Source organism: Drosophila willistoni, unplaced genomic scaffold (assembly GCF_018902025.1).
Source record: "Drosophila willistoni isolate 14030-0811.24 unplaced genomic scaffold, UCI_dwil_1.1 Seg209, whole genome shotgun sequence".
In the NCBI taxonomy this organism is placed as follows: domain Eukaryota; kingdom Metazoa; phylum Arthropoda; class Insecta; order Diptera; family Drosophilidae; genus Drosophila; species Drosophila willistoni.
In genome coordinates this window covers 766,996-839,084 of record NW_025814176.1, presented here as the reverse complement: position 1 = coordinate 839,084, position 72,089 = coordinate 766,996, and the positions used below count along the sequence as shown (strand labels likewise).

Below are 72,089 nucleotides of genomic sequence, written 5' to 3'. Positions count from 1 at the left end.
TCATTGTGCAGTAAAGGACACCATACCTTACTCCATTCAGAAGAAAAACAGGAGAGTATTAAGACTTGTGTAACGGCACAACCAACACTGTTGGCCACAGCTGTAATACAAGTAAAAAATGTAAATGGGGGATATATGACTCTAAGAGCCCTTATTGATTGTGGTTCACAGATCACCATTTTGTCCAAAGAGGCCGCTCAAATATTAAAATTACCTAAAATTAAACAATAAAAGCCCAAAAATCAAAATATAAGGTAAAAATAGATGTAAAAACGCGAAATTCCTGGAAAAGACATCTTAAGGTAGAGGCAATTATGTTGCCAAAGTTAATGGAAGCTCTTCCATTAAAAATAGCAAACGTGGATATGTCAAAATGGCAAACTTACGTGCTAGCTGATCCTTCTTTTAATAAACCTGGTAAGGTTGATATAATAATGGGTGTAAACGTTTATACCCAAATCTTAAAAGGGGGAATTACAAAAATTGATGGGCTACTAGGCCAAAATACTCAATTTGGTTGGATCGTCTCGGGATGCACCGAATCAAAAAAGTATAAATCTGTAGTGGCAACAACAATAGATGCCACAGGTTTTAAACAACGTTGGGAGAACAAGAAAGGTAAATGTCAAAATAAAAAAAATACAATGCCAAACAAACACAACAACAAAACTCACGAAATAAATTTATGGCCCCCGGCAGGACCTCACATTGGAGGTAAAGTAAAAACTGGGGAAGAAAAATTATATATCCCAGAGCCAGTACAAAAAAGGAATATGCAAATGGCAATAATAAATAAAGATAATTTAAAAAATAATGTCAAAAAAGAATCCGTTAAAAAATTGTCTAAGTCTGTATTAGAAAAAGAGCAGGTATTGCAAAATAAAGGGACAACATTTGAACAGAATAACCGCTCAAATTTCAGGTATTACCGTGTTTGTGGAGGGGCGGAAGGACCCAAATAAGCGGCAAATGGTTGGCGGGTGCCAATGTCTTCAGGGGTCTGGTGCGTGAGTAAAATAATTAAAACGCGCGAAAAACTTCGTTTTAATTCAATTATGATTTATTTCTTTAAGTGATACTATGTCCCGACACACACGAGATGGCTGCGGGTTGAACAGATTTACAATTCGAGATAAAGGCAAATTACAGAAGAAGAACGGGTGTTCGGTTTAAAATCTCGTCTTAGAATAAATGGCGATGCCCATGGGAAAAATCGAATTTCTCCCGGACCGGCGCCGACACTTCCCGGATGGGAGTGCGGATGAGCAAGTCCTCTTCGACCCGGAATATAACGTTCCGTCGGAACGTCTTGTCGGACCTCGACTCGAGGACGGCCGTGCAGGCTTGGTCGACCCCGACCTTGGTCACAGCTAACCCCAAGGACCGGGCAATGGAGAGATTGATGCGGCTCTCGGCCGCACACGCATCGAGGAGGACGCAGGTCTCGAAGGATTTCGAGCCATTGCCCAACCGGAGGACTGCTGTTGGCAGGACAGTCGTCGTCCTGTCGTGAAGCAGGGAGGAGAGAGAGATCTCGGGTGCGCCTTCTGGTTACGATGATCGGGAACGGGGTTGTAGCGGTGGTGCAACACGCCCGGAGGGGGGTGATTGGCTGCGACGCCGGGCTGAGGCGCGTTGTCTCGGCGGTTGGTCGGCCATGTGGAGCAGGGTATGGTGCCTTTGCCCGCATCGTCGGCAACCATGGCGAGTCCGGCACGCGTCGGATGAGTGCTCGTGTGCCAAGCAATTGGGACAGTACTTATTGATAAGCACCGCCCGGAGTCGCTTTTCCCCTCGGAGGTTCAGGAAGCGCTGACACTGCCGGAGTGCATGAACCCCCCGACAGACCCGGCATCGGTACACGTTCGTCCCCTGTGGAGCAGCTCGTTTGCTGCGGTGGTGCGGCAGACGCGTGGGGGCCATGTCGCTATGGAGGGGCGAGCTGAACGAACTGCAACGAAAAAAACTACGTAGGGGGGAGTGGATTAGTCGATGCACGGGAACGAACAACATGCACGGAGACGAGGACATTCGGACGCAACATAGAGGGATTGGGAGTCACGATAAGGTTTTAGGCTCAGGACTCCTGCTGTCTTGCAACAGAATGAGCTTCGCTACGGGTCTTCGGATAGACGCACGCGCTGTGGTGACATCAGCCACTCGGACGAGACCGTCAGCCCCGGGCAGAGTGCGCTCAATTCGCCCTAAGCGCCACTCGTTGGAGGGGAGATGATCTTCGGACACGATCACGAGGTCGCCGATCTGGAGGCTGCGAGTCGGTGATTTCCACTTATTCCGTTTGTGGAGCTCCTTGAGGTACTCACTCTTCCAGCGGCGGCAGAAAGCCTGCTGGATTGCCTTCAGTCGCTGCCATCGGTTGATCAGCGACATAGGCTCGACCAGAATCTCCGGTTCCGCAATGGATAAGAGCGGTCCTCCAATCAGGAAGTGTCTCGGGCTTAGGGCCAGCAGATCCTCTGGATCCTCGCTCATGGGAGAAATTGGCCTGGAGTTTAGGCATGCTTCTATCCTACACAGGAGAGTGGAAAGTTCCTCGAACGTGTACTTGACAGTAGAAGAGGACTTGTAAAACAGGGTCTTAAAACTTTTGACCCCTGCTTCCCACAGTCCTCCCATATGGGGCGCGCTCGGCGGAATGAACCAAAACATTTTGCGCGGGCTACGATGAATTACTTTAAGTGGCACAATATTCCCTTGATGAAATGGCAGTCACAAATACCGGATCTAGATGTGATAGAGGATCTCTTGGATCTCCGCCAAAGGTTATGCATGTAGCAGTTACAAGAAGAAAAAAATTTTGCTGTAGACCCTCAAAAATGCGATAATGCCACATGAGCTTCATAACAATAAGGGATATTATTAAATATTAAAAATATTTTCTTGCTGAAGTAAAAATAATCATAAAATATAAAAAGTTGAATGTAAGATACCAAACAATCCAACATGTATGTAGATAATAAAAAATCCAACGAACTGCCTTTAGATTCATATTTCGATTTACGTACTTAGGTTTAGTTTTCCTTTCTTTCCTTCAATATATTTGGTTTTGTACAATGCATTGTAATGGCTTAAACAATAAACATATATGACTCCGGTACTTGACCATAATTACTTTTCATAATCTTTAATATATTGCCGAGCCACAGGACAGTGATCTAGATACATACAAACTGTATCTCGCCCTAATCTACCTAATTCATCGCGTTGAAAACGAATTGAAAGAACCGCCATTTCAGTACCTGAAGCGTGAGATCGGCCTGAAGAGTAGCGCCGGTGTGCAAGACAACGTTGAGGCTGACGCCTCGTGTGGAGGGGCTCGACGCGTTAAATACCACGCGTACCTTGGTGGTGCTGCTATCGGGCTTAAACACCGCGTGATGGGGGAGATAGAAGTTTTTCCCATCTTGAGGCGGCGTCACCCGAATCATATGACCTAATTCCTCGTACTCTTGAATAATGGCATCGTACTGCGTTTTTAGGACGGGATCCTTGAGAAGGCGTGCTTCATTCCGCAGGAATTGAGCCAGCGCGATCGGTCTTGAGTGGCCCAAGTCAACGCTATTCGGACCTTTGAACGGTAGGGACACAACATATCGGCCGTCCTTCCCTCTTTGGGTGGTTTCCTGGAAGTTCCGCTCGCAGAATACGTCATCCTCCTTTTCCGGCTTTGCGGGAAGGTCTTCCACCTCCCAAAACTTGGTGAGGAGTACCTCAAGTTTTGCTTCTGGACCAACTCGCGTTTGTGCCGCGAAAACTGATCGAGACACCGGAGGGTCAGGCATGATAGCCCCACACAGAACCCATCCAAAGATGGTTTCTAGCCCGACGAACTAACCAATATACTTTTTGATCCGTTCTCCGAGAATGTGGGGAAACAGGTCTACACCGATAATCATGTCAATAGGCGCGGGCTTGTTGTAGTACGGGTCAGCCAGGGGGCGATCGAGGCACTGCGTCGGAACCGTGTTAAGGAATGGAGCCGTTGGAATGGCCCCTGACAATTTGGATACGACCAGGGAACATACCGCCCCCCTTGCAACATGTTGCAATTGCCACCCTGGACATATAAAGGATGGGGGACGGCAGCGTCCTGGAGCGCCTAGATCCCACAGGAGCCGGAGACGACCCATCCGAACACGGTGCTCTGGGCTGCGGGAGTACCGCAATGACTGGGCACACAGCCTGGTTGGATGACCTCAGGATAGAGGTCTGCCCCGAGCACCACAGACACCGACGCCGACACTTCCCGGATGGGAGTGCGGATGAGCAAGTCCTCTTCGACCCGGAATATAACGTTCCGTCGGAACGTCTTGTCGGACCTCGACTCCAGGACGGCCGTGCAGGCTTGGTCGACCCCGACCTTGGTCACAGCCAACCCCAGGGACCGGGCAAAGGAGAGATTGATGCGGCTCTCAGCCGCACACGCATCGAGGAGGACGCAGGTCTCGAAGGATTTCGAGCCATTGCCCAACCGGAGGACTGCTGTTGGCAGGACAGTCGTCGTCCTGGCGTGAAGCAGGGAGGAGAGAGAGATCTCGGGTGCGCCTTCTGGGAAAGCGGAACGGTCGGACGATGATCGGGAACGGAGTTGTAGCGGTGGTGCAGCACGCCCGGAGGGGGGTGATTGGCTGCGACGCCAGGCTGAGGCGCGTTGTCTCGGCGGTTGGTCGGCCATGTGGAGCAGGGTATGGTGCCTTTGCCCGCATCGTCGGCAACCATGGCGAGTCCGGCACGCGTCGGATGAGTGCTCGTGTGCCAAGCAATTGGGACAGTACTTATTGATAAGCACCGCCCGGAGCCACTTTTCCCCTCGGAGGTTCAGGAAGCGCTGACACTGCCGGAGTGCATGAACCCCCCGACAGACCCGGCATCGGTACACGTTCGTCCCCTGTGGAGCAGCTCGTTTGCTGCGGTGGTGCGGCAGACGCGTGGGGGCCATGTCGCTATGGAGGGGCGAGCTGAACGAACTGCAACGAAAGAAATTACGTAGGGGGGAGTGGATTAGTCGATGCACGGGAACGAACAACATGCACGGAGACGATGACATTCGGACGGAACATAGAGGGATCGGGAGTCACGATAAGGTTTTAGGCTCAGGACTCCTGCTGTCTTGCAACAGAATGAGCTTCGCTACGGGTCTTCGGATAGACGCACGCGCTGTGGTGACATCAGCCACTCGGACGAGACCGTCAGCCCCGGGCAGAGTGCGCTCAATTCGCCCTAAGCGCCACTCGTTGGAGGGGAGATGATCTTCGGACACGATCACGAGGTCGCCGATCTGGAGGCTGCGAGTCGGTGATTTCCACTTATTCCGTTTGTGGAGCTCCTTGAGGTACTCACTCTTCCAGCGGCGGCAGAAAGCCTGCTGGATTGCCTTCAGTCGCTGCCATCGGTTGATCAGCGACATAGGCTCGACCAGAATCTCCGGTTCCGCAATGGATAAGAGCGGTCCTCCAATCAGGAAGTGTCTCGGGCTTAGGGCCAGCAGATCCTCTGGATCCTCGCTCATGGGAGAAATTGGCCTGGAGTTTAGGCATGCTTCTATCCTACACAGGAGAGTGGAAAGTTCCTCGAACGTGTACTTGACAGTAGAAGAGGACTTGTAAAACAGGGTCTTAAAACTTTTGACCCCTGCTTCCCACAGTCCTCCCATATGGGGCGCGCTCGGCGGAATGAACCAAAACATTTTGCGCGGGCTACGATGAATTACTTTAAGTGGCACAATATTCCCTTGATGAAATGGCAGTCACAAATACCGGATCTAGATGTGATAGAGGATCTCTTGGATCTCCGCCAAAGGTTATGCATGTAGCAGTTACAAGAAGAAAAAAATTTTGCTGTAGACCCTCAAAAATGCGATAATGCCACATGAGCTTCATAACAATAAGGGATATTATTAAATATTAAAAATATTTTCTTGCTGAAGTAAAAATAATCATAAAATATAAAAAGTTGAATGTAAGATACCAAACAATCCAACATGTATGTAGATAATAAAAAATCCAACGAACTGCCTTTAGATTCATATTTCGATTTACGTACTTAGGTTTAGTTTTCCTTTCTTTCCTTCAATATATTTGGTTTTGTACAATGCATTGTAATGGCTTAAACAATAAACATATATGACTCCGGTACTTGACCATAATTACTTTTCATAATCTTTAATATATTGCCGAGCCACAGGACAGTGATCTAGATACATACAAACTGTATCTCGCCCTAATCTACCTAATTCATCTCGTGAGTTGGATCCTATCCACGGCTAACCCCAACGGGAACCAGTCGTACACAACATTTAATTGGCACCCAACCGAAATTGGATTACCTTCTAAGAATTCGCACCCTAAAGAACATGTAAGTAACTGTTCGACAAAAAGAAACCAAAACATATATAAAAAATAAAAAATAAATAAATAAAAGTGGCAGCGCGAATAACAGCGTAATTTGCATTGAATTTATAAGTGATTTGCATTGAATTTAATTGAAAAATTGAATGTGTGCGGTTTGACAACTGCCAATGAGTTGGTCCATATAGGGGACATTCAATCTAGACCATAGGTAATTGATCAAGCCAAAATGGATCCACTAATGTTAAAAGCCATTATAGATAGCGCAGTCAGCTCTGCGCTTAACGCACAAGAACAACGCATAAGAGGCGAGATTCACGCCGAACACGAGCAATTAAGAAATCAAGTACGCTCACTTAGAATAGAAGCCCACCAAGTGCAGGTGTACGAAAGTGTAACAATTGCCCAGCCCGGTGCCGAATTTTAATAGTGACCACGAAGAATATTTGTCTTGGAGACAATCGGCCATAGAGGCATTTCAGGCTTACTAGTGTAAGGAAGCTCTGGCTGGGGTACAACTCTCAGTCTCCAGAGTTCCGTCTACAGAAAATTTGTTTGATCTGAAGACCTTGAGAGTATTATGAATAAAGCGGAGGCCACATAAAGGGACAGAAAAGGGGAAAAGGAAGGATGGTGAAGAGAAACTGCAACGTCTGATCTTGACTGCCAAGCGAAATCCCGCTGGCCAAGATCCGTTGCCTCTTCACCTTGGAGCGACTGAGCCTTGAGATCAATGACTGACCTCGATTGCAGGAGAATGACTCATCCCGCCGAAATCCACTCATCCTTCGGCTCCACTCTAAAATATTACGGGACAAAGGTAAAGGGGAGGGGATAGGGTAGACGTAGTTTTAAAATAGTGCAAATCATGTCAATTAATAGTAGCATTTCAGATTTTATTTTTAGTTAACTAATTTCTAAAGAATCATTATTCATGGGCAAAAGGGGTCCCTACCGCACTCAAAGCTAAAAGGAAACCTGGGTAATGAAGTCATCTGACTTAATCTTTGCTCAGAAAATCCTTGCTCTTTTGCTGCTACTTGTTGTTTATTCCAAACGGTGAAAACATACGATGCGTTTTGCGCTTTGGCACGGGTCACGATCTCCGTCCCTTTCTTTCGCTTATCAGTTCTTTGCTTTTCCATTTGGCGTCGGCACGAGGCGCAGCAGCCGAAAAGAACTACAGTTAATTTCATGTTGGAATATTAAAATATGCCCTCCATGGAAGTAACGAAAGATAATCGACAGAGGGGCCCTGCATGGGAGTAGTTTACTTAAATATATATATCAGAAGGGGGAAAGGTAATGAGGTGTCAGACGCTGTAAAGTATTGTGACTCGTCCCACAAGGGAAACTATGGAAGTGAAACCCATTACCAGGCAGAGATCATTTTAAAAATAAAAAGGATGGCGCTACACGAGCAGTGGTTACTTTAAATAACACTGTGCTAAATGTTGATGCAATCATTGCTACACTTGATTGCACATGCGTCGATAAAACGTCTCTGCGCGTTCTCGGGCATCAATTAGAAATGCTCAGGCTAGGCGACCTAGATTTAATGCTGTACTATGACGCATAAGGAGCAAGCAACGGTCATTCTTAATGCAGAAATTAGGAGCGATTCTCTACACGCTTTTACGGCAGGCCTGAAAAGGCCTTTAAACGCACTGGTTATACCAGCAGAGCCCAAAGTCTTTCTGGCGAGAACAGAATAGAAAGTAGTATATTCACTGCTACGTATGTTAAAGCAGTTGAAGATAGGAGCCTCCCAGGGGAAAATAATAGGCAAGGGAATCGCTCAAAAACCCTCACTTTACGGGAAAAGAGCCAGCCTCAAATAATAAAGAAAGTCGAGCACAAGACCGAACAATGATTTGTTAAATTTTTTAGTAATGTAGTTAAAACACGCGAGAACTTCGTTTTAAATTAATGATGAATTATTTGCTTTAAGTGACAAGATGTCCCGACACACACGAGAATGATTCGGGTTGGAAAAAAGTACAATCGAAAAGAAAATGCAATGAAAGAACGGGTGTTCGGGTTAGATGCTCGTACTGGATTAAATGGGGATGCCCATGGGAAAAATCAAGTCACTCCTACTGGTGAGACCGTAGATGCCGAGGATCAAAAAACCCTCCTCACTCCTCACTGCTCTTCGCCGCTCATACCGGCCCCCTTGCAACATGTTGCAATTGCCACCCTGGACATATGTAGGATGGGGGACGGCAGCGTCCTGGAGCGCCTAGATCCCACAGGAGCCGGAGACGACCCATCCGAACACGGTGCTCTGGGCTGCAGGAGTACCGCTATGACCGGGCACACATCCTGGTTGGATGACCTCAGGATAGAGGTCTGCCCCGAGCACCACGGACACCGTCGCCGGCCAATAAAAATAGGGGTCGGCCAGAATCAGGGTGGCGAAATTCTGCCGGACCGGCGCCGACATTTCCCAGATGGGAGTGCGGATGAGCAGGTCCTCTTCGACCCGGAATATAACATTCCGCCGGAACGTAGTGTGGGACCTCGACTCGAGGACGGCCGTGCAGGCTTGGTCGACCCCGACCTTGGTCACAGCCAACCCCAGGGACCGGGCAAAGGAGAGATTGATGCGGCTCTCAGCCGCACACGCATCGAGGAGGACGCAGGTCTCGAAGGATTTCGAGCCGTTGACCAACCGGAGGACTGCTGTTGGCATGACAGTCGTCGTCCTGGCGTGGAGCAGGGAGGAGAGAGATCTCTCCTTCTGGAGAAGCGCAGCGGTCGGAAGATGATCGGGAATGGGGTTGTGGCGGTGGTGGATAAGAGCGGTCCTCCAATCAGGAAATGTCCCGGGCTTAGGGCCAGCAGATAATCTGGAGTTTAGGCACGCTTCGATCCTACACAGGAGAGTGGAAAGTTCCTCGAACGTGTACTTGACAGTGGAAGAGGACTTGTAAAACAGGGTCTTAAAACTTTTGACCCCTGCCTCCCACAGTCCTCCCATATGGGGCGCGCTGGGCGGAATGAACTGCCAGGATAAAATGTGCTGGGGAAATGCCTTCATTATATCAAGCTTGGTGGCGTTCAGGAAATCTTTTTCGAGCGCCTTTGAGGCCCCTACGAAGGTTTTGCCATTGTCGGAGTAAATGCGCTGTGGGCATTGTCTCCGTGCGACAAACCGAGAGAAGGCTGCGAGAAATCGTTCAGTGGTGAGGTCGGAGGTAGCCTCGAGATGGATCGCCTTCGTGCTGAAACACACAAAGACGCCTGGTGTAATTCTTGGCCCTGCGAAGTCAATGACCGTGTGGGTGAAGGGCCTGGAGTACGTGGTGCGCTCTCGAGGGAGATCACCCATCATCTGAGTCTGTAGTCGTCGACGATGAACGATGCAGACTTTACACGCCTTGATGTGAGACTTCACCATGTTCTTGATCCGTGGGATCCAGAATTTGGTGCGCAGATACCGCACCATCAGTTGATTGCCGCCATGCAACGTGATGCGGTGGGCGAATTCGACAAGCAGGCGAGTGAAATGAGTACTATAGGGGAGGAGAATAGGGTGACGTTCATCATATCGGAGGGACTCAGCGGCCCGGAATCGTCCGCAGTAGCGGAGTATCCCATGCTGGTCGAGAAATGGATTCAGATTGAGTAGCGTGCTGGATGGCCCGTATCTTCGCGAGGTATTCCACACGCTGAGAGGTCCGAATCAAGGCGCGCTCGGCGGAGAGAAGTTCGTCATTGGTGAGGAGGACCGTGGAAGGCGTCGAAATCCTTTTGGTGGCGAAGCGTAGGATGTACGCGATGTCTCGTAATGCCCTACCGTAGTCCGAGAAACGTTCGCTGACGTCCTCGAGTAGGGTGGTCGCGGTGGTGTGGCACTGGACTCGTTGCTGCAGCTGGGTGTCTGGGAGTTCGTTATGGGGAGTTGGCCAATACTCGGGGGCTCGCTGGAGCCAGTCCGGCCCATGCCACCAGAGGCTACTGGCCGATAACTCGGCCGCGGAGACTCCACTGCTCGCCAGATCAGCGGGGTTGTCCTCGGAGCGCACATGTGACCAGCTTTGGTCACTGGTGCTTTTGGAGATGCTGGATACCCGATTGGCGACGAAGGTGGACCAACTACACGGGGGTTTATTGAGCCAAGCCAACACGATGGTAGAGTCGGTCCAAAACTGGGAGGTTGTTTGTGGGATTGGGAGTTCAGGAACGATCGACGCCCAGAGATCGGCTAGCAAAACCGCTCCGCACAATTCCAGCCGAGGCAGCGAGACTGTTTTGACTGGAGCTACACGGGTCTTAGCCGTTAATAAATGGACTCTTACTTGATCGCCGTACCGAACCCGCACATATAGGGCTGCTCCATACGCTTTCTGTGACGCGTCACAGAAGCCATGAAGCTCCCACGAGAGTTTATCGCTGGTGTTTAGCCAACGGGGGATGCGGAGTCGACTCAGCTTAGTTCGGTTAGCCAGATTTGCTGCATGAATATCTTCGCTCGGATAACAAATGGGGCTAGCCAACCAGCGGGGTCGAAGAGTTTTGCGATATGGGACAGAACCTGCCTCTTGGAGATCGACTCCTTCAAGGGGGGGTCCGCTACGGTGAAGAAGAAGACGTCCTCGGCAGCTTGCCAGCGGATGCCCAAGGTTTTTGCAGTGCTCGCGTCTTCCAGCTCGAGAAAGTCCTCTCGCAGCAGGTGCTCTCTCGGAATAGCTTGGAGTACTTCCTTCTTATTGGAAGTCCACTTCCCAAGCGGGAGGCCCGCAGATTGGAGGGCAGCCTGAAGCTCTCGTATGGCGAGACGGGCGTCGGCTTCAGTATGAGCGCCGGCAAGGACATCATCAACATACATGTAGTTCCGAAGGATTTTGCTCGCCTGAGGATACATCGCTTGCACGTCTTGTGTCAGTTGTAAAAGGACTCGGATCGCCAAGAATGGCGCGCAGTTAACCCCAAACGTGACAGTTTGTAGCTCATAATCCTGAATATTGCCGCAGCGGTCTCGGTAGAGGATCCGCTGAAATGCCTGGGGTCGACTCGGATTTGTCGATACATCTGCGTTATGTCAGCGTTGAAAACGAATTGAAAGAACCGCCATTTCAGTACCTGAAGCGTGAGATCGGCCTGAAGAGTAGCGCCGGTGTGCAAGACAACGTTGAGGCTGACGCCTCGTGTGGAGGGGCTCGACGCGTTAAATACCACGCGTACCTTGGTGGTGCTGCTATCGGGCTTAAACACCGCGTGATGGGGGAGATAGAAGTTTTTCCCATCTTGAGGCGGCGTCACCCGAATCATATGACCTAATTCCTCGTACTCTTGAATAATGGCATCGTACTGCGTTTTTAGGACGGGATCCTTGAGAAGGCGTGCTTCATTCCGCAGGAATTGAGCCAGCGCGATCGGTCTTGAGTGGCCCAAGTCAACGCTATTCGGACCTTTGAACGGTAGGGACACAACACATCGGCCGTCCTTCCCTCTTTGGGTGGTCTCCTGGAAGTTCCGCTCGCAGAATACGTCATCCTCCTTTTCCGGCTTTGCGGGATGGTCTTCCACCTCTCAAAACTTGGTGAGGAGTACCTCAAGTTTTGCTTCTGGACTAACTCGCGTCTGTGCAGCGAAAACTGATCGAGACACCGGAGGGTCAGGCATGATAGCCCCACGCAGAACCCATCCAAAGATGGTTTCTAGCCCGACGAACTCACTAATATCCTTTTTGATCCGTTCTCCGAGAATGTGGGGAAACAGGTCTACACCGATAATCATGTCAATAGGCGCGGGCTTGTTGTAGTACGGGTCAACCAGGGGGCGATCGAGGCACTGCGTCGGAACCGTGTTAAGGAATGGAGCCGTTGGAATGGCCCCTGACAATTTGGATACGACCAGGGCGGATACCTCAATCTTGTTCAGTCTGTCACACGGGGGAGACAGCCTTAGGAGACACACCTTGTCGGCGCAGCCTCCATCACTCTGGCCCATGCCAGTAACCGCGGCGTCTACTGGGTAAAAGGGGGGCTGGACCATGTTGAAGACACGCTCGGAGAGAAAAGTTGAATCGGCCCCAGAGTCGATCAACGCCCGAATATGGTGATCCACACCACGATGGTGCAGAGTGACAATCGCAGTGCCTAAAAGGCCTCTGCCTGGGGTAGATGCAAAATAACTTTGAGCATTTGTGAGCTGGTTGCTCGTGGACGTACGCTCTGTGGCGCTGGATGGCGGGACTTGCGCAGCGGACGGCGAGGGCACGGACACATCACTAGGACGCAACAGAGTATGATGACGTTCCTTGCAGGTATGGCAATTATGCGCTTTGGAGCAGCCCTTTACTTGATGACCGCGGGCAAAACAGTTCAGACAAAGTCCCTGCTGTCGAATGGTTTCCAAACGCCTCTGAACAGGCATATCAAGAAAACTAGGGCAGAGCCGTATTGGGTGATTCTCCCGATGGCACAGCTTGCAAGACGCCGGTTTGAGCTGAGCTTTCGCGGGAAACGCTTGGACCTTCATCGTTGCAGAGGATTTGCGGGGGCCAAAGGGGATGGCTTGCACACTTGGGCCCGACTTATGTTCTTCGGTGGCATCCAGGACACGATACCGATCGGTAAGAAATTGGTTCAAATCGGACCAAGTTCAGACGACAGTCTTATTTGGCACTGATTGCTCCCACAGGAGGATTGTGGCCTTCGGCATTTTGCTAGTGCAGATGGCGATAAGTAAGACATCCCAATTCTCAGTACTAACACCCGAACGCTCAAGCGCGGTAAGACACCCTTGGAACGCAGTCTGCAGCTCTCGCAAGGACTTGCCCGACTCTTGTGCCACCGCGGGAATCTGGAGGAGTTGTCTGGCTTGAGTCATGACAAGCAGACGGCTATTTTCGTACCGTGCGGTGAGGTTCTCCCACGTGGCCTGGAAACCCTCATTCTTCAGGGAGGACTTAGCCACGATGGTTCTCGCTTCCCCTCGCGTCTTGGTGTTCAAGTGATAGAGCTTCTTCACTTGTGACAAATACGGATTGGCGATATAAATGGCGGCGAACAAATCGCGGAATGTGGGCCATGCTAGGCTGTCGCCATCAAATATCTCCACCTCACACGGAGGAACTCTATGCCCCGGCGGCCCCGACGGAGCGGTTGGCTGACGCATAAGACTCGTCATCTGTGCCGAGAGCTGTTCGATGCGTTCTCCGAACAACGTCCCGCATCGCACATACGCCGCGTAAGCGTATTCGTGCTTCGCCTTGATGTGGCTTATGTTTGCCAAGCTTTCCTCGTCGGTTTGGACTGTCAAGGCCTTGTGACAACGGGAGTATTCCATCTGGACAGTTGACCAAAGGGATTTGAGCTGCTCTAAGTGCATTTTAATGGAAAACAAGGGCACTTCAGAAGTTAGAGCTTCACTCTCCCGAGCTTCGAACAGAGTCAATGCGTCGCACGCCAGAATGAAATCAGAGAGGGACATTCTGGAGTGTTCTCTACGTTGTTGTGATACGGATCGGGTGACGGGAGCGTCAGAACAGTGCGTCACACCAACGTGCGGGATCTGGGTCTGGGTTGAAAGCTTGGAACGACCTTTGTGTTCACTCGAGTGTTTAACCGAGAATCTGAGACCGTGAGGTAGGCTGGACGAAGACGGACGGGATCTTGGGGATTCGCTGCGGCTGCGAACAGACGAGAACTTGCACGAAATATCCGTACGCTTCACGGTCACCGGAGTTATCGGAGGCCGAACCTTCTCCGGAGTTGCAGAGGGAGACGAAAGACTGTTAGACTTCGGCGCAGTCTTGGACGGCTCCGTGGACATACTCAGGGGACGACCTTACCGACGAACACCGAGTTTGTGCGCTTTTTTTTTTTTTGGTTTTGGAAAAAACCACAGAAAATGAGAACTGGACTGTATGAGGACGCAAGAGCTTTCTCACTGTGCACCGCAGGATTGCGGGAGAATTCTCTCGCGTGTGGCTCGGAAATGGAGCCCTTTTAATGGGGATAGATGCGGAACAATATACGAACGCACGAGTGCGGATCAAAACTTACACGTAGACGAAGCGAAATGATTACAAAACAAGTCTGTATGGATTCGTAAGTAACGATGGGAGTACGTATAAAACAAAACACTGATGAAATATATAAATAAAGATGTATAGGATGAAAAGAAAATACGTTTTTATAAAAATCTGGATCTGGATATATATATGTGCGCAAAATAATGGCCCGAAAAAATTATATATATGATTTAAAAATATGAACGGATATATATATGGGCACGATAATGCTGGAACAAAAAATATATATGTACTTATTTCGAAATATGAGCGGATATATATATGTGCGCAAAATACTGGCCGGAAAAAATATATGTATAATTTATAAATATGGACGGATATATAAATATGGGCACGATAGTGCTGGAAAAAAATATATATGTATGTATTTATAAATATGGGCGGGTATAAATATATATGTCCGCAGTGCGGACTCCGCACAATAATGGCCGGAAAAAATTATATATAATTTATAGATATGGACGAATGTATAGGGGCACGATGATGCTGGAAAAAAAATATATATGTATTTATTTATATATATGGGCGGATATTTATGTGCGCGAAATACTGGCCGAAAAAAATTATATATATAATTTATAAGTGTGGACAGATATATGTGTGGGCAAAATAATGGCCGGGAGAAATTATATGTATCTTTATTTATAAATATGGACGGGTATATAATTAGGCGAAAGAAGGAAATCGGAAATGTGATTTGAATTTGGCGCACTTGAGCCTCCTATCGATATCGATATCGATATCGACTCGACTCACGTGTCACCACTACTCCGAAAACAGCTGTCGGCCGCTGCTTATATGTTTGGTTTTGGTTTTGTTGTTAATTATGTTAATAAATTTTTTTTTTTTTTGTGGTTGTGCGGAGGAAAAAGAGCAAAACGAACGTTTCTACACACCGCGAGTGTTGTGCGCGAAAAACAAACAAAATACCCGATCAGTGCATATGGACGAATGCTTTGATCTATGTATGTACGTACATGCGTTAGTACACAGGTGAGTATATAGATATGTATGCACACGCGTTGTTCACAAAAAACGTAAGTAATTTGTCATTTAGTTGGATGTGGGGTTTCTTTCCCCTCCTTTTTTTGTGTTAAATCAATGCGCGACAACAAAATGGATTATGTGTTGTGGATATATACAGATGTGCAATGTATGACTATGTAAGTATGTATGTACATATGTAAGCAAGTGCACCGGTTTTCAAAGACGCGCGTGAGGAAATTAATTTCGCAACCAATTCGAACGCACAAGAAATCGCGGTGCATACGTTAAGTGCTATTAAAAAATATTTTTTTTGCTTTTTGTGTTGTGGTAAATGTGCGAATGAATTATGTGTATATGGATATATACATATGCGCGTACATCAACAGAGGACGATGTATGTATGTAAGTGGATACGCGCGTGAGGAGATTAATTTGCAATTGAACCAATTCGGACACACAAGAATTCAAGAATTCGAGAAATATTCATTTTTTTCCGGCAATTTTTTTTTTCGGCAGCCGATTGGGTTTCGATAACGAAATTTGTTCGTTCGGGTGCCGTCGGCTAACCTCAGCATGAAAAACGCTGGCAGAATTTTTCTCTGCCGACGTCTGTGGCTCGGACAATTGGGCGACATTGTCAACGGCGACAATTTGGTACTGAAGGGTATATATCTAACAAGGGGAACTTCAACATATCCAAAATTCATCCAAATCGGTGATTCGCATACCTGAAGTTCCCCTTGTAAGTATAGCAAATAAAAGTGTGAGTTTCACTATTAAGCCTTAAATAAAATCAAAACTTACAACAATACTTGGATTAGCGGTGTTGTTGTTTTGTTTATCTATTTTGCTTTTGTGTCTTTACCGTTTTAACTAACTCTCGTGCTCTTGCGTACAAATTGTTGTTGCATGTGTTCAATTTGACGCGCTCTCCCGCTCTTTCCTATTCTTGATTGATTTGCGCTCTCGTCTTTTGCCTACCCGCGAATCTGTGTTTTTGTTTTTGTGTTTTCATCTCTGTTTATTCTTTAGTTGTGAAGGCTTACTTTGCACATTAACCCTTGTGTCAGAACTGGTCAGTATATTCTTATACACAGATTTTTTACCTTTAGAATTTTTATTTTTTTGTATTTCCTTTTATAATTGAAATAAACTTTTTGATAAAATGGTTGTCTGTTCAAAAAATAATTGCATAGTTGCCACTAATGCGGTTGACTTCCATGATTATATTCTTTGTTGGTTGTGTGACAATGCGGTTCACGTTAAGTGTGCAGGTTACACAGGCAGAATCAAGGAGTCTATTGCTAAATGGTGGCTTAAAATATGGATGTGATGCTTGCCGGGAGGTCGAGAATGAGATGCGCTCTTTCATGAGGCGGACTAGAGATAGTTTTGACACTTTAAGGGCAGGTTTTAATAAACTCCAAGCGGAGATTACTGCAGTGGAGACTCAGTCCAGAAGTTTAACGCTTATGAATGAGTCTCCAAAACGTAAAAGGACCAGTCCTTGGGGTGTTTCTGTATCTGTAGATCCGCCAGCGTCTCTTATCGTCCCCGACCGGTCTCATGCACCGTCCACTCCTAATGTACAGCAATTGATATCGTTTAATAGCCCGGTTGTGAATGCTATTAGTAAGGAATTACCTGTATTACCTGGGAATGATCTCTTAAAAACGATGCCTATTATAGTGTCCGATGTGTCCGGGCAATTACCCATTCCAATGGAAAGTTCTAAAAGTATCGAGGGCCCCGTAAACAAGTTGACTGCTGCAGCTGGTAACTTGTCCAACGTTACTGCTGCGGCTGACGCTTCGGGACCGCGGCCTCTCGTTGGCATACCACCAAAGAAACATATATTTGTTTTTAGGCTAGACCCTGTTGTCACATCTGATGATGTAATAGCCTATGTTCGGAAGAAAGTTAACGTCTCGAATATTGCGGTGGAGAAGTTTAAATTTTCTTATTCTCGGGACATCGCGTCCTTTAAAATTAGTGTTTCTGCCAATATCTTCGACACTATATGTCGAGAAGATTTTTGGCCTAAACATATAATAGTTAAGGAATATACTGTAAAAAAGAAAAATCGGCAACCGATTCGCTTGCCTACAACAACAACTAATACTATTCCTGCCACATCAGCATCTGCTGGTGTGTCCAAAAACTAGCTTCGTCCCTTAACCTGGGTTACCAGAACGTTAGAGGACTGAAATCTAAACTTCCTAATCTCTATGTAGATAGTCTTTCTTTTGAGCATAACATTCTAGCTTTCACAGAGACGTGGCTAAAACCTGATATTGCTGATGCATCGGTTTTTTCCACAAACTTTTCTATTTTCAGACGTGACCGGATTTCTCGCATAGGTGGTGGCGTTCTGATAGCTGTGGATGCTGCTTTATCATCTGAAATGATTCAATTTTCTAGTACCCAGGAGATTGAGTTTGTCGGTGTTAAAGTAAATTTTAAATCTTTTAATGCTTTCATTACTTGTTCCTATATTCCACCATTGTCAGACATGGTGGTATATTTAAATCATTTAGAGGCAATTCAGTTTGTCTCCTCTTTAGTTTCGAGTCAAGACATGCTCATAGTTGTAGGTGATTTTAATTTACCCGCTTTAGCATGGTCACTAACAGATGAATCTACCACGTTGCTGCCCTCTTTGTCACATGACTTTATTGATGGCCTTCTAGGCTTATCTTTATCCCAAGTCAATCCGTCTTAAATTCTAATGGAAAATCGTTAGATCTTATTTTTGTATTGGATTCTTCTTATTGTGAGGTTTCTAGGATCGAACCATTTGTTCTTCCAGAAGACAAATTTCATCCTTCATTAAATTTAAAAATTTATTTGCCCTTGCTTTCACCATTACTAAGTTCAAATGAGTTACCCCTAACTAGGTGCTTTCGTAAGACTGACTTTGCCAGCCTTAATGAAAACATTGCTACTACCGATTGGTCTTATATGTACAATTGTAGCGATATGAACTCTGCTGTTCGTTTTTTCTATGATACTCTGAATTCACTCTTTGATATTTGTGTGCCTCTTCTTAGGCTGGAGCGGCTTAACTAACCTCCGTGGTTCTCTCGTGAGCTATCCAATTTGAAAAATGTGAAGACACGATATTATAAGAAGTTTCAAAAAACACGTCGTTCATCAGATTATGCTCTGTATACAGTCGCTCGTTCAAAATTCATGATGCTTAACACACAATGCTATAAGAATTATCTTCAGCGGTGTAACCTTCAGTTTTCTTCTGACTCTAAACAATTTTATAATTTTGTTAATTCTAAACGTAAGACCTCTGTGCACCCATCTTTTTTTGTCTTTTCAAAATAAAGAAGCGAGCACTGATCAGGCAATTGCCGATATGCTTGCGAGTTTTTTCAAAACAACATATTCCTCAACGGAATATCGAGCAAGTCCGTATCCTTATCATTTAAAAAAGGCTAATTGCATTTTCAATCCAGTGATTGATGAATGTTCTATTCTTAGCGAACTTAAATTAGTTAAACCTGTTTATTCTCCGCGGCCAGATGGTCTTCCTGGATGTGTACTCAGGTTCTGTGCAAACGCATTATGTAAACCCATTTTAAAATTGTTTCTATTGTCTGTCGAATATTCCTCTTTTCCATCTATTTGGAAGGAGTCGTATATCAATCCTCTGCATAAAAATGGCAAAAGTCCAAAGCCTCTAACTATAGGGGTAACATCATCTGAAATGATTCAATTTTCTAGTACCCAGGAGATTGAGTTTGTCGGTGTTAAAGTAAATTTTAAATCTTTTAATGCTTTCATTACTTGTTCCTATATTCCACCATTGTCAGACATGGTGGTATATTTAAATCATTTAGAGGCAATTCAGTTTGTCTCCTCTTTAGTTTCGAGTCAAGACATGCTCATAGTTGTAGGTGATTTTAATTTACCCGCTTTAGCATGGTCACTAACAGATGAATCTACCACGTTGCTGCCCTCTTTGTCACATGACTTTATTGATGGCCTTCTAGGCTTATCTTTATCCCAAGTCAATCCCGTCTTAAATTCTAATGGAAAATCGTTAGATCTTATTTTTGTATTGGATTCTTCTTATTGTGAGGTTTCTAGGATCGAACCATTTGTTCTTCCAGAAGACAAATTTCATCCTTCATTAAATTTAAAAATTTATTTGCCCTTGCTTTCACCATTACTAAGTTCAAATGAGTTACCCCTAACTAGGTGCTTTCGTAAGACTGACTTTGCCAGCCTTAATGAAAACATTGCTACTACCGATTGGTCTTCTGTGCACCCATCTTTTTTTGTCTTTTCAAAATAAAGAAGCGAGCACTGATCAGGCAATTGCCGATATGCTTGCGAGTTTTTTCAAAACAACATATTCCTCAACGGAATATCGAGCAAGTCCGTATCCTTATCATTTAAAAAAGGCTAATTGCATTTTCAATCCAGTGATTGATGAATGTTCTATTCTTAGCGAACTTAAATTAGTTAAACCTGTTTATTCTCCGCGGCCAGATGGTCTTCCTGGATGTGTACTCAGGTTCTGTGCAAACGCATTATGTAAACCCATTTTAAAATTGTTTCTATTGTCTGTCGAATATTCCTCTTTTCCATCTATTTGGAAGGAGTCGTATATCAATCCTCTGCATAAAAATGGCAAAAGTCCAAAGCCTCTAACTATAGGGGTATCTCAAAATTGTCCGCTATTCCGAAAGCTTTTGAGAAATTATAACTTCTGAATTGCAACATTTTTGCAGCTCTATTATTTCGCCATCCCAACATGGGTTTGTGAAACGTAGATCTACAACCACTTACCTTTTAGAATTTACATCAATAATTATCAAGGGGTTCAAAAATGGTAAACAAACTGATGTCATATACACTGACTTCAGCAAAGCCTTTGATTCCGTTAATCATACCCTATTACTTTCTAAGCTGAGCGACATTGGGTTTCCACCCCTTTTCCTTTCTTGGGTTCGAGAATATTTAACAAATAGAAAACAGAAGGTACTTTTTAAGTCTTCTTTTTCCGTTTCCATTCCTGTGACTTCTGGTGTACCTCAAGGTAGTCATCTTGGCCCTCTGCTCTTTACACTATTTATTAACGATCTTCCATCAGTCATTGTTCATTCGCGTGTGCTTATGTATGCTGACGATGTCAAGCTTTGTCTTACTTATAAAGATACAGATTCATTTAATCGGCTACAAGCACATCTTAAAAATTTTCAATCCTGGTGCCAGTTTCATCTACTAAATCTTAACACTACCAAATGTAAGGTAATGACTTTTTTTCGTAACTCTCCTCAACTGGTCACTTATTTTCTAAACAATAGCCCTTTAGAGCGTCTAAATAATATGAATGATTTGGGCGTACTTATGGACCATAAGTTAAATTTTAACACCCATATTTCCACCACGGTCGCAAAGGCCGTGTCCTGGGTTTCATTAAAATATGGCCAAAAAAATTTGATGACCCCTATACAACTAAAGTTCTTTTTACTTCGCTTCTCCGTCCTATTTTAGAGTATGGACCTTGTATTTGGTCACCTCAATATGAGTCGCACCAGATTTGACTTGAATCCGTTCAAAAGCAGTTCTTGCTATTTCCTCTTCGTGGCTTAAGCTGGGATCGCAATGTCAATTTGCCTTCGTATTCTAGTAGACTTCTCTTGATTAACCTTCCGTCCCTAACTAACCGTAGAATTATGCTTGGTGTCATTTTTATGCACAAGCTCCTAATTGGTGATATCGACTCGCCTGAGTTATTAGCTCAGGTGAATCTGTCGGTACCATCTAGACGGAGTAGACATCCTTTGATACCTTTATCCCTTAGTCGTTGTTCTTCTAACCATGCTATGCATGAACCTTTTAGGGTCCTCTGCTCTGATTACAACCTTCTATTCCCTGTGCTCAGAGTTTTCTATTAATATGCTTAAAACATCTATCCTATCCCATTTAGTTAATAGATAGCTATAGTATTATTTGTTTGTCTGTTTTTTCTATTGTGTATTTGTCCACGCGATTCGTGCCGTGCGTTATACGGCTGCACCCCTCGGTCGGTCAGGTGGGAGGTGGGCAGTTATCTGCTTGGGCTCGCGCGTAACAGGCTTTGTCCTGGTGTCGTAGGGGCCACTTGAACGTACTGTGCATAGTATCGTCAACGTCCGCTATTAAGACATAAAACAAGCAAACTAATGGGTCTTAAATTTTCTAAGTGGTTTTTATGTTGGTTTTTTTTGGAGTGACAATTAGTTTAGCCGTTTTCCATTGATTTGAGAAATATGAGTTGTTTAACATATTAAATAATGTACAGAACTCCAGTTGAACTTCTTTTGACAAATTTTTTAGGACAATATTAGGAATCTCGTCTAAACCTGAAGATAATTTACCGCGGAGCTTACCAAAGATAATATCAAGCTCGTTAGCCTCAATAAAATAAGAATCCGTTTAATCCACTTTAAAATTGTCCGATTTTTTTAAACGACAAAAGGAAATCAACGTCGATTTGGCATTAACATAAGAAGTTTTTATTCTAAAAACTCTCTGTACGCCGCATCGACCATGCACTTCAATGTTCGTATCAATCTGTTTTGCAGAGTGAACGAATTGAAAATGACAACCGATGACGATTCCTATCGCTTTTTCATGTGTCTTTGTGATTGAGATCATTGAGAACCAGGCCAGCTTCCTGGATAATGCTAGCGCGGGCTGGATGAACACTAATGATGCTGGTTGAGTTCTCATCTTTTTTTAGGAAGTTGTGCTTAACCTTAGCAAATTTAACCCTCTAAGACTACTTTCTAAAGTAAAGGCAGAAGTAAATTCGAATAATTTTTTTTTCAGTAAATAGGGTCTGCTGAGCGTAAATATGAACTCAGAAAAAATATAGAAGCTTTCGTTTACCTGGAAGGTGAGAAAATGTAAATAAGTGCCTCAAGGCACGCTTGGGGCTTTGAGGGTTTTACCCAAAACCCATTTAGTTTCGAAATAAATTGAATTTTTTGTTAATTTTTGTTTAATTTTATTTGATTAAATAATTTTATTTGTTGCTATGATACTCAGCAAAACAATTTTTGTTGGCCGAGCAGTATAAATGCAGTTTGCATTTTGTGCAAATGCACTGCGTTTGGGAAGTTTTGCAGTGCTTGCGGCTTCTTTTTCCCGTAATGCGATCCAACCACTCTGGAAAATGATTGAAATGGTCAAACCTGAAGTCCTTTATTGGGTGATTTGATTTTTGGTCTTGTTTGAGTTGTGGCTGCAATGGTCGGCGAGAAATTGGCGACAGCAAAGTCTGTGATGGCGACCGACTTGATCGCGCAGACAAAGATGAGGATGGTGAAGGTAAATTGTTTATGAGTGGACGACCTGGCAAGTTTTTTGACTGGTAGTCCACTAGACCCGCAGCAATCGATTCTCGGAAATCCGGAAGTTCAATGAATTTCTCGCTGCTCATGGTTTCCTTTTGGATTCGTCTATATAGGATGTAGGCGTTTGTTGTTGCCATATCTACTAAATGGTAGAAAATTAGGGTTGCAGCATCCTGAGTTTTAATTCTTATATGGTATCGGCCCATAAGCCCATTCATCAGATCCACGCCTCCCATATGAGCGTTATATTCCCATATAACTTGTGGGCAGTCAATTTCTACAATGCGCTTCGACTTTCTGTCGTAACGAGCTGCCTTTGGTGTTCCTCCTTGAGTATTTGAACTTATAAACGGCTTAACGCCCACATAGGTCGATAATAAGCGAACGGCCTTGTTGTCTTTCCACAGTAGGTTACTAACCTCCACTCCATATGAGGAACCCACGTTCTCAACTGAAAAACCTCTTGGCTTTTCCTTGATGGCACTATCATTTGGGAGCTTGAAGTTTGGTATCCGATTTACCCGAACCGTTCCCAAACTATAAACCCCTTTTGCCCGAAGGTATACCATCAAAGGCAGCGATGTGAAAAAATTGTCAAAATATATTATATGATGTTTGAAACTTTCAACAGTTTTCGTCAAGCGTACAACTAAGTTGGCTGACGCACCGATATCAGAGTAACCAGGTAATATCGCATTATCACCTGCGCCGTTATATACTTCAAATCGGTAGCCATAGCCAAAAGATTCACATAGGACAAATAATTTAATACCCCACTTGTGTGGTTTATTGGGCACGTATTGCCGCAAATGGTGCTTCATTTTTGAGCTGCACATTTCTTCATCAACGCATAATTAGGCACGGAGTCAAATCTTTCATGCAAAATGTCAATAACTCTTCGCGTGCAAAATAGTGAATCGTAGCCAGGCTTACCCTTTTTGATTCGCTTACTCTCCTCACACAATGAGAAGTATTTCTTAATTGCTTCAAATTTGCTACGGGTCATACCGGTTTGTATGGGTACAAATGCGTTTTGCCCCCAGTAACTTTTCAAATTAGGGTAGCGATATAAAGACATATAAATTAAAATTCCTATATAGTGATGAATATCTTCCGTTGTTATCTTAAACTTGTTGGCAATATTGTCCTTTAAGGCTGCGCGCGTTCTTATTTCGACGATCATACTTATAATGTCCGAGTTTAAAAAATAACAAAATAGTTGAAACGGGGTTTTCAGATCAGTTATTTTGGATGGCAACGAAGAGTCGCCTTGAAAAGCAACATTGTTTAACATAAGCATAACTTTACTAGGTTCCTTTATAATTGATTCGATACCTATTCATAAATAAATTAATGAGTTGTATCACAAATCAAAGTAATGATTTGCTTACCAAGCCCATTAAAGCCACCAGAAGACGGTAAAGATACAGGTGTTGCTCCTTCAATAACTGGCAATGGTGATCGAGGCCTCTTACGAGTTTTTCGGGAAGGCTCATGGCTCTGCACAGTATTTTCATTGTTTTCAATATTACTGCACACTAAGGATACAGTAGAGACATCTTCTAATGCAGTGTTAAGTGCCTCTGCCACGTCTTCATCCTCGTCGTCACTCGAAATACTCGACATGTCTACATCCGACAGGACTGATTCGAACAACTCCAGCAGTTGTTCATCCGTCAAATCAGACCATTTATAACGTGGAGACCCAAGAGTGCCTCAAGGCAGTTATCACTTTTACGATGCTACAAAGCAGAACTTTAACATATTCGCACATATTAAACTTTATTTAAATAGAACATTAACTTACCTTTCACGAGCTCTTAAAGCCATTATTCAATCTCTATTAAAAAAATCAACAATAAATAAAAATCACACAAGAAGTGCAATCATTTGTGAAATAGCCGTGGAGACCCAAGAGTGCCTCAAGGCAGTTATCACTTTTACGATGCTACAAAGCAGAACTTTAACATATTCGCACATATTAAACTTTATTTAAATAGAACATTAACTTACCTTTCACGAAAAAAAAATTGAGTTCAATTGGTTGTATAAATTCACTTTTATCAACACAGAAAAAGACAATGTGCAGCATCTGAAATTTTTGGCGCAAAGTAACACATGATTCGATAATATGTTTATCAAAAGCACCGATAAAAGTTTCGGAGCGCTTTACAACATTGGCAGTGCTTTTTGGCAGTTATTTTTAAAAGTTCAACAATTTTTAAATTAACTAAAAGCTCTTAGTTATTTTTTTAAAATTAAAAATAAAGTACGTGCTTAGGGCACTCTTACGTCCTAGAGGGTTAAACGGGTCTTTGGGGGTTATATGTTTAATTTTAATTTCAATTTCAGAGTTAATCTTGGATTTTATGCAGTCTTGGATCATCTTTTTAATTAGTTTTAATTTTGTTTTAAATAGTTGTAAATATGACTCAGAAAGATATATTTCTAGTCTATTGCTCTGTTTAATCATAGTTAATATTTTGCTCTTTTCTAGGAGCAGTTTTTGAATTGTAGCCTTTTCAATGCATTGCTTGTTGCTTTGTTTCAAATCAAACACTTTGTTCACCTCGTACTTTAATTGTTGATGGGTAATAGGCAGCGATAATGAACATTTGCTTATTGCTAGACATGTCTATCCTAATAATCGAAGTTTCCAAAAAACTTAATTTGTCTAGTTGACTATTATGAAATTTGCTGAACTTTATGTGGGTTTTAACTAAAATGGTTTATGTGGTTTTTAACTAAATGTTTAGGGCTTATGTAGTTTTGTCTCATTGAGTAGTAACAAATCGGGCTCTTTTACGGCTAGGAATTTGCTGAGCTCTAGACGTCTATTTAAACTAATTAAAGAGTTTACGTTAAGCGTTATTATGTCTATTTCCTTATTATTTGATTCATTAACTAATGGGCTCATGGAGAATTTATGATTTCAAAGACTGTGTCCAATCTAGCAGATTGTTCATTTAGTTGTTTGTGCAAGTTTTGAAGTTGGTGACATAGGTTTGGAATTGTATTAAATAATTAATTTAAGATGATATTTTCGTTAGTTTGAGGTGCTATTAAATTATTGTTATTGTTAGTAGATCCTTTTGTTACACCAGCAAAACTGATGTTGGGATTAACAGGTTTTAGTGATAGCGTTGCTTTGCTTTTGAGCTCCCTGTAGCGCTCGCAACCTTTATAAAATGCTGGGTGACCATGCTTTTTGCATAAGATACAGAAGAGTTTTTCTTTTTCATCTGGATTATTCGATGTAATCGAGCAGGCACCTTCATGATTTTTTCCACATTTCACGCATATGGACAAGAGGTAACAATTGGCAGCGCTATGATAAAAGCCTTGGCATTTCCTGCATTGGGGTATATCCCGTCTTCGGAGGGTTATCTATGGCTTTCAGTTCCTTGATGTTACTTTCCGGGCTTATTTGTACCATAAACATTGGTAGCACGGAGTTTTCTTCAATGGATTTTTTGATTTTAAATGCGGTTACTTTTAGTATTTTTAATGTTTCTTTTTCAAATGTTTTTAATTCGGTCAGAATTATTTGTGGGTCTGTATTGCCACCCAATCCTTTCAATAGGAACGTTTTTGTTTTAAGGCACTTAGGTGTGTAGGTAAAGAACTGAGCTTTGGCCTTTTCTAGGTGTCCTCTAACTTTTGTGTAATCAGCTAGATTAAAGAGAAAAACTGACAGTTTATTTTTAAATTCTTTGCTTTTGAACAGTGAGATTTTAAGGCCATCTCTTATTAAACTGAATATTTCATTTGCATCTATATCAAAAATATTTATTGGAGGAATATCTTTGTTTTTATTTTAAGATTTTGTATTATTAATATGTGTTTCACTATTATTATTGCTCACTGTTGGGGTAGCGTGTGTTGTTGTTGAATTTGTTGTTTTATTTTGTATTATTGCTTCTCTTTCTTTTTTAAGCTTGTTCACAAACACTTGATTTTCGAATTTTTATACCATGGTAAATGGTAAAGGGAAATGGTATATTAAAGTCGCCAAAATGTATGTAACAGACAGAACGAAGCGTCTCCGACCCCATAAAGTATATATATTCTTGATCAGGATCAACAACCGAGTCGATCTAGCCATGTCCGTCTGTCCGTCCGTCTGTATGAACACGTAGATCTCGGAGACTATAAGAGCTAGAGCCAAATTTGGTATGTAGACTCGTGTGGTATGTAAATGTATAGAGTTAATTGGAATTTTGGCCACGCACCCAGAATTTACATAAAACTGTTTTTCTTAAAAAGTATAAAAGATAGAGATACCGAAACCGATTGGCTCTTGCAATTTTTTGACCATCGCAATCAAATTTGGTTGACTAATTAATCTTATCGATTTCTACCAAACTACCAAATTTTATTAAAATCGGACTAGAAACATGCAAAATATGCGTATGAACGTGTTTTGCTACGCGATCCATAAGGGCAGAATTGGCCGTTGGCTAGTGGTGGCGCTAGAGTGCTCGTGTGTTTGTAGAGTGAGCGAGATAGCTTATGGTATCAGGCATGTTAAAACAATTTAATAGAGATACATTTGATTTTCGAAATTTTAAATAGTTGTTTCACCTGGTGTATGGTATACCCAAGTCGGCGAGTCGACTTACTTACTTCATTTTATTACACTTTCGTCGCATTCTTTGCCATTTGGTGGCCTGATCGTTTTCGTTTTTTCGTTTTCTCTTTACTTCTTCTCGTGTATTTTCATTATAATTATTATTATTTAGAGCACAAATCTTATGCATTGTATTAATCGACACCTCTGCAGTCTGTGATTTATGTTTATATTCACTTGCAGGAAAAAATATTACCGGTGATTGTCAAAACAATAATTAAGTACACTTTTAAGACCCAGGAACAAAGTGATACGTGTTGCTTCACTGGCATCCAAAATCGAACCAAAATTTCATTAAATTTAATATATATTTTAAATTCTAGTTCAACAATTTGAAGAATAAACAAAAAGTCAACAAATATTTCAATATTTTCTTTTCTACTATAAATCTTATTTACTACAAATCTATCAAAACAAATCAAATCAAATTTCAAATTAATCATTAAATTTCCTTTTAGATATTCTGTCCTTAGCTTTTGAAGGTCTCCATTCATCTCCTTGTCGGTGCATTTATGTACAAATGTCTGAAAGTAACAAAAATTCAGGGATTGAAAATACTATGCTACGTCGGAGTTTTTTTTTTTGGCTCCCGCTACTGCTCTGATTTCGAAGGGCTACGTAGCATAGCAGAGAGCACAAACGGAAAACGATTGCTCTTCTGCTCTGCTCCGTAGCATACATCATCGGAGCACAGAGCAATAGCGAGAGCAAAAATTTTTCGATACGCTATTTGTTGTTGTAGCAATAGCACAAGCATTAAAAGCGAGATGAGAGCGGAGCAAACAAAATAAATTTTTGTGCTACTGCTACGGAGCATTTCCTTTTCTGTTGCTCTCGTAGCAATTTCGTAGTCGCTCTCGTAGCAACTTCGTAGTCGCTCTCATAGTAGATCTGTTCTAGACGTGGGCATGGGCCGAAATATTACATCCAACCCAACCCAGCCCATGGGCTAAAAATTTCACCCGCACCCGAAAGCTAAAAAAAATTTGGACATTCAGAGGAAACTGTAATGCCACAAACTGGGAGCACAACACGTAGCCCTTCGAAATCAGAGCAGTAGCAGGAGCAGAGCAATATTTTCATTGAAATTGCTGCTATATAGCAGCAAATGCAAACACTGCAAAAATTATTAATATCGTAAATCAATAATAGAGATATATACCTACTTTTTTTTAATGTCACCAGGTAGCACTTCTCCGCGCTTGGCTTTTTGGCTGTTCCCTTCCAGCTGTAGTCAGAAGACAATTTGTCTGTGAACACCTCTCGTATGGCTGCCGTCAAAAACTGCGCAGGTCCATCTTCCCCTGTTTTTGATATGAATTGTTTCTGAAAACATTGTAATAGTTTATATCCAAATTTTAATGTTGTTTTTTAAAACTTACAAATTGATCCAGTTTTTTTTTTTTAACGTTTAATATATTTGTTGATTCTTATCCTAAATTAGAGCCTAACAACAAGCTTGAGATTTTTTTCTTAGTCTAGTACTTAAGATAAATCCTGGGGATACTGCAGGCGGCCCAAATCACTTATTATTGGGTTGGTCTGTCATTTCTTTTAGCACGAGTTCTACTATTAGTTCGCGTAAGCGAATTGGCAAGAACATTTACATGTGCATCCAGTTTTGCAGAATACTTTATTGTTGACTACCTATTTCAGATTTTACGCTGGGTATATTTAGATCTTTTTGAATGTTGTCGTTCCAAATGTACCACGGGGTGCGTCCTTTGTAAGTAAGTCTAGATAGATTTTAGTACTGAGTTGTACAGGAGGACTTAATACTCCAGACGTAGAGGGGAGCAAGCATTGATGATCCAATGTAAGCTATTCGCTTTCAGTTTAAGCTGTGATTTTTTTGCTTCGATGTGCTTGCGCCAAGTTAGCCTTCTGTCTAGGTGGATGCCAAGGTAAGTGACATCATCAGCTTGAGGAACTGGTACGTTGTTTAGCATTAGATCTGGACAGTTTCTTCTGTTAAGAGTAAATGTAACATGTTTGCATTTCTGCTCGTTGACCCGGATACGCCTGGTTGCTAGCCATTCCTCTACCACCTTGAAGTATTCCTCTAATTTTGCGGAGGCTTGTATTGGGCATTTGGATCTGCTGAGGATTGCCGTGTCATCGGCAAAAGTGGACGTTGTAAGTCCTAAGTCTGCAGTATACAGCAGGTAGAGCAATGGGCCGAGTATACTGCCTTGCGGTACATCAGCTTTGATTTCAAAGTCAGCCGAGACGGAGCCATTACATCTTACAGCGAATTTTCTATTGTAAAGGTAAAATTCCATGAGTTTGTGGGTGTACTGTGGGAGTTTTTGCCGGTTTTGAACATCAGACCCTCCAGCCAAACTCTGTTGAAAGCCTGGGAAACATCGAGAAAGACAGCCGCACAGTATTCTTTTAATTCGAATGCTGTTCGTATTTCGGATGTTATGCAATTGACTTGTTCAATTGTCCCATGTTTTTCGTGGAAGCCGAACTGGTGTGAAGGGATTGTGTTCTACGATGCCAGAAATGAGTTTAGTCTGCAGGACCTTTTCAAAAAGCTTCGAAAGACATGGCAGAAACAAATTGGCCTATAGGATGATGGCTGGGTTTTGTCCTTTCCCGCTTTAGTAATAAAGATGATAGTGGACATGCTCTTGGGAAGTAGCCAATTCTTATTATAGCGTTGAACAGTTTGCAAATGTATTGAATGGCGATGATAGGGAGTTCTAGGATCATTATACCATACACCCATAGGGTGAAATGGTATATTAAAGTCGCCAAAATGTATATAACAGGCAGAAGGAAGCTTTTCCGACCCCATAAAGTATATATACTCTTGATCAGCATCAACAACCGAGTCGATCTAGACATGTACGCCTGTCCGTCCGTCCGTCCGTATGTCCGTCTGTCCGTCCGTCTGTACGTATGAACACTTAGATCTCGGAGACTGAAAAAGCTAGAGCCACCAAAAGCTAGATCAAGTTTATTTAAAATTTTGGAACGCCCCTTTCCGCCCCCACAATTTAAAAAAGCGTTTTTCTCAAAAACTTTTGTAGTTAGAGACACAATATTTGGTACGTATATTTGCTTAGGGGCTGTCCATAAATTACTTAACGCATTCAGGGGGAGGGGGGGAGGGGTCTCTGTGTGTGTGACAATTTGAGACATAGGGCGGGGAGTGAATCGGAAAGCTTGTGACGTAACATATATTTTTATAACCTTTCAAGACAGAAAAAGTCCGTTAGAAATTCAAATTTAGGCTGTACAAGTGTGTTCATTGGCACAAATACGGTCCCAGTTCCCGATCGCGGTCAGCCAGTGCTGTCAGTTTGGCAGTTGAGTTGATAGATCTTGTAAAATTTAAGCTTAAATGTTTTAGCCATTATTTGGCCAGTTTCCCATATATTTAAACAATTTTTAGCTTTTTTTCAAATATAGCAGTATTTGCTTCGAAGATTCTGGCAGCTCTCTTTATGGCCATATGTGTTTTTGTTCCCAAAAATCTGAAGTTACAAAATATGTGTTCGAGTACTTTGCCGGAAATTCTGCCGTACGATTATTTTTGTCCATCTGTGCACGAAGACATAAACAAAAGAATTTGTAAGTCATGCCACATATATTTTCCATCGAAGGTCATGCTTAAAAAGAATCAAATATTGCACAAAATATATAAAGACGTCGTAGTCTCTGAAAAGAAAGTTCGACCAATACGCATCGCAGCAAAACGACAAAGAGAATTTATGGCAATCTTGAAAAATGAACAAGTTGAATGGATAGAGGATTGTTTTCTAGACCTAAGTGATATACCTTCAATCGAACAAGATACAGATGACAAGCAGTTGAAGGAAACTCCAATCATAGGTGCTGAATATTCCTTACGCTGCCCATGGGAAAATGATTGAATTAACTGTAAATTTCTTAAAAATGAATCAATAAATCAATTAGGCAATGAGACAATCTGTGACAAAGGGGTGGGGGGGGGTCAATAATTGTCAAAAATCGCGTTACGTAATTTATGCACATCCCCTTAGTAAATGCGCACATTTTTTATTTATAAAGATTTTGCCACGCCCCTTTTCGCACCCGTAATTTGAATACCTCGATTATCTTCCGTAATTCTCTACCTTGTGCGATCAAATTTGGCAAATTTAATAAATTTTATATCTATCAAAATACCAACTTTAATCAAAATCAGAATAAAACCAGAGGGCCGGGGCTAACTTCGACCGCGTCAATGTTTGTATTCCCTTGCAACTTTGGTACAACTATGGTAACTCTTTCTTTACCTATAGCCATCAAAGTGGAAAAATGTTTAAGCTAAAAAGTCCAATGTTTGCGAAAGAACGGCAACAATCTTTGCGTAGAAAAAAACTAAGTTATTGATCAAAGTCACTGTTTTCCACCGATCGTTCCTATGCGAGCTATATGATATAGTAACCCGATCTTTATCAAAGTCGGCACAGTCATTAACAGATATATTAAACTAACAAATGGTTAATTTGAAAGCAATCGCGTCAAAAGTGACGAAGTTATTGACAAAAGTCACTGTTTTCGATCGATCGTTCCTATGCGAGCTATATGATATAGTAACCCGATCTTTATCAAAGTCGGCACAGTCATTAACAGATATATTAAACTAACAAATGTTTAATTTGACAGCAATCGCGTTAAAAGTAACAAAGTTATTGACAAACGTCACTGTTTTCGACCGATCGTTCCCATGGGAGCTATATATATAGTCACCCGATCTTGATCAAATTTGGCATAGTCATTTATATGTGTAAGTAAGTGTGTGGTAAGTTTAGTACCAATATTAAATTTCACGACATTACTTTTTTTGCAAGGGTATAAAAACGCTGTCATTGTGTTATCGATAAGTTTCAATATACACCAAAATAGTATTTTGTTAATTATGCCAAAATTAGGAAATGAATTAACGAAGCGGCTTTAAACTAAAATCGTGTAACTTATATTTTTTATGTTGCCGAACTATATTTAGTTTGCAGGTAAAACAGGCATATTAAGTATATGTATATACAGTCAAGGACTAAAGTAAATATACACCTCCAATTTTGCCATAATTCGGCTTTATGCTCTAAAAATTAAAAATTTAAGTATGTCATAATTTAGAGGACCGAAAATTAGCTCTATGCGGGAAAAAAATCCAACAAATTTTAAAGGATTTAAGGTTTTGGCAAAAAACAAAAAAAGTGATGGGAAAAAAGTCTACATACACCGAAACCCCTCCTCGTAATAACGTAAAATTGATTTTTACGCATCATTGTTGATATTTTGTATTTTTCAAGACTCTTTCGATAAATTGCTTCTTTGTAGGTCTTCCTTATTGCTCAAAGTTTTATAAACAGGATCTTATCTAGGAAGAAATCGGGTAACTTAATGTCCGTTTCAGAGTATCCTTAAAAAGGTCCTTCAAAAAACAAAACTAGTAGGCTAGTAAGAGGAAAAGGACGAAACATATCTCAAAATGGTCCTTAAGAAATACATAGTTGCATCCCAAAGGACCCATTCGGAATTTTTTTTCTCGCTTTGAGTTAACTTTTGGTCCTTTAACTTATGACATACTTACATTTTTAATTTGTATTGCAAAAAGCCGAATTATAGCAAAATTTGAGATGTATGTTGACTTTATTCCTTGAGTGTATACTCATTTTTAAAAATTGTTTTTCAATTGAGGCCTACCAGAATCTTTTTTAAAAATGAATTAAGAATATTTGGAAATGTTTTATGCATTTCTTCCATGTGTATGTACACTGAAAAACTGTTTTGTGGCTGAGTAGCTAAAGTAAACAATCATGGCTATAGTATCACCAATATTTGTTACGTTATGCTGTTTTACGTTCTATTTGTTACGTTGGTCATCTAGCGGAACAAACCTTACCTTTGAATCTTGCGTAACTTACCTCATAAAATTTTTTAATAATAAAAAAAATGAATTTATCTCAACATATTTTGAGTGGTTTAAAAAGTAATGTCAGTGCAATATCAAAGTTACAGTCTTGGACGTCATGCCGATCTCATTTTACATATTTCAAAACCCGTGGTGAGTTTTCTTTAAACTGACAGTTTTTTAATTATATATGTATGTACATATACATACATACATATGTACATATGTACGTACATACATATGTATGGATGGATGGATGTATACTAGACATCTGCACGGCTCCATTCATTCAATACGCTAAATTGAGTACATTCGAATGGAATTGAATTGAGTGCGTGAGCACACAATGAATGAATGTGTATAGAGTAGTAGAATATTTTGACACTCATGCAAAGCGAAATGAGACATGCTGAAAACATTCGAATTACTCGGGTATCACAGAACATATGTACATACATACATACATTATACTTCTTGGTTCAACATTTTGCGTCCGAGTGCTTTACGAAATTACCCACTCATTCATACTCATTCCGCTTTGTACTTATGTATGTACATATATTCACATATATATGTTTGTTTTTGAGTGTGTACATACATATGTACAATGTATGTATGAATATACATATATACATACATATGTATGTGTTGTCAAAAAATTTATCGATGAAAATTAATTTTCTTAATTGCATGTTAATCGCAATGCATTGAAATTAACATACATATGTATGTATGTATGTACATATGTAAGTACAATTTAAAATAATTGATATTAAGATAGTTTCGTTGACATTTATCTTTTAGTATCTGGAAATGGCAATTTAAAAAAAATGAACATGTTCAACGCTATTAATAATGCAATGGATTTGGCTCTTCAAGAAGATAAGACGGCACTTTTATTCGGTGAAGATGTGGGCTTTGGTGGAGTCTTTCGGTAAATTATTTACTTACATTAGCGTCTCTTACGGCCCTTCAAGCACCACAAACGCTTTTTTTCATAGAGCCTCAGCGGATGCGCTGCCACGGATGCCAGTAACCTTCTACGTCATGCTTGATTCATTCATCAGAGCACATAGAGACACAACGCTAGAAAAACCAGAGGGTCGGGGCTAACTTCGACCGCGTAAAAGTTTTCCACCGACCGTTCCTATGAGAGCTATACGATATAGTCACCCGATCTTGATCAAATTCGGCACAGTCATTAACAGTTATATAACTGACAAATATTTAATTTGAAATCAATAACTTTAAAAGTAACAAAGTTATTGACAAAAGTCACTGTTTTCATCCGATTGTCCCTATTGGAGTTATAAGATATAGTCACCCGATCTTGATCAAATTTAATAAACTCACCAATTTCACAATAAAAGCTTAGAAAATAACGAAATTATTAAAAAAGTCAGTGTTCGTGACTTTGCGTTTGTATGGAAGCTATACGATATAGTGATCCGATCCGGCGGAATCCGAGATATAGAACCTGTGCAATATATACCAGCCTACATGCGAAACCCTGTAGCTCTTACCGTTAGGAGGAGTTCGCGTTGATATATGAACTAGTCTCGTCGTGCTAATGAAGAATATGCGTTGCACACTTCTGAGCAAAATTAATACATATATCCTTTATATATTTTAATATAATCCTTTATGGGGGTATACCGAATTAAAAAAGGGCAAAGTGATTGTCTGAAATGTTTTGTCTGTGCGTTGATGAATTGGCATGGCCGAAGTTAACATACATATATACCCTTGCAGTCCTTGGCCAAAACATCTTTTATTTAGCAGGGCCGATTTATATTGACCGTAATTTGTGTTCTATATATCCGACCTTGTTTAACTTTGGTGAAATTATGTTTTATAACAAAAATTATATCAGTAGATTTTATACAAATAGTCGAACTCGCTAATGTATTCTTTGTATGTCACGCGGGTTATATGTATGTAAGTAGTTCAAATATCAAGTTTTATTCCAATAGCTCTTACGATGGAGGCGTGAATTAGATTTGCACCGACGGACGGAGGAAGGGACATGGTTATATCGACTCAGATTTTCATGTTGATCAAGCATATAAATATATTCTTTATGCGTTCGGAAACGTCTCCTTCTCTGCGTTACAAATATCTGACCAATTTTATAATACCCTTTGCAAGGGTATAAAAAAAAAACAAATAAAGAAACCTCTTTGTTACGTGCAGAATTTATGTGAAAAATTTGGACACGATCGTTTAAATAGTTTTCCCGCTAGAGTGCCTCACCGACTTGAAAAATTCGTCAGAAAATCGACTGAAGGCCAATCAGTTGAAGCGCTTAACCTGTGTCAGCTTTTTCCCAATTTAAAAAAAAATGTTAAAGAAGCTAACTTCGGCTATGCCGAAGTTTATATACCCTTGCAGTCCTTGGCAATAATATTTTTACATTTTGAAATTTCTTTCCCTGCAACTCAATTTATCAATACACAAACAAAACATTATTTCTCTTTTTTCTTCTTTTTCCATCATTCCCTAAGCAAAGCACGTCACGCATACATGCAGTTTTTTTTTGGGATCTGATGTTTTATATCCAATACTATCACACTACTAAATTTCATGGGGATGCTCTAATTTTTATGAAAATCTGTCTTCTAGAGCTATATAATATAGTGGTCCGATCCTGATAATTTCGATACTTGATCTGCTCCAGATAATAAAAGGCACAGAAAAAAATTTCAGCCCGATAGCTCTTCAGATGGCTGAGTAAAACGCATACGCACGGACGGACAGACGGACATGGCTATATCGACTCAACTTCTTATGCTGATCAAGAATATATATACTTTATGCGGTCGAAAACGTCTCCTTCTGTGCGTTACAAACATCTGACCAATTTTATAATATCCTCTGCAAGGGTATAAAAAGTAAAAAAACTTGAAATATAAAATTTTTTTTAAACCTTACCCACCCTTAAGGATATAAAAGAATGTCACCTAGCGCTACCATTACTGATTGATTTTTAAAAGCTCACGCCAAAATGGACGTTCTTTGCGGACGACTGAATGAAATAGTATAATTTTTTTTGGTTATTAATAACAGTGCAAAACATTATAAGATTCTGGGAATATAACACATTCTCATTGAAACGATCGATGTAAAACAGTGACTTTTATGAACAACTTCGTTATTTACGTTTTTTAGATGAAATTAACAATATCAAACAATCGAACAATAATTTTTGAAAAAAAAAAGTTTTTGGCTATAACCAAATTAGATAATTAACTTGCGCACATAATATTCGATAATTCAATTTTTCTACCTGGGTTAACTATGTATACTACAGGGTGCTCCAGGGTGGGCTTGGGAACAAAATTTGTGATCTTTCGTGTCGAAAGAGTAACAAAAAACTTTAATGAATAAAAAAACCTTGAAATGGACGAAGTTAAATGCGGCCCTCTGGCTTGTCTTTATATGGTGGCGGTTTATATGTTGTCATTCATTTACCTAAAAAGTTATAAGTCTTCCAGACTCACAATGGTTTTCTTAAGATAGTTTACATGACTGAAGAAAATTGCCAGGCGTTTAACGTGTTTATGCTATTACAAATGAAGTAAGTAAGTTGTCACGCCGACTTCGGTATACCATGCACCAAGTGAACACATATTTCAAATTTCTAAAACCACATGTATGTCTATTAAATTGATTTTGCATGCCTCATAGCAAATACTATCTCGCTCACTCTACAACGACACGAGCACTTAGCCAACGGCCAATTTTTCCCTTTCGACCGCCTAGTACAATTCGCTTATACGAATATTTTGCGTGTTTCTAGTCCGATTTTAATCAAATTTGTTTGTTAACTTGTATGCCGAATTTGATTACGATAGTCAAAAATTGCAACTGTTAATATAATAACAAATATAAATATACCAATATAAATAAATATACCAAATTGATGTATCTAGCTGTTATAGTTAAAAAAAAAAATATCAAAGAAGCTAATATACCCTTGCAGTCCTTGGCAATAATATTTTAAAAATATTATTTTTACATTTTGAAACTGCTTTCCCTGCAACCTAGTTCATCAATACACGAACAAAACATTATTTCTCTTCTATCATTCCCTAAGCAAAGCACGTCACGCATACAAACAGTTTATGTAGCGTCCCACTCAGCATTTTTGAAGTTAACAGAGCATAATTAAGTCTTTTATGAGTCGCGCGACGATTGAAAATAGTCATATATGCGCTCATTTTCTGATCATAAATGACCCATTCGTCGGGAGAAAATGGTACCCTAGCCGCGACTCATCTTGATGAGTCGCTTATGACTCTTCATTTAATCATAAAAGAGTCTTCCACGAGTCATCTTTTAATCATAAAAGAGTCTTCCACGAGTCATCTTTTAATCATAAAAGAGTCTTCCACGAGTCATAATTTAATCATTTCTGACTCATATTCGAATAAAATTTTCAATAATTTGCAACAAAAATAATTTTCTGTTTAATATAATTTTTATTTACTTAACATATGTTATCTTAAAAAATAACAACAAAAAAAGTAAATAGATATTCAAAACAAAACATAGATATTCAAAAAAAAAAAAAAAAAAAAGTAATATAAATTCACTACTCTAAACGCCTACGTTTCGCCAGCCTGTCATTGGCATGGACAATATGCTTTTGTAGCACCGTATTCAACTCTTTGTCCGTGCATTTATATTTTTCATTAGTAATATCTAAAAGGGAAAATATTAATTAGTAAAAAATATTTTAAATATTTTCCAAAATAATACATACTTTTTATTACGGATACAATGTAGCACCTTTCTGCTGAGGGTTTAACTTTCGTCCCCTTCCAGCTGTATTCGGAAGCTACCTTGTCCGAAAAAACTTTTCTGATCGCAGATCTAATAAATTGTGTGGGCCCATCTCCTCCAACTTTCGATATTAGATGTTTCTAAACATATTATTTAAAAAGAATAGAAAAAAATTAAAATACTACTTTTCTTACTACTGGCAAAAGACCGACTGTCACTGTCGCAAGACCCACTGTCACTGTCGCTTGAACTTTCAGCACTCTTATGATTATAATCAAAACTTTCGTTTGCCAAAAGATCATTTAATTTATTTTTCTCTATTATTTTCTTTTCAGGAAATAATAGTTTATAAGCCTCTCTTTTGGCCACGCGACGCAATTGTTTCACTGACATAATCACCTTTTTATTTGTTATAATTGATATATTGTTTGCACTTTGTACTTCCACTTCAACTGCACTTTCACGATCGAATGACAAATGTTTCACATTTCGGCATGTGCTGAAGAAAAAGTGCCGTTTAACTTAGATCTAAGCTTAGAAAAGAATCGCTTTTGGATCAGCCAAGCAAGCAGAATATGAGTGCATAGTAAGAAAGCAAAACCAAGCAATGATCATATTTTAATCACCTGCATGCTCATTTGGCGATTGCTTTGCATTTCGTTTTAAAACAAATTTGTATTTGAAACCAATCATACTTTGGGCATTTGGAAGGGTCATTTATGAGTCTTCTTTCGATCGCCAAGGAGATTAGTCGTCTTTTAATCGTCAAGGGGACTCAAAAAAGACTCATCAAGACGATTTCTGTTAAAACAGTCTTCCAAATGCTTGTAGGGGTTGCGCCTGTGTGTGTATGCGTGTACTCTGTTGATGACGAAAGACGTATGTAGTAGACAGCAAGCAGCGCTGTCGGCAGAGCTGGTAGCAGAGCCGATTATTATATTGACTGTAACTTGTGTTCTATTTATCCGATCAGATTCAGATGGGATCTGAGGTTTTATATCCAATACTATCATATTGGTTAATTTCATGGAGATACTCCAATTTTTATGAATTTTTATGAAAATCTTCTGGAGTTATATGATACAGTGGTCCGATCCTGACAAACTTCATACTTTATCTTACCCTTGTAATAAAAAGACCCAAAAAAAAATTACATTCCGATAGATCTTAAGATGGCTGAGTAAAACTCAGACGGACGGACAGACGAACATGGCTAGATCGAATCGGCTGTTGATTCTGATCCAGAATATATATACTTTATGGAGTCGGAAAAGTTTCCTTCTGTCTGTTACATACGTTTTGGCGAATTTAATATATTATTTCACCCTATGGGTGCACGGTATACAAACAAAATATTAGAGACGAGAGGTATTTATAAAGTCATAGTCCTGAGAAAAGCTGGCCAGCTTTGGACATACGCCTGGCATTGAAAGTTTTCAACGCATTGTTCTAACCACCCCATTTTTTCAACTTGCAAACATGATATTATAAAGCTGAACAAGCTGAATTATACTTCCAGTTTTGCAAAAACTTTTGTTCAAAATCGTGTTAAATTTTTATTTTTCAAATTTTTTAATAATCACATGCGCTTGACATTTTACTTAAAATTATAATCAAATTTTTCACAATTTTACATGGTTAAAAATTATTATGCATTTATATTGCTTTAACTCCTGACTCTTCGGTGGCAACTGTCACATTATCCAGGCGCAACTCAACCTGCTGCAATCAAGGCTTTCAGGGCGTAAACATTGACTGACACACCATTTATTCTAAATTTTTTACTGAGTGTAAACGCCATCGTTCTTTGTACTTTATTTTTTATGTACGTAAAGTTGCTTAGTATGAAAGCAAATTATGATTATTTAAAATTTTTGCCACGCCCACGATTGTTTTTCATTTTTTCACTATCGCTTTCAAATTCAAACACAGACACACTAATTAGTTTTCTAAATTCCGACCGACATACCAAATTTTATGAAAATCAGATTAGAAATATTTAAAATATACTCGTTAGTTTATAAGGGCTGAGTAGGCGTTAGGCTGGTGGCGATGGCTACAGTGCACATGTGTTCTATGAAGCGTGTAAAAAGAATTAAATAAAAATATTTGTTCCACTTGGTGCATGTTATACCGAAGTCGGCGAGAAGACTTACTTTATTATAACGTTCGACTAGATTATAGAGGTTTGTCTGTTATTATTTCATTTGTAAATATAACTTCCCAAAATTATCAATTAGCATTTTGGCTATGTTTTCCTTATTAATTAAGATTTTTGTCTTTCTCTCAACAGATGTTCTGTCAATTTGCGGGACAAGTATGGAAATGATCGAGTTTTTAATACGCCTCTGTGTGAGCAAGGAATTGCTGGGTTTGTATATAATCTTAGCAATTAAAATTTTACATAAACCACACTTCATTACATATATCATGTAAAAACCTATTTTTTCCTCATTGAAAACGCTATTTTATAACTTTAAAACGCTTATCTAGTCGCTAAAGTAAATAGGTGACAAAGTGCTTTCAATTGCATGAGTGCAATTTAGTCGCTAAGTTGAATTTCAAGCGGTAATCTGTTGCTCAAACTTTGAATTTAAGCCGACTCGAGGTCAATTTCAAAAGGAAGATTATGTATTTCAAAGGTAATATAAAATGGTAATTAGGTTGTCTGTAAGCTTTTTCAAAAATCACCAAGTTCTATCATCAATCATGTCTTCAACGCTAAAACTAGTTGCGAATTTTAACTAAATTAAGCAAAATAAAAAAATGGCGAAGCCTACAATGAAAAATTTGTATAATGGCTTCGCCCTTAACAAACTAAGTTAATGACTTATTATATGATACATGATTGCACTATAAAGAAAACGTTTTTTGGAAAAAAGATTCCAAAGCAAATTACAGCAGGTGTACATACAGCATGTGTAAAAACGGCGTGCCTTCTGTTTGTGATATCGGTTGCAAACTATATGGCTGCACGTAGGACTCTCGCTGTGGACTGCAAATTTGGCGCTCTCATGTTGCGCGATCGCTTTGTATGTGAAATGAAGGATGAAGGTCTTTAGAAAAGTCTGCTAGCAGAGGCAGATTTAATAGTTAAAAGAGCGGTGGAAAGGTCAAGTGGGACCGCTGCACTGAGTTCACGAGATCCAGACCAACATACCGAAATCGCAGCAGTGTGTGCCATGCCTGTCACCGAACAGGTCATTTACAACGAGTCTTTTGGGGTGTAAGATTGTTGTCTAGGGTTTACGAATGAAAAAAAAACAAATACCCGATCGAATTTACTTTGCCTTTAGGCATAAACATAGAAGGAACACTCATCGCTTAACTACTGGTTTTATCGCTTTCGTGGTGTTTATTTCGTTATTAAATTATTTAAAAAAATTGTTATTGACGTTATATGTATTCATAGCAAAGCTTAAAGTTAAAGTTACATACAGAACAAAAATAATTTTTAATGAATTTCGAAAGTTTTAGATTTAAAAGTGTTGCTGCTCTCAATTTTTTTGTCTTCTCTTTTAACTTCGCGCTGTGACAAGTTTTCGTTGGTGTGTGTCTTTAATACTATTAAATTAAAACAGAAAGCTTTCTAATTTAGATATTGCAGGTAGCTTTTTGTTTGGTTTGTATACGTCTCTCTTCAAATACACATATATTTTTCGTCAGTCTCGTGTTGTCGCAGCTGGTTTAGACAGTTAAATCAGTTGCTGTGTTTTAAATCTGTTGAGGAACGAGTGTTTTATACGGTTTTTGATTAGGATACCAGTCCCGAGGATCATATAAGGATATGTAAAATCGAAATGGTGAAGCGGTTCATTGTATCACACAGATATTTCCAAGATTGAGCGTGGCAAAAAGAAAAGACGGAATTTTATATAGCTTTTTTTTCAAAACTGTAGGAGGAACTGTAGGAGTCTTTTAAAGACATGGTGATATATTCATCATTACAATAAATACATTTTGGACGACAAGTTCCGATTGAATTCGATAAATGGAGATCGATTTCATCTGGTTGCTGCACCACTAGAACATTGGTAATGCGGTAAAAGGCTTGACTGGTTGATTGCAGATTTATGTTGGAATTTAATAAAAGAAGTTTTTGGTATATAATTCTAATATTGTTGTCAAATAAATAATATGCAGCTATTATACCGACTGTATAAATATTATTCAAAAAACTAAACAAATGCAGTTAGTTTAATTTTGTAAGCATATCTAAAAAAAATTTCAATTTGAATAAATGGTTATATTTTATTTATTTTATTTTATTTATAAGATTAGAAATAATATACAAAATTAAGTCTAAGGGGGGGTTTTGTTAGTGGCTGAGAGTGCTAGTGACTATGACCTTCGACTCTACAATTTATTTTATAGCTTATCTGCTAACTTACAAGAGTTAATGAATTCAAATATTATATTGATGTTGTCGGATGTAGGGTTAGTGGAGAAGTTCAATAGGTGATAAGTGTTGAAAAACTCGGGCTCTGATACTATTATAGTTGGGGCATTCGATGATGACGTGTTTGATTGAGGTGATAATGCCACAGGGGCAGATTGGCATATTAGACCTTGTCAGAAGACGCTCGTGGGTTAATTTTGTATGGCCAATACGAAGTCGGATAAATGCGGACCATTTTTGTTTTGTTGTGTTCGGGGGAATCCTTAAGCCTTTGCGATCGGGATTAAACGTCTTGTACCAGTGATGAAAAGTTGTCCAAACCCTTTCTTTTTGGGAGCCCATGTGTTTGGCGATTTGTCGTTTTAGGGAGGATCCTTCTGTAGGTGGTGTTATAAATAGGGGTGCGTGAACTGCGTATTGGGCAGCCTCGCTGTTCGCTTTTCCGGCGTCGATAAATAGTTGTTTATAAACCTCTGAGGAGGTTTTATCCTTTTTGTACTCATGTAGCGTAGTGTTAAAAGAAGAGTTGCGGAGATGCCAAGGAGGGTAGCAGTTGCTTTGGATAGTGCGTGGCATATCGACAGAGCTAATGTTCTTAGCGAAATCTGCTACTCGACGAATAGTCGATTTCACTTTGTACCTTCTTTTGGCGTTCAAAGCGCTCCTGTAAAGTTTACTGAGCATTTTGTTAGGCGAGTGTTTGAGTTTGGGAATGAGATTATATGTAGCCTCTTCCAGTCTTTCACTAATAGAGGGGAGTCCCGATTCGGCGAGTATGCATTTAATGGGAGATGTTGGAAAAGCGTTTAAGCTGCGTCGAATCGCTGCGTGATAAGGTGCCTCGAGTTTCTTCAGATTTGCGATTGCGCTCCAGCCATAGATAGGTAGCCCATAGTCGATTCGGGACAGTAGCAGAGCCCGAGTAACGTTTATTAGAGAGTTTGGATGTATTTGTGAAAATTTTGATGTGAGAAATCTAATTATATTTAGCCTATTGCTTAAGCTATTTCTGAGGTATTCACATTGAGATCTAAAGTTAAATTTTCGGTCGAATATAATGCCAAGAATTTTTAGGCTGTCAACATAGTTTATTGTCTTATTTTCAATAGTTAAAATGGACAATACGCATCTGTGTTTTCTGCAAATGTGCAACATTTTGCATTTTTCTAGTGCTAATGTGGCACCCGACAGGTCACCCCATTTTTGTATGTCGCTTAATATTCTAGAAAATAGTAATATTACTTGGTTTTGGTCTTTTAAGTTTGTATACATTATTGCATCGTCGGCATATACGGAGAGCCGAATCTGTTTGTGGGATAGTATTATGGTGTTTAGTTTTTCAAATGCTATTGTAAAAAGGACCACTGATAATGGAGAGCCTTGTGGGATGCCATTATGAAGTTTGAAAGAATTAGAGAACGAGTTTTGAACCCGAACTCGGAATAGGCGTCGGGTCATGAAGGCTTTCACCGTGTGGAAAATCTTTGGACCGACCCCGACCCCCGAGAGCTCAAGTTGCTCTAAAACAGCATGAATGCCCACGCGATCAAATGCTCTCTCGAAGTCAGTACCCAGAAGGGTGACGTGATTTCTAGACGAGAGGGAATCCGTCGCGAAACTTTGAATTTGCAGTAATGCATCAGTAGTGCTTTGTTTTCGTTTGAAAGCAACTTGGCTCTGGGAGATCAGTTTATTTCTGTTTAAAAACCAGAGAAGCCGGTTAGCTAGTATTTTTTCAAAGGTTTTGCTCATGCAGGAGATTAGAGATATCGGACGATAGCTGTTGACATGGTTTGCGGGTTTGTTGGGTTTAGGGATGGGTATGATAATGGCTGTGCACCAAGTGTGTGGATAGACACCTTTAGCCAGTATATCCTTAAATATTTCGATGATTCTGACTTTTGCTTCTGAAGGAAGATTACGAAGCATGGGGTATGATATCCGATCGGCGCCTGGCGTTTCCCCTTTGCGTAATGTAGGGTGGATGCCAGTTCAATAGATGTAATGCGTTGCTCTAGATGTTTGGCAGCTAATTTAAGCCGAGTGGGCGCGAATGAATAGTTTAACCATTGTGACTTTTTCAGCACATATTCATTTGTGACATTACGATCCTCTGACAATTCGGACCATTGGTTTCCGAAGGCTTCAGCTATATTTTTACGATCAGAGAGTAGCGTTTGACCTACAATAAGGTGGTTAAGTGGAATGGTGGGAACACCGGTGAGACTTTTTATATCGGACCAAACCTTTTTAGTTGTGGAAAGTGGAGTTATGCGAGCAGTGAAATTTCCGATTGAATCTTTTTTAGCTTGCTTAGCGGCTCTTTTAAACTGTGCGTTTGCTTTTTTGTACGCTAGAAGCAGATTAAGCGTTAAATTACGTTTATAAGATTACCAGGACTGTTGCTTTAACTCACGTAACAGGCTAAGATCGGCGTTCCACCAATAAATTTTTGGTTTGTGGTATACAATTATTTTCTGCTCTACGGATTACACGGGTGATTTGGGCGACATTGTGATTTATATTACTGGATTGTGTTGATCGTAAATTGGCTACAATCTGAGATTGCAACTTTTTCCAATCAGCGCAATCTGTTATATATTTAGCAATGGGGGTGATGTTTTCTGGTCTAAAACTGGTTGTCACACTAGTAAAGATAGGATAGTGGTCGCTGCTGTGTAAATCTGTGGAGATAGACCATCTGCACCTGTGGCTAATTTGAGGGGAGACCATAGTAATATCAGTGTGGGTGAATGAGCTATGGGTAGAAAAGTGGGTAGGAGACCCGTCGTTTAAAATAATTAAATTTGTTTGAAGTATTGCTTTTTCTATATTTCTTCCACGGGAGTTAATAGAAGGGGCCCCCCAAAGGGGACTCCAAGCGTTTGCGTCAGTTGTAAGCAGCACTGGGTTTTGCGAGGTTTTTACTATTGAAACTATATCATTGGATGAAAAACTTTGGGATGGTGGAATATAGACATTGATTATTGTAAACTTTGGGTTCGTATTGATTAAGATAGAGTCGGATAGTATGGAAGAATTCGTTTGAATATATTCATGGGGTAGGCTACGTTTAACAAGAAAGCCAATTCCTTGTTTACTGGTAGTGTTTTCAGGTAGGTTTTTAAAGTAGCCTATGTAGGACTATGGGGGTTTGATGTTAGTAGGGTGCTGGTAGGAGAGGTGGGTTTCTTGGAGACATATAACATCTGGATTCTGTAAATTAATTAAGATAAGTAGTTCGTGATAATTATTTATGAAGCCATTAAGGTTCCATTGAACTATGGATATGGACATTTTGAAATAAAGTTATGACAGATGTTATATGTTTTCAGGTTATGAGGTAGGAAATCTTGATTAGGAATCACGTTTTCCCATATCATCATCTGATATGCTGGAAGTAGAGGGATTTTTGTTTTTTATATTGTTTTTGTGTTTTAGTATTTTAGTGCAGTGTGTTGATAGTTCGGTGATGTCTTCGAGAGAAGACGAATATTGGGTAGTTGTGTTTGGTGTAGTCGCGGAGCGCGTAATTGTAGATGAGCTTCGACTTGGACCGGCGATGTCTTCGAGAGAAGACGAATATTGGGAAATTGTGTTTGGTGTAGTCGCGGAGCGCGTAATTGCTTCGACTTGGACCGGCCAAAGAGTTTTGCTCGTTTTTGTTTTGATTTGAATTCGTTGTAGATTTTGTGTTTTTGGTTGAGCGCGACGAAGCAGTCTCGTTGTGAGTTGTGGGTTCTGAGCTGACAGCGGTAGCGGCGACGTTTGCAAAGCTAAGGTCTGCGTGGGTGCGGGTCTGCCGAAATTGAGTTTTTGCTTCTTTGTAACTGCACTTGTTTTTTGTTTTGATACGCAAAATTTCTTTTTGTTGTTTGTACTGTGGGCAAAGAGGGGACGAGGCCGGATGGTCAGCTCCACAATTTGCGCAGAGCGTGCGTGAGCAAGAATTGGGAGGGTGGGGTGGTAAATTGCATGTGACACAAGTCGTCGGGTTGTTGCATTTCTTGAAGGTGTGACCTAGGCGCTGGCAGTTTTTGCAACGCATTGGACTTGGGACATATTCTCTAACTTTGACAGAGTGCCATGAAATGTCTAACTTTCTTGGAAGGTTGTACAGATCGAAAGTAACAAGAATAACTCCAGTTGGTTTGGGGTGTCCTTCAACAAGTCGGTTAAATTTAAATTTGCTTTGCACATTTTGGGTCTTAAGTTCCTCTATTATTTCCATGTCGGGAATATTGTTTAAGTATGGAGCATATATAGTGCCTTTAACGACGTTGAGACCCTCATGCAGTTTGCATGTGATTTCGCAAATACCTGGAAGCTGAACGGTTTTAAGTAGCTTGTCGGCAATTTCTTTTGTTTTTACAAGTAGAAGAAGGTTCCCGTCACGGAGGGTCGAGATGGAGCGAATGCCATTGCTGACTCTTTTGAGCTCTCTATGGACTGCAAAGCAAGAGAACTCGGCTAGTGGTTTTTCGGAGTTTTTGGATGCTACTATTAAATATTTTGGGTTGTTTTGATTGATTTCTGGGAGATCTGGAAATTTTATTGGAAGCTGTTGAAAGGGTCTTTGCTTTTTCTTAACGGGGCTATCGCTGAGAAGGTCAAAGCGATTGCCCTTAAGGTTAGGTGGCCCAGTGGCCATGAAAGAAGTTATATAAAACACACACCCGCGGGCAGTTAGTCGCGGACCAGTGAAAAGAAATCAGAAACTCGGTGAGAAACAGAATACGATTAGCGAAACGTAGTATTACTAATAAACGTGCGCACTCGTTGAGGGATAGTCGACGACTGTGGTTATATTTTAAATCGTAAATTAGATAAGTGTGGTCTCTCTCCTGCTGCCATTGAGCAATATGAATTCTTATATTATAAACAAGCTTCGAATGGAAAATTTTCAATATTAGCAAAAGGCGAGAAAGAAACCAAAAAAAGTGCGTCAAGATTCGATTTTTTTGACATTTTGGACCAAAACTCGGTTACGGTCGAATATATGGGCTAGATGTCTTTCCAACATTTGTAGCCCGGTTAATTCTAAAAAACTTTGCTTTAGAAGCAAGTAAAAAAAGAAGCCTTTTTAAAAAAAATGGCAACTTTGATGAAAAACTTACGCAAATTTTGTATGAAACCATCGAGATAACTTAAAAAACGAATGATGCAGTTCGATTCGCAGGACCCGAAATATAGTGAAACCATGGAGTTTTGCCATGCTTTTTTTGCGACTATCACAGTGTATTTAAAAGTAAATGAGAGTTTACAAATCAGGTGTGGGGTTTGCTCTAAAGAAAGTCTTTTTATGAAATACGCCGAGATCATTTAATTGAATAAAACCGCATTGTTTGAGCTGCTAGAGGCCAATGAAGTACCTCGCGACAAAAAAGCGTCCATTTATTTATTGCGAGCATTGGTAAAAGCAGTCATGTCAGAGAATCAGTTGGAAGCGTCTGGAGAAAGTGATGTAGAAGTCAGCCCAGCAGTGTCTGCAAATGTGTCTACCGGACAACTTGTGGATGTTGGTCCGGAGCCTCCTATTGAGCAACAGGGCTTAGAAAACAGTGAGCAGCCGAGTATACCGGCTAAAGTGGGTGTTAACGGTTTGCCGACGATGTCTTGTGAGACCCCTGTAGAACCAGACGTGAACGTGCGTATTCGTGAAAGCGCACAGGCGAGCAAAACTGACGAAGTGGCTTCGATACATAGCAAAAACGCGTATTCCGCACGTGAAAACCTGGTTGAGCTAAAAACACGTTTTATGGAGCTTGAGGATAACTTAAGCAGACTGGAATATAATTGCCGCATGAACTTAAGGAGGAGGTTCAGCAGGTTGAACATATGGTTCAGCGGGGTAATTTTGAAGACAAAGATGTGATAAAATTCATTGTTTTCGGCCTATAAGATCGAACCGGATTATCCAAAAACTACGTTCCTACGGCTCGTCAGACTTCAGACCATGCGCAGGCCATTACACCTGCTGCAATGGAGAGAGATCAAAAGGAAGTTGTTTTCGGTGCTTCAAAGTGGGCCATCAATACCGGAATTGTCCAATAGAAACCCAGTTCGCCGCTATGAGCGCTATTGAAGATCCGGACAACATTGACGATAAGTAATTTATTCAATTAGTAAGTTTAAGAATAAAATATTGTAAAGGGGGATACACAGATGTTAATAATATTTTTGCTTAGATTCCGGAGGCCCAGTAAGTTTCGCCAGCAAATGCCGCAATGTAAGAGAATTGAAAAAAAATTCCGCATTATTAAAGAGTACCATTGCTTTTGTTTACTAGTCCTTTTGTGCATCCATGTTTACTAAATATTTTAAGCATAAAACCATTCGCACAACCAATCTGCATAATAATTGTAATGACCCTAATGTAAACACGAATGCATCCCCGTTTCGAGAGTGTCTAACAGAGCTGCAAACCGATTGTGCAAAACTGTTGGATACCGGGAATCTAACTGTTGGTAGTGAATTTAGATTAGGTACGATGCGTGAGTGGCGAGATATGGTGAATGAGCATTACATTGACCGATTTTCAATTAATTACGTCTCGCCCAAATATATGATGAGAATATGTCTGACCGATACAGCACCATTTCATACTAGTCCTAGAAGGTTATCATATCATGAAAGAGGAATCGTTAGTAAAACAGTTAATGAGTTGTTAGCCAATAATGTAAATCAACTAAGCAATTCCACCTATGCGTCCGCCATTGTCCTAGTGCGAAATAAGATGGTAATATACGAAATTGTGTTCATTATAGAGGTTTGAACCGTGTATTCCTTTTGAAGAAAGTTGCGTTGAACCATGTGAGTCCGCTAAGCCATCTGAGTTTGAAAAGTCCGAGATATAAGCCCGTGTGTTCCTATAAGTTGTTTAACCCCGTGAGAGATAAAACCGTCTGTTCCTTTGGGAAAGAATTGTTCAAAACCGTGAGTTCTTTAGGGAAACATCGTTCAAAATCGTGTGAGATAAACCGGTAAGTTCTTTTAGGAAAATGTTGTTCAAAACCGTGTGAGACACATTTATTTAGGTAAGAGTTGTTTCAAGCCGTGTACAAAAGAAATGCTAATGTTGTTCAAAACCGTGTGAGACACATTTATTTAGGTAAGAGTTGTTTCAAGCCGTGTACAAAAGACTGTGTGTATGCACCGGCTCGCATGCAGGGGGAATTAATAAGAATGTGTCACGAGAAACTATGTCATTTAGACGTGTGTAAACAATTTGAAGGAAAAGTACTGGTTTCCGTTAATGAATGCAAAAGTCGAGGCATTTATATAGGATTGTCTGCCGTGTGTCCTAAATAGTGTTCCCAAAACTATATATAAGAGAACCTTGCATAGAATTCCGAAGAGTTCGATTCCATTTGATACTATTCATCTTGCTGTCAGAACTTTTAGCCCAAGACGATTGGTATAAATTAATTAATCGTGTGGAGTTCACTATCACTAACGCAGTGCTGTTGTTGTTTGGTTGCAAGCAGCGAGGCCACCTAGTAGACGAATTAACCTTGACGAGAAATATAGTTCGGAAAACCCCTGTACCCTGGAGGCCACTAGGCAAGAAGCAAGTACGGATAATGCAATTATCACAGGAGCGCAATGAAAAGTGGTACGCCTTAAGGCATAAGGCACCATTATCTTATAGGGTCAGATACTGTGTGAGAAAACTGTGAGTTTCTGTTTGTAATATGTATTTGATTTGCAGTATTTGTATATGATATCAAATGTCAGGATTGGCAAAATGTAAAAACTAAGAATATTTAAAATAAGCCCGCTCGTCTAATCAGTGAATTATTCCCACGATAACCGAATTTTGGTCACACTAAAAGCGGTTAATAGACTAACACACACACGAGCAATGTAGAAATAAAATAATAAAATCCGAAAATATAAAGACAATCCCCAGGGATAAATAATTGAAAATAAAAGAGAGTTTAGACTAGAAAGATAAATTATTATTTCCTCGAGCTCTGACTTTTGCGGTGCCAATGAGTTAGTCACTGCAGTTGTGACTTTTGTTAACTGTGCCAGTTTTATCTCTCGTTATTTGGGGCGTTATTCGCCCCTCCAATATATAAGGAGAGAACGGGCACACTCGAAAAATAGACAATAAGAGCATACATGCAATGTAGAAACAAAATAATAAAGTGCGAACATATAAAGACAATCCCGAGGGATAAATAATTGAAAATAAAATAGAGTTTACACTAGTAAGATATATTATTATTTTCTCGGGCTCTGACTTTTGCGATGCCAATGAGTTAGTCAGTGTAGTTGTGACTTTTGTTAGCTGTGCCATTTTTACTTTTTTTCCAATAACGCCCCTCCAAGAGATAGTTGCAGTAGAAATTGACCTTATGACTATCTGATTTTAATCGCTGTGAATCACTCATTGACACAAAATAATTTTCCGTTTAAATATTATTGTCACTTTCATATTTATTCCACTAGCAATCTCACTATATTGTTGAATTAATTGGGTTATTATACCCTTGGTATAATAAAGGGTATATTAATTTTGGTCAGAAGTGTGCAACGCATAAAAGGAAGCATCTCCGACCATATAAAGTGTATATATTCTTGATCAGCACGAGGAGACGAGTTCATATAGCCATGTTCCATCTGTCCGTCCGTCTGGATCAACGCAAACTCCTCCTAGAACGTTGGAGCTACAGGGGTTGTATATCTCGGATTCAACCGGATCGGACCATTATATCATATAGCTCCCATACAAATGGCAAATTCACGAACAGTGACTTTTCTCAATAACTTCGTTATTTTCTGAGCTATCGTCGGTGAGTTAATTACACATATAAATGACTATGCTCGGGTGACTATATCATATAGCTCCCATAGGAACGATCGGTCGAAAACAATGACTTTTGTCAATAACTTTATTACTTTTAACGCGATTGCTTTCAAATTAAACATTTGTTGGTTTAATATATCCGTTAATGACTGTGCCGAATTTGATAAAGATCGGGTAACTTTATCATATAGCTCCCATAGGAACGGTTTTCCGGCAATCCTCGTCAACAAAATATTGAAGTTCATCTGCGCGTCCTAATGGAGCAGCAACATGCGAATTTCATGGAATTGACAAAAACATTGACATGCCGCGCGCCGATGCTACGCAATAGTGTACGACTGTTGACATTGAGTTATGTGAGAAGCCATTACAAGGGTCTGCATTAATTTTGGCATTAAGCAAAGCTCTTGAAGGAAGTGCTGGAATCGCATGGCCAGAGTTTAAACAGTTATTTGAAAAACGCTTTGAAAACACAGAGACGTCTGCCGCCGCCATTTTAAATATTTATTTATTTATTTATTTACGTCAACTAACACAGCAGTCGACGAAAAAGCTTAAGCTAAAGACAGATAGTAATTAATTGAAAAAGATAGCTTAGCTATATACACAACTAAACATCCCCGACCTGGTGGAGGTGTTTTATTTGCATAAGGTGCCAGCTATGCCCCGAGTCACAACCAATGTGGTCAGGGATGAGTTGCAGCCAATCCAAGTCCAGAATATTAACATTGGTTTCGCTGTAGATGATTAAAAAGTATAGCGCGAGGAGAAGTGACAGAAAGATGAGGAGAAATTAGATGAGGGAACACAAAAATAAAGCGTATCTAGTAAATTAGAAGAAATGACTTCACCGTTGACTAGTTTGTGGAGAAAAAGAAAACCAAAAACGAGCCTACGGTTGTAAAGTGAAGGAAGATTAATAAGAAGAAGTCTGTCAGAATAAGAAGGTAGGCGAAGACTCGGGTCCTAATTAAGACCGCGTAACGCGAACTTAAGGAATTGCTTCTGTACCGATTCAATACTACGCTGGTGAACATCATATAGCGGGTTCCACACTGCCGAGCAATATTCTGAAGTAGTGCGAACTAACGAAGGGTATAAAACCTTTGTTACATAGGGATCACCAAATTCTTTGGCCCAACGTTTAATGAAGCCAAGAACACTGCATGCTCTATTGACAATTGAAGATATATGAACATTAAATGAAATTTTTGGGTCAAACATAACGCCTAAGTCTTTGAATGATGGTACACAATCAAACAGAACAGAGTTAATAGAGTAATGAGCTAGGAACCGAGACAAACGACTGAAAGTCATAAATAAGCACTTAAAGGCATTAAGGTGTAATTTATGAAGGTGGCACCAATCACATAACGCATCGAGATCTGATTGCAAGTACTGTTGGAAAGAAGGATCATTATAGGAATAACAAATCTTGACGTCATCCGCAAACATAAGCACGCGTGAATGAGCCAAGGCCAAAGTCAAATCATTTATAAACAGTGTAAATAACAGTGGGCCCAGATGACTGCCTTGGGGTACACCTGACGTAACTCGAACAGTTTTAGATATCGAGGAACGAAAGGACACCTTTTGGGTTCTGCCAATAATATACGACTTTAACCAAGCCAATAGTTTCGGGGAAAAACACATGATGTTAAGTTTCGCGAGAAGCATAGAATGATCAACCGTATCGAAAGCCATACTAAAGTCAGTATAAATAACATCAGTTTGACACTTTTTACGGAAGCTATGGTGTACAAGGGTAGTCAATTCTAAAAGGTTAGTAAGCGACGAACGACCTTTCATGAATCCATGCTGACAAGGAGAAATAGTGGATCTGGATAGGTGTTGAAGGGAAGACGTAATAATTTTCTCAAACAGCTTTGGTATTGCCGAAAGTTTGGCAATGCCACGGTAGTTAGAAACATCCGATTTGCTACCCTTTTTAAAAAGCGGAATACTAAAAGACTGCTTCCAAATATCGGGAAAGCTACAAGTCTCACTCGATATAAAGAATAACCGAGATAAAGGCTTAGATAGGGAATTCGAACACATTTTAAGGATGCAACTAGGTATATTATCAGGACCGGGAACGAAGGATGACGTCATAGATGACAAGCTAGAGATAATACAGTCTTCTGTAATACTAGGAAAAAACATACAATTTAAATGTGGGATTGAAAAGGGATAGGGTGTGGGATCCCAAACAGTCGACTGAAAGAATTTAGCAAAACAGATCTGCAATATCTGAATCATTATTAGCAGTCTGGTCATTAAGTCTGAAGGTGGAGGGTAGTATATTAGAGCGTCTTTTGGAATTCACAAAGTTGTAAAATCTTTTGGGGTTCTTATAAAATTCAACCTTACTGCGAACGATATAATTATTGTAGCATTGAGTGTTTAAAAGACAAAATTGAGATTTGGCTATACAGTAATTCGCGAACCAGTTTTTTTTAATCTTTTGAAATATCTCGATTTAATGTTACGGAGATTAGAGAGCCTACGACATTCACATAAGGAACGCATTTATCAAGTAGAGAATTAAGAGCAGAGTAGAAAAAAATCACTGCACAATCTATATCACAGCACTCAAATAGAAATGACTAATCAAAAAAGAAAATAAGGCTATTAAGAAGATTGAAATTGGTTTTACGAAAACATCTACGACGAGAATTTGCTATGTTATTAAATGAATTAGTAACGGAATTGTAAGAAATAGTAACTTCAATGGTAGGGTGATAACGATCTTCAGGTTTCACTAGGGGCTGTGTTCGGGATACAGCACTAACAGTGGGATCAGAGACAAAAACAAGATCAAGGATTCTTTTAGAAGAGTTAAGGAAAGAATTCAACTGATATAGCGGACATTCAAGTAGGCTATCAAGAAAAACATGTTAAGATGAAGGAATTTAGAAAGATAGATTATCATCAAGAAGCCAAGAAATATTAGGCAAGTTGAAATCACCTAAAACTATAAGGAAATCGCGATCTTTAAGACGATTAAAAATAGTTTGCAAAGCATCAGCATGGTGCATATAGGTCATGATATCAGAAGCTGGAGGAATATATGAACAAGAAATATATAAGCTAAAGTTGGAACATGTAACTTCGCAAATAAACTCAACACCTAAGGGCAGATCAATCGGTACAACACTTGAACACAGATTCGAGTTAACAGCAATGAGTACTCCACCGCCACGACGAGCAACACGATCAAGCGTATAAGAAATAAAGTTTATAGAAAGAATTTCATTATCCAAAACAGAGGAGTTAAGCCAAATTTCAGAGAAAGCTAATATGTCAGCCGAAAAGGTTTGGCTATCACAGAACAGGTTCGAGAGCTTGGTAAGAAATTAGTGTAAACCATAGCTGAGAAATACTCATTGGGTACTGTAATTTTAAAAGAGGAGATTTCGCGAGGCCTAGAAAACTTAAACTTTTGAATTAAAACTTTAGCAGGGCATATATTACCAATGTAAGCTGCCACAGACGACTCAGAAGTATCAGGAGCAAGCCTAGAGATAAATAATGGTTTGCGATGAGGCACTACAGTTAGTGGAGGCGGAGGAGCATTGGGATCCGCAAGTGATTGAGAGCCAGCATGATCCTGTGATTGATCAGAGTTCCCGGGCTTGTAATGGGTACTTCAATCTGAAAAGAAGAGCATAAAGAGGGACAAGAAGATGGTGTAGGCGAAAGTAAAATGGGAGACTATGTAATAGAGAGTGCTGGCGACTGCTACGAGGCAACTTAAGGGTACATTTCTTGGGCAACTTCTCAGAAGGTGGAACAAACTTGAATTGCGATAATAAATGTACGCTAGAGTCAAACTCGTTAGACAGCTGTTTGGCCAGTTTGTTTAAAGAAAGAAACTTTAAACGAAGATCCCTACACATACGGCTAAAATCAAGCTGCTGGCTGGCGGAATAGTCGTCCCAACAACGGTAAACCTCTTGCAATATATACAAGTCGCCTGGTTACGTCACTTCTCACGAAATGGAAGAGCATGGATTTAGAAAAAATTGCAGTGTCTGTGGTTCTGGGACATATGGCGTACTTCGGTCGGCGTGTGCAACGAATTACGTACACTGCCGACATTCAAAATATACGCAATCTTCAGGCGGAGTGACAAGTCTTTGGGCTCGACAAGAGAGCACCCAATTTTGAAAATGCGGAGTCTCCATCAAAGCGGTCAAATTCATTTTCAATAAAGTGCCATAAATGTGGTAAGCTGGACACAAGATGGCCGAATGCGGAGTCCGAGGTCAAGACACTGGAACAGGTTCGCAGAGACGAAACCATCGAGGAAGTTTACCACATGCAAAGGACAACATAACGTGGTATCACTGTAAGGAAAAAGGGCATATCGCTACTTATTGTCCAAGAAACCTGTTGAGTGGAGGAGGGGCTTCACGCATCGAAAATAGAGCTAAATTATGTGTGGTAGACGAGCCGAAAACGAGTATGCAGTTTTCCAATTACCTTTGACTCTGGAGCGGATTGCTCGCTAATAAAAGATAGTGTTGCAAAAAGTCTAAGTGGCAAAAGAATTAACAATTTAGTCGCTTTAAAAGGTATCGGTAATTCCAACGTTAGTAGCAAACTACAAATTCAAAATGAAGTCATGATCAATGGAAACTGTTTAAATGCAACATTTCACCTAATACCGGACGACTGTATAAGAAATGATATTGTATTAGGTAGGGAAATTTCGGCTCAAGGATATTCAGCATTGGTATCGGTTGATGGGGTAGAAATAATTAAATCCAAGACTGTTAATGTATGTTCTACAACAACTAATGGTTCGTTTAACAAAGTAGAAACCAATGCAATAGGTCAAGATAAAGAGAAACTATACGCTTTATTGAAAACTTACATCAATTAGTTGACAAATGCAACTCCTCAGAAGCGGGTTAATACGGGTGAAATGGTTATTAGATTTAACGATACAACAAAGGCTGTCCAACGAAGACCTTACAGGTTTAGTCCTAGCGAGAGAGAAGTCGTCCGCGATAAAGTAAATGAATTATTGCAAAGCAAAGTTATTAGACCAAGTAGTTCTACTTTCGCTAGCCCTGCATTACTCGTTAAAAAAAAAGGATGGTTCAGCAAGGCTATGTGTAGACTATCGCGAGTTAAATTTGAGTACGGTTTCTGATAGGTTTCCTTTGCCAATGATTGCGGATTAAATAGCTAGACTGTTGAGTTTGGCGCTAAGGTTCGATGTTTTAGCGGGCCCACAAGAAAACACTCCACTTTTCACGTGATACTTCATTTATTTCTCCCACGTATATTTCTTATGCTAATGGTAGGCTAAGTGGGTGTGTGTATGGTGTGTGTGCCGTATGCGAGTCGTTATTATGCGAGCCGTAGTGGTTGAGCCGTTTGAGAGCCGCTATAAATTAATCGCCCTTACTCGCGGTTGTAACCAAACTGTTCTGTCCGCCGCTTAGTAACAAGCATAGAACCTAACATGTAAGCTTAAAGCGCAAGATGCAAGGGTTAATTTTCCAGCACGTAGGCTGGCGCTTAAGAATAAGTATGAAAATGAAAGAGAACGAGTGATATGGGTTAACCCATTGGTGGCTGAGTCGGGACTGCTGGGCAGTTAGCGAATTTCGGCGGCAACATAGACTAAGAGGCGCAAAATGCCTGCTTGGGCATGGCAAGCGGATTTTATCAGGTTCCAATGGATTTAAAGTCTATTGAATATACGTCATTCGTTTGGACGTAAAAACGCTCCGTCAGTGTTCCAAAGTGCAATTTTGAAAGCATTAGGAGATATAAGTAGCATATTCGTACGTTATAGTTTACATGGATGATATCATGATCATAGCCTATACTAAAGAATCTGCACTTGAGAGGTTGCAAATTGGTTTGGATATACTTTCTAAAGCAGGATTTTCACTCAATGCAAAAAAATGTTCTTTTCTAATGACATCTGTGCAAAATTTAGGATTTGAAGTAGAAGCAGACCAGATAAGACCAAACATGCGAAAGATAGAATTACTGAACACATTACCGCCTCCGAAATCGTTTACAACGCTAAGGCATTTATTGGATTGGCTTCATACTTTCGTCAGTTTGTCCCTGGGTTTTCACAAATAATGAAACCGTTGTATTTTTCACGTCAGAGAAAAGTAAATTGAATGGAAAATGGAGCATGAAAAAATCCGCCAGAAAATTATTAGTGTGTTAACCAATAAGCCAGTTTAGACAAATTTTTGACAAACTTTGCATACGAATGCAAGTGCTATTGGGTATGGAGCTATCTTGTTGCACAGGATTGAAAATAAGCCATATGTAGTGGAGTACTTTAGCAAGACTACAAGTTCATGTGAATCTAAATAACATTCGTATGAGCTAGAAACATTAGCTGTGGTCAACGCCGTTAAGCATTTCCGTCACTACTTAGATGGTAGAAAGTTTGTAGTTTTCATTGACTGTAATTTATTAAAAGCATCCAGGCTAAGAATTGAGTTATCGCCAAGAATTTATCGATGGTGGGCATACCGACTTTGACATACAATACCGAAAGGGTAGACGGATGGCTCACGTTGATTTTTTGTCTAGAAATTCGTTACCTCCAAGAAACTCGAAAGAATTCTTGAGAGTTGTTGAAAAACGAATAGAGCTTACTGAAATATCTCGAGATTGGATTCGAGTAAAACAAAATAGAGATCAAGATATAAAAGAGATCATTTCTAAGTTAAAAGAAAACGATTTACCATTAGAAATATGTAAGACCTATGACCTACGAGCAGGAGTCTTATTTCGTATTGTCCAACGAAACGAAAAGAGTCTTTATTTGCCCATTGTGCCACACGGATTCAGATGGTCCGTAATTAAGCAGTTGCATGAATCTATTATGCATTTGGGGTGGGAAAAAACATTAGACAAAGTTTATGATTACTACTGGATTGAGTGCATTGCAAAATATATTCGTAGATTTGTAGAAAATTGTATAACGTGTAGAGTATCTAAATCTTCGTCAGGAAAAATGCAGATGGAGCTAAATTCTATTCCAAAAGTAAGCCAACCATGGCAGACTCTTCCTGTAGATATCACAGGTAAACTTAGTGGGAAAAGGTACCGTAAGGAATATGTAATTGTATTCATTGACGCATTTACTAAGTACGTGTACATCATACATTTACATTAAGTGCCGAGAGTTCTGTCATGGCGTTGAAATCTTCCATTTCCTCGTTTGTAGTGCCAAATCGTGTTGTGGCTGATCAAGGCAAAAGCTTTACTGGATTGAGATTCGTCGAATTCTGTTCATCACAAAAGATTCAGATAGATGAGTACTCTAAAGAATTTGCTCCCAGCTGTAGAAACTAGCTCAAGGTGTTGGCAAGAAGCACTGGGTGAAGTTCAATTGGCAATTAATTGTACGGTTAATAGAGTACCAAAGGCGAGTCCTTTAGAATTATTAATTGGAAAAGTTTCGCGACCCTTAGGCTTGATTCCGATCAGCGAGTCGGAAACTGAAGTTAACATTGAAGAAACTAGGTCGAGAGCTTTGGCAAATATAAAAAGTTGCGGGTGAATATGAAAAGCAAGATTCGATAAAAACAAAGCTAAAATACAAAAATTTAGTGTGGGAGATTTTGTATTGTTAAGTAGCAATGAATGACATTAAAGAAAATTGGATCCAAAGTTTCAAAGTCCTTTTCAGATGGAGAACGACAGGTATTTGTTAAAAAATCTAAAGCGGAAAAGACAATATAAATATCCACATGAAAGCATTAGAAGATTGCCAGATGGACAGATACCAAGCGAGTTTGAGATCGATGAGAGTCTGTCTAGAGAAACCGTTGAAAGAGACGGTATGGAAGCTGTTGAAATAGACAGTATGGAAAATGGAAACCGTTGAAAGAGACGGTACTTAAGCTGTTGAAATAGACAGTATGGATGAAGTGTGTATTGAGATATACGATTATCGATCGCTGCGTGGTGGTATCTGGTCCAAGAGAAGTTGTTGCTTGTAAAATGTAAAAATTGATAATGTAACAAAAAAAAAAAAAAAAACGAAACGAAGACAAAAAGATAAATAATGTAAAGATTATTTGATGAATAGTGTAAATGACTTGGAATGTTGCCGGGAATGTTGACTTTGCAGGATGACAAGCATCTTTGTTTTAGCTACATACTTAGGAACAAATGTTGAGATCTGTCTCCAGGTCAGGTCCTATTTAAAGGGGGGCCCCGGGCTAGAGAGCTCAGTTAATAAACGTTCTGGGAACTAGCCTAATCAATAGAAAGTGAAAAGTCTAAAGTGAGTATTATAAAAACATGAGTGAAGTGAACAACAGTCTTGGCGCCCCGACATATATATGTACATAAATACATTTTTTATTATAAATTAAAAATATTTGTTTTACTTGGTGCATGGAATACCGTTTAATAGTTTTAATAAAAAATGAGTTGTACATGTTTTGATTTCAGTTTTGCCATAGGCGTCGCGAATACTGGAGCTACAGCAATAGCGGAAATTCAATTTGCTGACTATATATTTCCCAGCTTTGATCAAATTATCAATGAAGCCGCTAAATATAGATACAGAAGCGGCGGGCTGTTTGACTGCGGATCTCTAACATTTCGAGTACCGTGTGGTGCTGTTGGACATGGGGCGCTGTATCATTCTCAAAGCCCAGAAGGATATTTTGCCCACACTCCTGGTCTTCGTGTAGTTGTATGTTGTATTTCTAGCTATGCATAGATGTATAGATACACATAAAAATGAAAGCTTGCAAGAAACATTCTATAATGATTTAGATATGTGTATTTATGGATTTCAGATGCATATGTGATATTATTTATTTTCGTTAAAATGAATTTTCTTCCTAGATTCCACGGGGACCGATAAAGGCAAAGGGACTTTTACTTGCATGTATAAAAGATCATAATCCGTGCATTGTGTTTGAACCAAAAACATTATACCGTGCCGCCGTGGAAGAAGTACCAACTAACTTTTATACTTCAGAGCTAGGAAAAGCTGACATTTTGCGGAAAGGAAACGATTTGACTTTAATCGGATGGGGTACCCAAGTACACGTTTTATTGGAAGTAAGTTTTTTGGAAAATACAGATATGCGTAAAAGTTTTATTTAATATATTGTTTTGCAGGTTGCAGATTTATCAAAGAAGCATCTTGGAATTGAGTGTGAGGTTATTGACTTGGTATCAATATTACCATGGGATAGAAATACAATATGCAACGTAAGCGCCATTACATTATATGTTAACGTGAACTTTTTAAAGTATTTTCTGTTTTATCTTAGTCTGTTAGGAAAACAGGTCGAGTGATTGTTGCGCATGAGGCTCCATATACTCAAGGCTTTGGCGCAGAACTAGCGGCTTGCATTCAGGAAACATGCTTTCTACAACTTGAAGCACCTGTTAAAAGAGTCACTGGGTGGGATACACCATTTCCCCACGTGTTTGAACCGTTTTATTTGCCCGATAAGCACCGTTGCTTAGCAGCCGTGAGAGAAATTTTTAACTACTAATAAACAATATAAAAACTTAAAGGAAACGGATGCATTTATTGACATTTATTATAATGTAGTATATAGTATATGTATGTATACTGATTTTCGCATTTGCATTTACATTGTTGTAAAGATAAATTGTAAATAATCAACTCAAAGCTACTTAAAAACAAATAAAAATTCGAATTATTATTCATTTATTTATTTGCGTTTGTAACGAAAAGATCTGACAACTGGGTCCTTTCGGCTTGATATTGTCCTAGAATGCTGGCTGCCATCGAATTTAGTCAGATGGGTCTTTCAAATCTCTGCCCAATGTGGCCACTGGCCGGAAAGTTCGTTGCAGAATTTTGATTTGTTAAAATGATTTTTTTTTTTAACGTTGAACTTTTGAGCATTAATCTATTTGTATTTGTTTTGGTAAATATTTACTCAAATTGCTCGGTATCAAACAAAAGAGAAAAATTCCACGAGCACAACCTCAGGTGCGCCTTGGCCTTTTATTTTGTAGTTTTTGTAATTAACAAAAGAAAAATCATATGTTTAGCGGTTTCAATTCAACTGCCGCCGTGTACAGACGTGTTTTTTTAATGCACTCCGCAAAAATTGAGTGTAAAAAAAAAAAACCGCGTTTGCAAAAATTTGTGTACGGCTCTCACTTGCCTCAGAGACGCCTATTTACAATCATATTGCTATTAGATTGTTCTAATAGCAATAAATACTAAGTTGCAACAACAAAGTGATAATTTTTACAAAAGCCATGTCCACCAATTCGGGCCCAAGCTCTCTCGATCCCCACCAGCAACAGCTACAAGAGCTAATTGTACAACAACAACGTGAGCGTCGACTCTCGGTACAACGCAACAACGCGTACTTTTCGGTGGTGTCGCCGACCCCACTGAATGCTAACGTAAGCAATAACACCGAAAGTGCCAGCCACTCAGCAATCAACGGCAACTTACCGTGGAGAGAGCAGTGTGCTTCTCCATCAATATCGATAACTGGGTCACCGACCAGCACCGTCAGCTCGTTGACAGCAACTACTGCAACGTCTGCCGAGGTATTGACCTGCCTCAAGCCGTCAACGACAAGTCGCCCAGAGTCAGCTAAAATAGTAAAGTAAGTTTATGATTACTACTGGATTGAGTGCATGGCAAAATATGTTCGTAGATTTGTAGAAAATTGTATAACGTGTAGAGTATCTAAATCTTCGTCAGGAAAAATGCAGATGGAGCTAAATTCTATTCCAAAAGTAAGCCAACCATGGCATACTCTTCCTGTAGATATCACAGGCAAACTTAGTGGGAAAAGGTACCGTAAGGAATATGTAATTGTATTCATTGACGCATTTACTAAGTACGTGTACATCATACATTTACATTAAGTGCCGAGAGTTCTGTCATGGCGTTGAAATCTTCCATTTCCTCGTTTGAAGTGCCAAATCGTGTTGTGGCTGATCAAGGCAAAAGCTTCACTGGGTTGAGATTCCTCGAATTCTGTTCATCACAAAAGATTCAGATAGATGAGTACTCTAAAGAATTTGCTCCCAGCTGTAGAAACTAGCTCAAGGTGTTGGCAAGAAGCACTGGGTGAAGTTCAATTGGCAATTAATTGTACGGTTAATAGAGTACCAAAGGCGAGTCCTTTAGAATTATTAATTGGAAAAGTTTCGCGACCCTTAGGCTTGATTCCGATCAGCGAGTCGGAAACTGAAGTTAACCTTGAAGAAACTAGGTCGAGAGCTTTGGCAAATATAAAAAGTTGCGGGTGAATATGAAAAGCAAGATTCGATAAAAACAAAGCTAAAATACAAAAATTTAGTGTGGGAGATTTTGTATTGTTAAGTAGCAATGAATGACATTAAACAAAATTGGATCCAAAGTTTCAAAGTCCTTTTCAGATGGAGAACGACAGGTATTTGTTAAAAAATCTAAAGCGCAAAAGACAATATAAATATCCACATGAAAGCATTAGAAGATTGCCAGATGGACAGATACCAAGCGAGTTTGAGATCGATGAGAGTCTGTCTAGAGAAACCGTTGAAAGAGACGGTATGGAAGCTGTTGAAATAGACAGTATGGAAAATGGAAACCGTTGAAAGAGACGGTACTTAAGCTGTTGAAATAGACAGTATGGATGAAGTGTGTATTGAGATATGCGATTATCGATCGCTGCGTGGTGGTATCTGGTCCAAGAGAAGTTGTTGCTTGTAAAATGTAAAAATTGATAATGTAACAAAAAAAAAAAAAAAACGAAACGAAGACAAAAAGATAAATAATGTAAAGATTATTTGATGAATAGTGTAAATGACTTGGAATGTTGCCGGGAATGTTGACTTTGCAGGATGACAAGCATCTTTGTTTTAGCTACATACTTAGGAACAAATGTTGAGATCTGTCTCCAGGTCAGGTCCTATATAAAGGGGGGCCCCGGGCTAGAGAGCTCAGTTAATAAACGTTCTGGGAACTAGCCTAACAGTTATCAATAGAAAGTGAAAAGTCTAAAGTGAATATTATAAAAACATGAGTGAAGTGAACAACAGTCTTGGCGCCCCGACATATATATGTACATAAATACATTTTTTATTATAAATTAAAAATATTTGTTTTACTTGGTGCATGGAATACCGAAATCGGCGAGAAGACTTACTTTCTTTTAGTTTTAATAAAAAATGAGTTGTACATGTTTTGATTTCAGTTTTGCCATAGGCGTCGCGAATACTGGAGCTACAGCAATAGCGGAAATTCAATTTGCTGACTATATATTTCCCAGCTTTGATCAAATTATCAATGAAGCCGCTAAATATAGATACAGAAGCGGCGGGCTGTTTGACTGCGGATCTCTAACATTTCGAGTACCGTGTGGTGCTGTTGGACATGGGGCGTTGTATCATTCTCAAAGCCCAGAAGGATATTTTGCCCACACTCCTGGTCTTCGTGTAGTTGTATGTTGTATTTCTAGCTATGCATAGATGTATAGATACACATAAAAATGAAAGCTTGCAAGAAACATTCTATAATGATTTAGATATGTGTATTTATGGATTTCAGATGCATATGTGATATTATTTATTTTCGTTAAAATGAATTTTCTTCCTAGATTCCACGGGGACCGATAAAGGCAATTTGCATGTATAAAAGATCATAATCCGTGCATTGTGTTTGAACCAAAAACATTATACCGTGCCGCCGTGGAAGAAGTACCAACTAACTTTTATACTTCAGAGCTAGGAAAAGCTGACATTTTGCGGAAAGGAAACGATTTGACTTTAATCGGATGGGGTACCCAAGTACACGTTTTATTGGAAGTAAGTTTTTTGGAAAATACAGATATGCGTAAAAGTTTTATTTAATATATTGTTTTGCAGGTTGCAGATTTATCAAAGAAGCATCTTGGAATTGAGTGTGAGGTTATTGACTTGGTATCAATATTACCATGGGATAGAAATACAATATGCAACGTAAGCGCCATTACATTATATGTTAACGTGAACTTTTTAAAGTATTTTCTGTTTTATCTTAGTCTGTTAGGAAAACAGGTCGAGTGATTGTTGCGCATGAGGCTCCATATACTCAAGGCTTTGGCACAGAACTAGCGGCTTGCATTCAGGAAACATGCTTTCTACAACTTGAAGCACCTGTTAAAAGAGTCACTGGGTGGGATACACCATTTCCCCACGTGTTTGAACCGTTTTATTTGCCCGATAAGCATCGTTGCTTAGCAGCCGTGAGAGAAATTTTTAACTACTAATAAACAATATAAAAACTTAAAGGAAACGGATGCATTTATTGACATTTATTATAATGTAGTATATAGTATATGTATGTATACTGATTTTCGCATTTGCATTTACATTGTTGTAAAGATAAATTGTAAATAATCAACTCAAAGCTACTTAAAAACAAATAAAAATTCGAATTATTATTCATTTATTTATTTGCGTTTGTAACGAAAAGATCTGACAACTGGGTCCTTTCGGCTTGATATTGTCCTAGAATGCTGGCTGCCATCGAATTTAGTCAGATGGGTCTTTCAAATCTCTGCCATATGTTTAGCGGTTTCAATTCAACTGCCGCCGTGTACAGACGTGTTTTTTTAATGCACTCCGCAAAAATTGAGTGTAAAAAAAAAAGACCGCGTTTGCAAAAATTTGTGTACGGCTCTCAGTCGCCTCAGAGACGCCTATTTACAATCATATTGCTATTAGATTGTTCTAATAGGAATAAATACTAAGTTGCAACAACAAAGTGGTGATTTTTACAAAAGCCATGTCCACCAATTCGGGCCCAAGCTCTCTCGATCCCCACCAGCAACAGCTACAAGAGCTAATTGTACAACAACAACGTGAGCGTCGACTCTCGGTACAACGCAACAACGCGTACTTTTCGGTGGTGTCGCCGACCCCACTAAATGCTAACGTAAGCAATAACACCGAAAGTGCCAGCCACTCAGCAATCAACGGCAACTTACCGTGGAGAGAGCAGTGTGCTTCTCCATCAATATCGATAACTGGGTCACCGACCAGCACCGTCAGCTCGTTGACAGCAACTACTGCAACGTCTGCCAAAGTATTGACCAGCCTCAAGCCGTCAACGACAAGTCGCCCAGAGTCAGCTACAATAGTAAACCCAACGACTTCTGTCCAAACTGGAATGGATAGATATATTAAAATAACTAAGCGGAAGCTAAGCCCGCAAAAGAAAAAAAGTGGCAATATGCCCAAAAAAAAAACCAAACCAAATGAACGAATAGAACCCCTTAGCGGGAATCGTTTTAAAATTCTTGCCGATCAGCAAGACGATCAAGCCGGCGCTGTAGATAAAGTTAAATCGGCTAGACCACCCCCTTTATACATCCGTGGAGCCAACTGCAGCGCCCTGGTTTCGAAGCTAGTAGAAACAATAGGGGCAAATAACTTTGTTGTAACCCCACTCATTAAAGAAATTAAATGTCAAACCCAAACTGAGGACAATTTCCGCATCATCGAAAAGTACCTCCGTAATGCTAACATCAACTTCTATACCTACCAACTAAAAAGCAGTAAAGGTCTCCAGGTTGTGTTAAAGGGGATTGAGCCATCGGTCCCTACTCAAGAAATAGCAGATGCGTTGGTCGAAAAAGGGTTTGCGGTCAAGTCCGTTGTCAACATCATCAACAGGAACAAAGTCGCACAGCCGCTCTTTAAAATCGAGCTCCAACCTGATGCAAAGCGGTCAAAGCCAAGTGAAGTGCACCCGATCTACAATCTACAGCTTCTATTGCACAGAAGAATCACCGTAGAGGAACCCCATAAGAGACGCCAACCACCGCAGTGTAAAAACTGCCAGGAATACAACCACACCTCTAACAATTGCAATCTTAGGTCAGTGTGTGTTGGCACCAAGTACAGAAACAACGTCGCACTAAGACTATTGTGGAGCAATTGTGGAGGGAACCACACGGCCAACTACAGAGGATGTCCTGTCTTCAAGGATCTTAAATCGCACCTAAACGGGCGCAAACCCCCAGCTGTACCAAAAATCACCTTCAACGCCTCCAAAACTACACCGGAGGTTTTCTTCGCCAAGGCTGTTAGATCATCCAACATGACTGCTACAACCAGTCCTAGTGTATCCTTCGCTAGTGTGCTCTGAACTGGACAGACGGAGCCCGCGAAAGAGAGCCCGTCTCTTCACCATCTACAGCATCCGCAACCTAGCGCACCAGAGCTTGGCCAGCAAACTTCAAGTGGTTTAGAGGCCCTATTGATCTCGCTTAATCAAAACATGACCACTTTTATGACGTTCATGCAAAACTCTATGCACGAACTGATGCGGAATCAAAACCTGCCTATCCAGAAGCTCATCGAGAATAAATAATGGCTTCCCTAAGTCTATGTCTTTGGAATGCTAACGGCATCTCCAAGCACAAAAATGAACTGCAACTATTCCTAGACTCAAGTGAAATCGACGTTTTGCTGATTTCGGAAACACATTTAACATCAAAGAAAAATTTTCAAATACCAAAATATACCTTCTACGCAACGAACAATCCAGACGGAATAGCTCATGGCGGGACTGGTAATCTAATCAAAAACCGTATAAAACAATCGTTCCTCAACAGATTTGAAACACAGCACCTACAAGCAACTGCTATAACCGTCCAAACCAGCTGCGGCAACACTACATTGGTTGCCCTGTACTGCCCACCACGCTTCTCAATCTCTGAAAAGGAATTTACCGATTTCTTTAACACACTCGGAGATCGCTTCATTGCAGCAGGGGACTATAACGCCAAACATACGCAATGGGGATCTCGCTTGGTAAATCCTAAAGGCAAACAGTTGTACAACACAATAGTCAACCCTCTCAATAAGATGGATTGCGTCTCACCGGGTAGGCCTACTTATTGGCCCACAGATCCACAGAAAGTGCCTGACTTGATTGATTTCGCAGTAACCAAGAGGCTTCCACGTAATCGGATCACTGCGGAAACACTACTAGATTTAACTTCTGATCACTCTCCAGTGCTATTCACATTATTAACAAGACCTCAAGTACTTGATCGCCCATATAGGCTTACAAACAACAAAACAAATTGGCTTAAATTTAAAATGTACATGAGTGCCCACATTGACTGTTCGCCGAAACTGGATGCTGCAGAGGACATTGATATGTGCGTCTCTGCACTTGAGTCGATGATGGGAGCTGCAGCAAGAGTATCTACTCCACATGCCTCTTCTTACAGCAAACCTGTTGACAGGCCTACGAACCGGCGGATAGAACAATTAGTAACGGAAAAACGACGTCTAAGAAGAGAATGGCAGATTACTCGATCACCAGCAGCAAAACTTCGCCTGAAGCAAGCTAATCGCAACCTCTCCATGGCGTTAAGACAAGAGGAAAGCTGGGCTTAAAGGAAATACATAGAAAAGCTCAGTCCAACCAGCACTAAACATCCTCTGTGGAAAGCCCACCCAACTTTAAGCGCTCCTACAGAGACAATTTCACCGATAAGGAGTCCAACCGGTTGATGGGCCCGCAGTGACGAGGAGAGGGCATCCGTATTTGCTACACATCTTAAAATGGTTTTCCAGCCAAATCCAACATCAAACTCATCTGTACTTCCCCCTTCGAGCACATTAACGGATAGTGAGTACTCGGAACTCCAATCGGACAAGATCACTGCAGTTATTAAAAACCACATAAAACCGAAAAAAGCCCCTGGCCATGACCTAATCACACCGAAAATGATCCTAGAACTTCCTATCATCGCCATACAATATATCTGCAAACTGTTCAACGCTATAATAAAAATTGGCTACTTCCCAGGAAAATGGAAAAAGTCCACTATCATCATGATTCCTAAAGTGGGAAAGGACAAAACCCAGCCATCATCCTATAGGCCAATTAGTTTGCTGCCATGTCTTTCGAAGCTTTTTGAGAAGGTCCTGCAGATCCGACTAAACTCATTTCTGGCATCGAAGAACACAATCCCTTCACAACAGTTCGGCTTCCTCAAAAACATGGTACAATTGAACAAGTCAATCGCATAACATCCGAAATACGAACAGCATTCGAACTAAAAGAATACTGTGCGGCTGTCTTTCTCGACTTTGCCCAGGCTTTCGATAGAGTTTGGCTGGAGGGTCTGATGTTCAAAATCCGGCAAAAACTGCCACAGTACACCCACAAACTCATAGAATCTTACCTTTACAATAGGAAATTCGCTGTAAGATGTAATGGCTCCGTATCGGCTGATTTTAAAATCAAAGCTGGTGTACCGCAAGGCAGTGTACTCGGCCCATTGCTCTACCTGCTGTACACTGCAGACTTACCAACGAGTTTAGGACTTACAACGTCCACTTTTGCCGATGACACGGCAATCCTCAGCAGATCCAAATGCCCAATACAAGCCTCTGCAAAATTAGAGGAATACCTCAAGGTGGTAGAGGAATGGCTAGCAACCTGGAGTATCCGGGTCAACGAGCAGAAATGCAAACATGTTACATTTACGCTTAACAGAAGAAACTGTCCAGCTCTAAAGCTAAACAACGTACCAGTTCCTCAAGCCGTGGATGTCACTTACCTTGGCATCCACCTAGACAGAAGACTAACTTGGCGCAAGCACATCGAAGCAAAAAAGTCACAGCTTAAACTGAAAGCGAGTAGCCTACATTGGATTATCAATGCTCGGTCCCCCCTACGTCTGGAGTATAAAGTCCTCCTATACAACTCCGTATTGAAACCCATATGGACTTACGAAGCCGTACTATGGGGAAATGCAAGTACCAGCAATGTCGATATTATACAAAGAGCGCAGTCGAAGATTTTAAGATCAATCACGGGGGCCCCGTGGTATATACGAAACGACAACATTCAAAATGATCTAAATATACCTAGCGTAAAATCTGAAATAGGTACTCAACAACTAAAGTATTCTGCGAAACTGGATGCTCACCCAAATGTTCTTGCCAATTGCCTTACGCGAACTAATAATCGAACTCGTCTTAAAAGTAATGACAGACCAACCCAATAACAAGTGATTAGGGCCGCCTGCAATATCCCCAGGATTTATCTTAAGTACTAGTCTAAGAAAAATATCTCAAACTTGTTGTTAGGCTCTAATTTAAGAGTAGATTCAACAAATATATATTAAACGTTAAAAAAAAAAAATATGTTTAGCGGGATTATAGCTAAAAGTACCTATTTCCGGCTAAAAGAAGCTGTCAAATTTTGAGATAGGGTTGGCAGATGCCAAATTTCGGATACTCGAATACGCGGGCTTAACAAATGTTTTCCTCTCTTTCGTGGTGTTAACTTCATTTTAAATTAATCCAAAAAAATTTCTTAATGCTTACACTTATTACACTTGAAAGTTATAATTAAAATTCAATATTCATTTAAATTAAGGCCAAAAATTTGCAATTTTGTCTTCTCTTTTGATCGCGCTCGCGGCCGTTTACTTCGCTCTGTGACAAGTTATTGTTGTTGTTAATTTTCTCTTTTTTTCTCTCGTTCTAATTTGCATATTGCAATTTGTCTTTTCTTTGGTTTGTATACGTCTCTGTTAAAATACACATATTTTTAGTTTTTATTTACATATTGATCTCATAATTTTTATTTATTTTTGATTAATCAATTATCATAAATAATGTCTTTCTGCTGCAGCTATATTTGCAACAAGCGCAGCAAGTCTAGTTAAGACTTTCTTTAAGGTGACAATGTAATGCACTTAAAATGTGCCGATAGCGTAGTCAACGTCCGGAATAGTATTGAACAGGGTGGTGGCGTAAAATGGGAGACCGAGATGCGAAAATTTGTGAAACGGACTGGGGATGCATTTAAAACCCTGTCAGCTTGCGTTCATAAGCTCCAATAAGAGCTTTTGGCGATGGAGGTTCAATTCAGAAGCTCTAAACTTTTGGTTGAGTCTCCGAAGTGAAAGAGGGCTAGGTTTTAGGCTGCTTCTCCTAGTCCGTCTGCATTTTGATCTTTACCGGTTCCGGCTTTCGATAGTGACCCTATTTCACCAAACGTACAGCAGCTGATATCGTTTAGGACTCCGGCATTGGCAGGTGTGGAGACTGCTCCTTTTTCCCCTAGTAGCAGTATTCCGCCACTCCAAAAAATATTGGCGGTTGATTCAGCGTTTTCTTCTGAAATTGTTAAGTCTTCCAATCAATAGATTGAATTTGTTTGTGTTACAATTTCTTTAAATTCTTTTTCTGTCTATATCATTCTGAAAGTACATTTATTGAATAGTAAAACCCTTTTTGGGTTTTTCAAAGTTAGCACGTTTTTTTTTTGTTTTTTAGCGAGTTGAAATTTTCCATTTTCAGGTTATTATTTAGTTTGTCATATGAGCTAAATATGACTCAGATATCGATTCTTTTTTCATGCATTCGACCTAAATCATCCTCATTTGTTGCGGAAATATTGTTAATGGTCAAATAGATGCATTTTATGAATGTTATATAACCCAAAATGCCTTTTTGGCATTGGTATATGAATTTTGATCAGAAGTGTACAACGCATATAAGGAAGCATCTTCGACTATGTAAAATATATATATTCTTGATTAGCACGACGAGACGAGTTCATATAGCTATGCCCGTGCGTCCGTCTGGATCAACGCGAGCTTCTCATAAAGCACAAGAGCTACAGAGTTGAAATTTTGCGTGTAGACTTGTACATGCTGCACGGATTGTACATATATCATATTAAATAGCTGCCATACTTATAAACTAACGATAAAATAGAATGCTACATGCGCCGAATTGCTTTAGCCTAAGCTTGAGGTCTGTTTTTTCGTAAACATCACACTTTTCAAAAAAACCTGTTTTCTCTTCGACTGCTATAGGGAAAAAAACTTACAATTAGAAGGAGGGTAGAGTAGAGTGGTTTAGAGTAGTTTTGAAAAAATTTCAATTTATAAATATTTTTTTTGTAAGAATAATAAATGTAAAACTATGATTACTCGCTGATTACTCGTCGCGATAAAACGTCCACAACAGTAGCAGAAGTTATTAATATTTGCTGGAGGGCACCTGTTCTTAAAGCTGATTTTTACGACAGTAAGTAAGGTTACTGTACGTTTTGTAAATTGTGCTTGAGTATATGGCGTTACCTAACCGGTGTCAATTAGTATTGGTCATATGCTTTGCACTATATTTTAATAGAATCCAAACCGAGAATTTTGTCGTTAATATTGTCCTGACCATCTCCACGATGGGAATTACCAAAGAGGAGATGGTGAGAGCTCTGCGCGCAAGCGGAGTTGAAGTACCGCTGTCCGCCACACTGGGGCAAATTCGCCGAATGCACGCTTCATTGAGCACTGCCGCTGCCGCTGACCCCGTTGCCGCACCCCCTGCTGTGCCTGCCGCTGCAGTACCTGTTGCCGCTGTGCCCGACGCTGCCGTACCCACTGCTGTGCCAGCCGATGCAGCCGTGCTCACCACCGCTGCACCCGCTGCCACCGTACCCACCGCTGTGCCTGCCGCTGCAGTACCCGTTGCTGCTGTGCCCGCCGCATCCACTGTTGTACCCGCCGCATACACTGCTGTACCTGCCACATCCACTGCTGTACCCTCTGCCACCGTGATTACTGCTGTGCCTGCCGCTGCAGTACCCGTTACTGCTGTGCCTGCCGCTGCAGTTCCCGTTGCCGCTGTACCTGCCGCATCCACTGCTGTACCCGCCGCCGCTGTACCCGCTGCCGCACCTGCCTCTGCTGCTTACACGTCCGCTATGCGAGCTGCTGCCTCGCTCGCCGCACCCGTCACTGATCCTAACGTTCCCTGAGCCGCGGACCCATGGGAAGATATGC

The 72,089-nt window shown here is 40.3% G+C and overlaps 3 protein-coding genes across 3 annotated transcripts; all 3 read left to right on the top strand.

Moving 5' to 3' along the window:
- The first annotated feature begins 33,250 nt into the window (after positions 1-33,250).
- Positions 33,251-60,979, top strand: LOC124461120 (2-oxoisovalerate dehydrogenase subunit beta, mitochondrial-like). The gene is made up of 7 exons (XM_047012678.1): positions 33,251-33,436; positions 34,088-34,217; positions 40,362-40,439; positions 59,734-59,980; positions 60,136-60,354; positions 60,415-60,507; positions 60,570-60,979. The coding sequence occupies exons 1-7, from the start codon at positions 33,325-33,327 to the stop codon at positions 60,795-60,797; spliced, it is 1,107 nt and encodes a 368-aa protein (XP_046868634.1). The 5' UTR covers positions 33,251-33,324; the 3' UTR covers positions 60,798-60,979.
- A 2,465-nt stretch (positions 60,980-63,444) lies between these two features.
- Positions 63,445-64,687, top strand: LOC124461121 (2-oxoisovalerate dehydrogenase subunit beta, mitochondrial-like). The gene is given in 5 exon segments (XM_047012679.1): positions 63,445-63,723; positions 63,879-63,901; positions 63,903-64,086; positions 64,147-64,239; positions 64,302-64,687. Coding segments are annotated over 5 exon segments (801 nt in total). The 5' UTR covers positions 63,445-63,450; the 3' UTR covers positions 64,530-64,687.
- Positions 64,688-71,488: 6,801 nt separating this feature from the next.
- Positions 71,489-72,064, top strand: LOC124461128 (cuticle protein 16.5-like). The gene has a single exon (XM_047012686.1). It carries the CDS (start codon positions 71,489-71,491, stop codon positions 72,062-72,064), a length of 576 nt encoding a protein of 191 aa, XP_046868642.1.
- Positions 72,065-72,089: the final 25 nt, after the last annotated feature.

Coding starts and splice junctions, on each gene's coding strand:
- LOC124461120 (XM_047012678.1), top strand. CDS start 33,325: ATGAATTTATCTCAACATATTTTGAGTGGTTTAAAAAGTAATGTCAGT. Junction 34,218..40,361: donor GGCTTTGGTGGAGTCTTTCG/GTAAATTATTTA, acceptor TTCTCTCAACAG/ATGTTCTGTCAATTTGCGGG. Junction 59,981..60,135: donor CTCCTGGTCTTCGTGTAGTT/GTATGTTGTATT, acceptor TTTTCTTCCTAG/ATTCCACGGGGACCGATAAA.
- LOC124461128 (XM_047012686.1), top strand. CDS start 71,489: ATGGGAATTACCAAAGAGGAGATGGTGAGAGCTCTGCGCGCAAGCGGA.